Source organism: Furipterus horrens, unplaced genomic scaffold (genome assembly GCF_987537825.1).
Source record: "Furipterus horrens unplaced genomic scaffold, mFurHor1.1.pri manual_scaffold_21, whole genome shotgun sequence".
Classification (NCBI taxonomy): domain Eukaryota; kingdom Metazoa; phylum Chordata; class Mammalia; order Chiroptera; family Furipteridae; genus Furipterus; species Furipterus horrens.
Window position 1 is genome coordinate 458,570 of NW_028327191.1, and position 60,783 is coordinate 519,352.

Genomic DNA, 60,783 nt, shown 5'->3' on the forward strand with positions numbered 1-60,783 from the left:
CGTCTCTGTTACCCTCTGGGCCGGGCAAGCTCGGGGCAGGGGAGGCGGACCACAGCCCCTTCCCAGGCCTCTGGCCTGGCTCCCCACCCTGGCCCTAGCTCTGCGGGCACTTACCTCCGGGGGTCCTGCCTTGGCACCCATCTTGGCTCCAGCCTGACTGCAGCCCTCGGTGCTCTGGGCAGGCTCCCCGGCCGCCTCCCACCCGCCCGCCTGCCTCCGCTCTGCAGCCTGCGGCTTCCCCTTTACTCACTTCCTCTTGCTCCGGAACACCCCCTCCACACTCCCGGGTAGTTGGAGGGTGGGGCTGGAAACTGCCAGCGCCCGGGGAAAACCCCACGTTCCTCTGCCCCCCAAGGGGGACGCCCTGCAGGCGTGGTCTGTGCGCCAGGCAGGGTTAATGCCAGGCAGGGGGATCCAAGGAGCCGTGGCCCGAGGAAGGTGGTTTATTTCCATCTCACGCTAACCAGAGCCAGGGGCTGGTGGCCGGGAGAAGGCCCCCCCAGCCCTCAGCTGCTCCCGAGGGCCGACCAGCGGCCTCATGGCCCCACCGTGGCTGCTGGAGCTCAGCCATCACCTCCGTGTTCCTAGTAGAACATAAAGGATAGCCAGAGACTTTCTAGAGGCCTCACGGGGCAGTTCTACTTACATTTCACAACCCAAAACTTAGTCACATGACTGCCTCTGGCTGTAGGGGTGCTGGGAAGTGAGGCAGCTCAGAACTCCAGCCTAGAGAAAGCAGGCAGAGCTGCTAAAAGGCAGGCCTGGCTAGAGGTGGCCGGTTCTCAGCCCCAGCAAGGCGCTGTGCGTCACCCCTGAGCCTCCACACGGGGCTCCCTGAATGCAGGACCCTGTTGCCCCGCAGACTTCACCTTCAGAATAGCCCTCTCCCTTTGAACGAGGTTGGGGTGTCCACCCGAGCTCCCCCTTTAATCTCCCATTCGGGGCAGAGGCTGCAGGAGGTCTTGTCCAGGGTGCCGGCCTCAGGGTGACCACCTGCCGTTCACAGGGGCAGCAGCTCTCATGGTCAGGGTCGTGAGGGGAGCCCCGGGGCCGGTGTGGGTGGCCCGGGAGGGGAACAGGGAGTGACGGCCCCCAGGTCCCTTCATTTCCTTCCTGGACCCTCTGCCCAGTCTGACCTTGGGCTCATCTCCAGGACACCGCCAGGGTTGCCTCTGCTCTTTGCGGGGTCGCTGGGCGCCTGTCCCTGTTTTCTTTGTTAACAGGTGAGCCCACCCTCACCGGGCGTTCGGCGCTCCATCGCTCCCGCTGCCCCAGCGCCAGGCCGTGTCAGGCGCTCAAGTTCCCCAGCTGGGGGTGCGACGTGCAGGGAGGTGGTGAGCGTGAGGAACCCTGAGCGCTTCCACGTTGGCCAGGCCTGTGAAGCCCTAACCCACCTTTGGTCCATTTTTAAATGGGGTCACTAACTTTTAAAAAAATAGATTTGGAGGATTTATTTAATATTGCAAACGGTAAGTTTTAGCTGTAGCAACACCTTCTCTTACTTTGCTTCGCTTTCTCCCCTGATTTTTAAAAAATCCTCAGACGCGCGGGAAGTGGGGAGGCCCGCGCAATGAACGGGCGCAGCTTCGCCGCTCAGACGCCGCAGCTGTAGGCAGTCACGCCGGCTTCTTCCTCACGTCTGCTAAGAAGGTTTAAAGTAAAGGAGGACGCAAATGCCACGGCAACCCTGCCTGCTTTGGTGCGCGTCTCCAATAAATACGCTTCCCCAAAACCACAGCGCGGCGGTCGCTCCTGACCGAGCCCATCGCTCCTTAATTTTATCAGATTTTTGCAATGCTGTCAGGATTGTTATTTTAAGCCCATAAGCTATACACCTTATGATTCTTTTGTCTGGTCAGTGTATGTTTAGAAAAATCCACTTTTACCACCTTACCACCCACATTCTTTTGTTTCATTTCAGACCCTCTGTGACCATGACCGTTGTCCCTCTCCCTGGATCCTCCCTTAGAAGCAACTCGAATGCTAATTTTGCTGGATATAAAATTCTTGATTTTCCATTACTTGTCTTGAGAGAGGGGTACATGCTCAGTTTTCGGGAACATGAAAATGTCTCCAACGTCCCTTCATTATTGAAGGGTCATTTCTCTAGGTACAGAATTCTATTATTTTCTTATTATTTTAAAATTTCTTGTTGTTTAGGTACAGAATTCTTTTTTATTTAAAGTATATTTTATTGATTATGCTGTTACAGTTGTCCAAAACCTTTCCCCTCTGCCCCCCTCCGCCCAGTACCCACTTCCCTCCAGCAATCCCCCCCTTAATTATGTCCATGGGCCATGCATATAAGTTCTTTGGCTTTGCCCTTTCCTGTATTATTCTTAATTTCCCCCCGTTTTGTACCAACCGATTATGCTTCTTAGTCCCTGCACCATTTCCCCCTTTCTCCCCCTCCCCCTCCCAGGTGATAACCCTCCAGATGATCCCCACACCTATGATTCTGTTCCTGTTCTGGTTTGGTTGTTCGCTTAGTTTGTTTTTGTTTTTTGTTTTTTTATTCATTTTTTGATCGTTGTGAGTTTGTAGTTATTTTACTGTTCATAGTTTGATCTTCTTCTCTTTCTTAAATGTGTCCCTTTAATATTTCATGGAATGAGGGCTTGGTGATGATGAACTTCTTTAGCTTTACCTTGTCTGGGAAGCACTTCATCTGCCCTTCCATTCCAAATGATAGCTTTGCTGGGTAGAGGAATCCTGGTTGTAGGTCCTTGCTTTTCACCACTTTGAATACTTCTTGCTAGTCCCTTCTTGCCTGCAGAGTTTCTTTTGAGAAATCAGCTGAGAGTCTTATAGGAACCCCTTTGTAGGTAACTCTCTGCTTTTCTCTTGCTGCTTTTAAGATTCTCTCTTTATCCTTAACCTTTGGCATTTTAATTATGATATGTCTTGGTGTGGTCTTCTTTGGGTCTAGCTTCTTTGGGACTCTCTATGCTTCCTGGACTTGTATGTCTATTTCCTTCACCAAATTTGGAAAGTTTTCCTTCATTATTTTTTCACTTAAGTTTTCAATTTCTTTCTCTCCCTCTTTTCCTTCTGGCACCCTTATGATTCAGATGTTGGTACATTTAAAGTTGTCCCAGAGGTTCCTAAGCCTCTCCTCATTTTTTCCCCCCAATTCCTGCTTCCTCATTCTGCACTGGTTAACTGTTTATTTCTTCCTTGTGTTCCAAATCATTGATTTGAACCCCAGTTTCCTTCCCTTCACCATTGGTTTTGTGTGGATTTTCCTTCATTTCACTTAGCTTAGCCTTCACTTCTTCCCTTATGTGTTTGCCGTACTCAAGCATGTCTGTCAAGTCTGTGAGCATCTTTATCTCCAGTTTTTTGATCTCTGTGTCTGTGAGATTGTCTGTCTCCTCATCTGTTAGGTTGGCTATCTCTTTGTCGCTTAGTTCTCCCACTGGAACTGTTGTGGTGCATAAGCGAGAATCAGATGGCAGGAGACTTTCAAATTTGAATTTAAAAGAGCCTTTATTAGCTGGCCAGCGACTACCCACTCTTACTCCATGCAGGGATTCAAGTGACTAGCCCCGAATTTCAGTTTCATGGGGCTTATGAAGGGAAAAACCACATCCTTGCTTCTGCAGGTGCAGGCCGGGGGTTAGGGTTGTAGAAGCTGTCAGCTCAGCTTGGCACAGCAAGACCGTTATTGCCTGACCACATTCCGGATGCATCTAAGTCTTTCGGGTCACTGTTCTAACAAGTTTGGCTCACACCTCCAACCGCCAGCTAGCACCCTGTGTGGAAACTCTGGCATCACAGGGGTTTGAGCAAAAAGCAGAAAACTTCTAAAAGTTCAAAATTTTCCATACACAGACCCCTAGGGTGTAGGGACATTCCAGGGTGTAGTCCCCCATCACAGAACCTGGATCTGTTTCCTCTTGGGCCACACTTCTCTGTCTCCTCAACTTGACAGGCTCCTGTGTTTGCCCCTGTGTCTTAGGCAGAGCTGTTGCTCCTGTTATGTTGTAAGGGGCGGAGCCTTAGGGATTTGTCTTTGTGGGGCAACCCGTCTCACCATGTTGCAGTGCCATGTGTGGGGGAGGGGTCCTAGAGGGAACAATGCCGTCTGCTCAGCACTGACCTGTTTTCCAGTCACTTCACACACTTCCTGTAATGGACTGGAGCCTCTCTGGCTGTTGCCCTGGTTGTGGTTCCCAGAGTGGGTGGGTTTGCAGATGTTCTAGGACCATGGAGGCCCCTCTACAGACTCTCCTGAGAGACCAGCTGTTTCTTCTGATGCCCCAACCCTCACTGGTTTTCACAGCCAGAAGCAACAAGGCTTGATTTTCCCGGCGTTGGGACCATGAGCTGCGCAGGCTGGCCTGGGACTGGGAGTGCCCCCCAGGTGTCCCTCCCAGCTTTCATAATGTGTGACTGCACTTTCCACCGGTCATAGCCACTGCTACTGCTGCCACCACCACACCACATCCTCTCCGCCCCGGCTCCGCCCCTCCCACCTGTCTGGATGAGCATTTCTTCTTTATCTCCTTGTTTGTTGGACTTCACTGCAGTTCGATTTTTTGGTAGTTCTGGTTGTTTTTTGTTCTGAGGTAGATATGATCCTATTTATGGCTGTGGAAGGATGCAAAGCATATCTATCTTCGCCTCCATGTTGGCTGGAGTGTGGGTACAGAATTCTTGATGGGCAGTTTTTCCCTCTGGAAACCTGAGGTCTGCAGGGTTCCATTATTGTTGCTGAGAAGTCTGCGGCCATTGCCTTGTAGGGACCCTGCCCTTCTTCTGTTGGTGCTTCTAATGCACTCCTGGTCTCTGGTGTCCTTCGGTGTTACTGTGATGAAACTGGGTGTCATTTCATGTTTTAAATCTTCTTTGGCACACATGAAGCTTCCTGTATCTGGGGATACATGACACTGCAGGGCTGTCATCACAGAGCACCAAAAACAGCGTCGCTCGAACACAGAAATGTATGATCTCAGTTCTGGAGGCCAGAAGGCCCATCTCCCTCTGTGCATCTGTCTCTCTCCAGATTCGTCCTTTCTCTAAGGACACGAGGCATCACCTGTCAAGACGTCGTCCTAACTGGATCATCTGAGAAGACCTAATTTCCAGATAAGGCCACATTCAAAGGAGCTGGGCATTTGGACTTCAACACCTTTGTGGGAGGGCGGAGTGACCCAACTCAGCCCGCAGCACATGCCCTTCCCAATTCTGCCGCACAGCCCGCTGTGCCCTTTAACCTCTGCTTCCCACTTGCCCTTTCTGTGTCGCCACGCACTGTGCTCCGGCCAATGGCCCCTCACCTCGCTCACTCTCCTGAGACTTCCTTTGAGAACTTTATTTCTAGTCATTGTTTTCAGTGTGGTGCTTTCCAGCTCTCACCAGCTATGTTTGATTTCTTCTTGCTTTTTGACCGCCTTTTCTTTTTTTAAAAAATATTTTATTTCTTTTTAGAGAGAGGGGAAGGGAGGGAAGAGAGGGAGAGAAACATGAATGTGTGGTTGCCTCTCATGTGCCCCCAAGCGGGGACCCGGCCCGCAACCCAGGCCTGTGCCCCGACTGGGAATCGAACCAGTGACTCTTGGGTTCGCAGGCTGGCTCACAATCCACTGAGCCACCCCAGCCAGGGCTGGACCACCTTTTATATTTTATTTTTGTTGTTGTTGTTCTGTGCTGGTGTCACCCACAGTGTGTCTATGGTTTCCGATGGTGGCTCCCCATTGGCTGACTTAACTTAGGAGCTGCTGAGGACTTAGACCCAAGGGGCCTTTCTCTGGAATTGATTGCATTTGCTTCTGCAGGAACCAGGGGTCTCTATCAACCTGGAGCCACATGGAATGAAAACAGAGAGCGTGGTGCAGAGGCCCGGGCCACGGAGAGGAGGTGGGACAGGGAGCAGAACAATATCTGAAGAGAAAATGGGCCAGACTGTCCACAGCTGGTGAAAGAAAGACACACCAAGCCACCAACCCAAGAAGTGCTGCAAGTTTCAACACTGATAAGTGCAAAGATGCTCCCATGTGCACTGTGGTAAATTCGGGACGAAAGAAGAAAGGAAGAAAGAAGGGGGAAACTAGCAAATAAAATGAAAATAACAAATAATAAACAACAGCAGAAGCGAATGAAACAGAAATGAACTAATACAGAAAACCCACAACCCTGAAAGTCGGGTCTGTGAAAAGCATAATAAAGCCGGGGAACCCTGCCAGGCCAGACAAGAGACACGATGCGGAGACAGACCGGACGTGAGAAAGGTCGCAGGACGCCTGGAACTCTTCCGCGCTAATACGTTCAGACTGTCTTTTGTCGCTTGTTCCGTCTTCATTGCCGTGGGGCACACTCACGGGGAGGCGCAGGCTGTGCACCCGATGGATGCTCACACATCACGCACCGTCCAGGCCAAGGTGGGCGACAGTCTCAGCACCACCCTCTCAGTCCCCACCTTCCTCCACGAGGGAACCGCGACGGTGACGTCTGGTGCCGCATGTGGCCACAGCAGGCAGACTCAGGCCTCGGTTCTGCGTGTTCCTCGTCAGAACAAGGGCAGTCAGAGCGCTTTCTTACTGCTTTCTCTCTCCAGGCGCGGACACAGCAGAAGGGACACCCACTCCGTGGGTGGCCATGCAGGTGCTTCCATGGGGGCTGTGTGACAGGGCTGCTGTGAGCCCCTCGCACGTGCCCCCGTGGCCCTCTGTGTGCACCGTTCTGGGTCGGTCAGGGGCGGGCACCCGGACAGCTCCAGCCAGCGCCGCACGCACGCCAGCCCTGATGCGCACCTGGTTGGCACTGTTCCGGTGGGCACCGTGGGGCCTCGTGGTGGTGACATGCCCTTCTCCGTGGTGACAATCCCTCGCATAACCTTCTGTCAACTGCCCGCTCAAGTCCTCTGCCCATTTTTTCATTGGGTCATCTCTTTTTCTGGCTTGATACAAATTATTTATTGGATCTAAGAATAGTTAACATTTTTTCTTTTCACTTCCTAATGGTGTCTTTTGATGAATGCCCAGCAGGCAGCAGCAGGTCCCTGAAGGTCTGCACTAGGTAGCGGGAGAGCCCAGCCGCTCAGGCTGGCACAGGGAGCAGCCAGCAGGGGGAACAGCTGGTGTGGGGAGCAGACCTAGCACAGGGCGCTGCCGCGGTACAAGTGGCTCTCGCTCCACTGGTCCAGTGACAGAGCAAGCAGGCTCCCCACATGCTGGACACTTGCTCCATCCCGGCTTGTCCCTCTTGCCTCGAGGTCGTCCCTGTAGCGGGAGGTGGGGTTGTGACTGCCCTGGGGGTGAAGACGCTAGCTACAGGCACCAGGTGGGGTGATAAGGGTGCAGCCTCGCACAGAGGGAATAAAATAACTTTTCTCTTTGAGGAGCAACGTCCAGAAACTCCCCGGCTTTGCTTTATCACCTAGGCCGCCACCTGGTGGTGACATCTGCGCATTGCAGCATCCCTGGGTCGCGGGAGCCAAAACGGAGTTTCCAGCCGAGGAAGGGAGACCCCGGGGACCAAGCATCCCCCACCAGCCTGATGTCACCGTCGAGAAACAAAGTCAAGGCGACGCCGCTGGGATGTTGCCACGTGATAGAATGATTTATTAGAACAAGTTCCATGACAAATCATATAAAATAACCATTTTCTTAAAGACACCAGTAGGACACCTGAGGACAAGCACAGGCGCCCCCGCGAAGCCAGACAAATAAGTTACTGATCCCAGGTCGAGGGCTGGAGAGGGGACACGAGTTTATGAATAAAAAAAATTGTACAGCGACCCCGTTGGGGGAGGAGTGGAGGAAGGAGGCGCGGGCGGAGCTCTGGCCGGTGCAGGCATGTGGGCAGGGGACCAGGACTAGCACCTCCTCCAAGTGACACAGCGGGGCGGGGCCGGGTGGGACCCCACTGCCACTCACACCCGTAAACATCAGGTGGGCACGGGCTGTGTGCTGGACCCTAATGTAAACGCAGCGCTCGGCCCCGCCCCGCTGCAGCGCACCCCCTCCCGCAACTGACACGCACATGCCAGGCAGGTGCACAGCGCAGCCACACCTTTCCGTTGAGGGGACACACCGCCCCCACCCGTGGGCTCTTTGGCTTAGAGGCTCCAGAAACACGGGCCCCCAGGAGGGGCCCCCTGGCACGTTCCCGCCGACAGAATCCTGAGAAATCAACGCCGCTCCTGGGGCCAGTCCCCGCGCCCACCCCCGCCCAAGGGCCGCGCGCCTTGCAGATGCCCCGTCGGTGCCCAGCGTCCAGCACCGGAAGCTTTTGGAAGCCCGGTGCGGCCACCTGGGGATGGCGCTCGCCTCTGCCTGGCCCAGCCCCGTCGTGGGGACAGCCCTGCATGCGCGGATGTGACCAGGCTGGCGGTGCGGGGGCAGGGGCGGCGCATGTGCATCACCTGCGTGAGGGCCGCACACCCCGCTGCCTCCCTGGTGGCAGCCTGTGCATCGGCAGGTTTGCAGCCGCATTGGCACCAAAGGCTCGAAGCGCTGAGTCCCTGCCCTGCCCAGCGCCCCGCCACTCCCTGTTTGGCACTCAGTGACCCCACGGAAGGCCCCCTTCCTCTGCCTCGCCAGCCAGCACACAGGGACAGGACCGGTAAGCATGTGCCCCCAGCCCGCAAGGCAGGGAGGCTGCTGAAACAGAACTACTCTTTCCTGGAAGCTAAAGACGAACGTGATGGTGACAGAGGCAGGGGACACACCCACGCCACCGGCCCTTGGTGGTGGCCACAACAGGAGCTGGGCCAGGGGGCCGGCAGGGTGGGGGCTGGACGATCCTCTGGGGAGCTGGCTGGGAGCTGAGAGGGAGCCTGGGTGTGACACCCACCCGTGGGGTTATGGCACATAATGGGGGTCTTCGCGGTGAACCGGCCGCAGCTGGGAGGGGTGAGTGGGAGGCGCCGGACGCTCACACATGGGGACAGCCTGCCCCACCCCCTAGATCAGGAACCGCTCTGAGTCCGGGAGGAAGTCGGGGAGGCTGGGGGACCCGCAGGTGGCCCTCTGCGGGAAGCTCCTCAGGGACAGCGCCGCGGCGGGTGACGACGGGCTCTGGGCCGCCGGCCGGCCCTTCCCCAGCTGGGCGGAGCCCCTGTTGGCGGCCAGCAAGTCCAGGTTCCCGCCGGGGTCCACGATGGCGTTGATGACTGCGGGGAGCGGGGAGGGGATCCGCTGTGGGCCTGCCGGGCCCCCGCCCCCCCTCGGGTTCTCCCTCCAAGGTCCTGGGCCCGAGCACCCGTGGGGACCCCAGGCGCCTGGGCCACACCCACCTTCCAGCTGCTTCTGCACGCGCCTCAGTTCCCTCAGGATGGAGCTGATCTCCTGGAAGCAGCGAGAAGGAGGCTGATGGCACAGAGGGGGCTCCATCCTGTGCCCCCACTCCCTCCCTGCAGCCAAGCGGGCTGGGGGACTCTGGGTTGGGGCTGGCCTCACCTTGTTGGATGTCTTCAGGATGGGCACCTCGTTCTCCGCGTTGATCCTGGCTTCCAGCTCCTCCCACGCCCGCCCCGAGTTCTGGAAGAGGATCCTGCCCAGCGTGGGGGGAGGGGGCAGGCAGAGGGCGGTGACAAGGACTGAGCACCTTCCCAGACCACCCCTCCTGTGCCCCAGAGGAAACTGAGGCTCAGCGCAGGACCTAGGCTGGCTGGTACCAGAGTCCAGGTCTGCCCAGCCTGGGTCAGGAAAGGACCGAGGGGAGGGAGTGGGGGTGAGGTGGGGGATCTGGCTCCCCTGGGCACGCGTGTGCAAACATGTGCCCTTGGAGGACCCCAGCCCCGCCCAGTCCTGGCTCACACGCACGTTCCTATCTGTCTCAGAGGAGCCTGGCAGGGCACCCACAGCCTGCGGCAATGGGGCACTCACTTCATCTTCTCGGCAAGGTGCTCCGTGTTCTCACGGATGGCCTGGGACAGCTGGGACACGGGGTTCAGCATCAGGTTATCAAAGATCACCTGTGAAGACTGAGCGTCAGCAGCTCCATGGGCCCCCGGCAAGTGCCCTGGCCTGGAGGGACCCTGTGTCTGCAGCTGGGGGGAGGGGGGGCGCGGTTGCCTGCCTCCTCACGGTTCCGAGGCCGAGTCTTATTGGCCAGGGGTTCCTCATGGCGGTCATTCATGTTCTGGTCCAGGTCCCGAGAGCTCAGGGCACCAGGTGGCACCTTCTGGAAGGTGAGGCTGGCCTCAGGGATGCGCTGCACCAGCTGTGGGGGGGGGGGGGGGGGGGCGGGGCATCAGCTCAGCCGGGGGCGTCCTCCAGGGTGGGGAGAGCGCAGCCCCTCCCCTGCTACGACGGCAGACCCAAAGCCCATCTGCTCAGCGTCCCTGGGTGCCCCGAGCCCGGACAGGCTGGTCCCAGACCCTGTGCTCCCAGAGCAGAGGCAGCCTCGGGGCGAAGAGGCCTCAGCCACGGGCTGGGCTCACCTCCTCACGGGCGGAGATGGTGGAGGCGGGCACGTTGTTGAGGGAGAGGCTGCGGGTGGGCCCCGGGGCGTCCAGCGAGTCCCCGTCCCCAGCCACGTCGTGGATCTCCCGGGCCAGGATGGCCACGTCCTTCACCAGCGTCTGGCTCAGCCTGCAGCAGCCAGGAAGGCGGATAGTTGCTGTGGGCACCTCCAGGCACGCCCCCTCCCCGGTGGGGGCCCGCGTCCCTCCGAGGGGGCAGCCACTGATGAGGGGCTGGGGCCGGGGCCGGGGCCGGGGTGTGCAGCCTCCAGCCGGGCCCAAACCCTGCCCAAGTGGCCCCACGGGCAGCAGCCCCTTCAGAGGTTCAAGGCCCTGATGTCCCAGGGGGACATGAAGGGTGAGCAGAGGCACCCACCCTCCTCCCCATCTGGCAACCAGGGCTACACATGAGGGCTGTCATGGAACACGTGGGGCCACACGGCCCTGCTCTGCAGGCAGGGAAATTGAGGCAGCAGTCGGGGCGGGGTCACAGGCCAGGGTCAGAGTCAGGCAGAGCGAAAGGAAAGGCAGGACAGCCCAGAAGGCCAGGGAGCCCCCACAGTGTAGGGAAGCCCAGCTAGGCTCAGCCCCAGCACCAGCCTGGCCCCCTTGCCCTCCCCATGGGTGACATGCACCTCCCCAAGTGGCTCGCAGGCCACCCAGCAGAGGACAGAGGCCCGCTGGGACAGGCGCAGCTCCCTCTGTCCTGGTTCCTGCGAAGGCCCTGGCCAGGACTCCAGCCGCCGCCCCCGGCCCTCGAAGCACCGCAGGCCCACGACTGGCAGGTCCTGCACCCCGGGGCTCTCAGGCCAGGCCTGGGACAGGAAGTCCCTCATCACTGTCCATCGCCACACCCCCTACGGTCCCCCAGGGATGGGGCCCACAGGCCCACCAAACACCAGGTCTCTGTCCTCAGCTGTCCCAGCTCTGCCCAGGCAGCTCCCAGCTGGCCCCAGGCCCGTCCACTCCTGGAGGCCTCCAGCTGCTGCCCGGCAGGGCCACACAAGTTCTGTCCCCACCAGGGCCTCCCTCGGCCCCCTTGACATGGGGTCCTTCACCGGGGACCCCCTTCCTACATCAAGAAACACAGGATTTCCCTCCACCTCCTGGTGACAAATGGACTTGTGTGCCTCAGTGCCTGTCCCCGCCTGCCCACTGGGCCCTTTGCTGCCGCCCCCCCCCCCCCCCGGATGCTGCAATGGGTGTGCAAGCTCCGGGAGCAGAGGCTTTGGGAAGCTGGGGGCCTGCCTTTGCTGTCCCCCTGTCCCAACCCCTCTACTCTCCCCCAGGGTCAGGCCTCCTTCCACCCCTGCATCCTTCTGTCCGTCATGGCCAGCCCCACCCCCGGCCTGCACGGGCCATGCCCCCAATACGCCTTGCCACCCCGAGCACTCTCACTGTCCACAGCAGGGTGGCTACCTTGCCGTGCTGACGCCCTGGGCTCCAAACCCCATGCGGGCCTCTCTCAGGGGCCACCTGTCTCTGGTCACCTCCTTCCGGTCAAGGTCAGTGTCCTCAACACCAACACTCACCATTCACCCAGCCCCAGAACCCCTCCTGCAGGGCCCAACCCGGAGCACTGACCACTGCTTGGGGGAAGACCACTCACGCCCGCCCACTTCTCCACACCTGGCCTGGAGCCGACCCTTCTGAATGACCACACCAGGGAGCACATCTTTCATAAAAGCCTTGGTGGGGGCCTTCCTTGTACCACAGGTCCTCACCCTCCCAGAAACATCTGCATCTCTCCCTCTCCCAGCCACCCCGCATCCATCCATCCACCCGTCCACCCATTATCCATCCCTCAACCCCTCATCCCTCCCTCCGAAGAGCATCTGGGAAGCCCATTCAGGAAGCACCCCGAGGCCTGTCTCTGCCCCAGGGTGCTCTCAGGCCCAGGGACGGCCCTTGTTGGGGGCCGTGGACTGACCGCACCCTGACACAGCTCACCGGGCGATCTCCGCCATTTCTGCCGTCTGCACAATGAAGCCATAGGGGTCAGGCTCCTCTTCCTCGTCGTCCGTGTCCCGGAGGCCGGGGGCCCGGGGTCGGGCCCGGGTGAAGCTGCCAGTCCGTGGGGTCTGCGTGGCCGCTGAGGCGCGGGAGCGTGCGTGCCTGGGGGAGCCGTGGTGGGAGCCGTACTCCTCCTCCGAGGTGGACGTGCAGTCGGAGCCCTGCTGCCGACGACACGTGTCTTGGGCGAGCAAGTCGGTTCCAGAAGCGAGAACAGAACAGAGAGGCACTCAGCTCTCTGCGTGTCCCCACGTCCTGGGACTGCAGGGCAGCCACTCTGAGCTGACACCCGGCACCCAACTCCAGTACCAGCAGCAGCTGAGCTCCAGGGCCACCACGGCCACTGCCCAGAGGCCCACGCAGGGCTGGGTGGCCTGGTGTCTCCGCAGGCCGGAACCACGTCCCCTAGGTGAAAACCGGAGTCCTGGGGGCCACGAGTGGTGCCCACCCCGAATGGGCGGCCCTCCCCACGTGGGTTGGCCCCAGGGTGGCTGAGCCTGCCTGGTCTGTGCGCACAGCCTGAATCCCTCCCTCATGGCACCTGCCTGGCCCACACTCCCGACTCCTGGCCCGGCCCTGCTCTGAGCCGCCCCACAGTGGCTGCAGCAATGAAGGGGGGCGGGCGCAGTGTTCCCAACAGGCAGCTGTGGTCCTCAGTCACCTGCCCCCGCTTCAGTGAACCCCTCAGCTCAGCACTTGCCTCAGAACTAGGCTCTAGGCTGTGAGCAGTGCGGGGCCAAGGAGAGGGGTGTGCATGTGGGGGGCAGAAATGGCAGCGTCCGTACCTCAAAGCAGTTCACTTGGAGGACGGGTCAGCCCCCAGCAGGAAACCAGCTGGTGGACGTGACTGTCCAGCTCCCTGGGGCAGGAGGCCAGCTCCAGCGGCCACCACAGCCTGTCCCTCCTTGCTGCATGCACGGGCTGCAGGTTACTCACGTGTCATGGAGGGATGGACAGAGCTGTCCCCTGGCCACTGGGTGTGGCCTCACAGCACACCCCCAGCTCACAAGGACAGCCTGGCCTGCACGCACGCCTCACACACTATCGGGGTTCCACCCTCCAGCCCAAACTCCAGGGAATGGGGAGCAGGCCCACCCGGGGGATGAAGGAGCCACCACACCAGGGGATGGTTGGAGTCTTCTGCTCTCATACTAGAGCAGCTGGAGGCCATGGGAGGCCATGGCCTAGGCATGCTAGGGCACCCCTGCATGTGAATCAGGGGCAACACACCCACCCACGGGAACAAGGGCTCCTGTAGGGTGAGGACAGGGGCCCTGCGGCCCGGCCTGAGCTGAGACCCCAGGAGCTGCAGACCCACCGCCCGCCCACCCACTCCCACACTCACTGGGTGAGGAGTACCGGGCACTGCCCGGGCGAGCCCTGCTGAAGGGCTGGCGAGCGGCCGGGGCAGTGCTGGTGGTCTTCCGGGCGGCAGCCTGAGCCTCGGCCCTGGTGGGCTTGCGGCCGGGGCAGGACAACTCGGTGCTGCGGCCAGAGAAGCCAGCACGGGCGGGGGCCACCTCCGAGTCACTGGGCCCAGTGAAGGAGCCTGCCCGCTTCCGGGGCATGGCCAGGACATCCAGGCGCGACAGCTTCTTGGCCTGCTCTGCAGCCGGACGCCCCGCTGGCTCTGGGTTTGCCAGGGGCCCCCGTTCACCGTCCACGGCCTCTGTGTCCGAGGCGTCCCCAAGTCGGGCCCGCCTCAGCCGGGAGGCCCGCGTGGGCCGTGGTGTGGACAGGCTGTTGGAGCGCGTCAGCGCCTGCTGCACCTTCTGGGCGCTGGCCGACACCCGGCTCTGCTCCTCCCGGGCAGCCGGTGACGGCGGAGGGGCTGCGGGCTTCCGGCGAGACCCTGGCTGCCCTGTCCCTGGGGCTGAGTGGGTCTCGTGGTCAGAGGTGACTGTGTCTGAGCCAGGTGGGCGGGCAAGGCTGGAGCCTCGCTCCTCGTCGGGCCAGTCCAGGGAGGCCTGGGGCCCATGGCCACGCCGCACAGACAGGCGCCGGGCGGGCTCTCCCCGGCCCGAGTCTGTCGGGCCCGGCGGGCAACGCTGCTTCTCTGGGAGCCGCTCCCGAGTCCCACTCAGGGCGACACCGCCCAGGCCCTGTGCTGCTGGCGGGGACGGTGGCTTCTCCTTCCGCAGCCCCGTTAGCTGGGGGCTCGTCGGGCTGGGCCCGTTCTTGCCACTGAGCAGGCTGGCGGTGCTGGCGGTGTCCACGTCTGAGTCCCCAGACAGGGAGTCCTCCGGTGGCCCCCGGGAGCCGCCGGCCTCGCCCTGCGCCTCAGCCGCCGGCCTGGACAGCAGCCGGGCCTCCAGGGCGGCCAGGGCGGTCTCCGTCTCCTTCAGGATCAGCTGGGTGTCCTGGGAACGCAGGGCTAAGCGCGAGGCCCGCGCTGCGGCCAGGTCCTGCAGCAGCGGGTGGCTGGAGATGTCCGGGAGCTGGCCGGCCACTGGGGGGCTGCTGGCCGGCTCCTTGGTGAAGCTTTCCTGCCGGATGAAGGCAACGGCCTCCTTGGCCAGGGCGGGGCCCTCAGGCTCTGGGGACCGCCCTGTCTGCACCTGCATAGCCATCCTGCTGCTGGTGCTGACGGAGGCGCCATCCCTCAAAGGGGTGTTGGGGGGGGCCGCCTGCCCTGGGCCCCCCACCTCCCCCAGCGCAGCAGACGTTTTCCGGGGAAAGGCGGCCTCCCCATTCTGGTCCCCAGTGAAGTCAGAGCTGGGGGCTGGCTCCCCAGCAGCCCTGGGGGAGCACCGGCCCCTCAGCCACACCAGCCCCTCCTGGGGGCCCCGGCCTGGCTCCGGGCCCCGCCCCCCGTCTGACCCGCTGGCGTCACTGAGGCTGTCGGGATCCAAGTCCTCCGGGCCCACGAGGCAGCTGCCCGGCTCGCCGTCTGGCTCTGGTGGCCCAGGCCTGCTCCTCCTGGTGGCTTCGGGGCCAGCAGGGCTGTCCGCCCGGTCACTGGGCAGCTGTGGGAGCAGCCGCCGCTGGCGCACAGGCAGGGCCGCCTCGAGGTCCCCTGCTCTGTGCCCGGGGCCGTCCTCTGTGAAGACAAGCGTGGCCCGGTCAGGGCCGCTGCTGGCCCGAGGCCCCGGGGCACACAGGAGGTCGGCCCCGCTCCTGGCGCGCTGGCACGAGCGCACCACCCTTTCCCCGCTCCGCGGCCTGAGGCTGCCCTCGTGGAAGCCCTGGAGCCACTTACCTGCCAGGCCCAGGTCTGAGTAGCTGTCGGCCAGACTGGCCCAGCGGGACACCCACCTCTGACCTCCAGGGGAGCCCGGCACAGGGGGGCCCTGCAGAGAAGAGGCAGGACCATGTCTGCAGGAGCCCCTGGAGTGGGGCTGGTGCAGGAGGGGGCGTCAAAGGAAGCCCACCCCAACACCTGTTCCATACATGTCATCCCCATGCCTGCCACCAGCTCTCCCTACACAGGCAGCCAGAAGGCACCGGTGCCTCCCCTGGGCTCTACCCACACCTGAGCGCAATTCAGTGGCTCTGAGGTCAGCAGTTGTGGCTCTGCCCAGCCCTGCCATGGGCAGCACATACCCAGGTGCCCAAGGTGACTGGGGCTCAGAACCTGCCAAGCCCTCCCCACACAGCCCAGTCATCAGCCAGGTGGGCACCCGCCTTGGGACACTGGCCCATCCCCGCCTCGGGTCTGGAGTCCACCACCAGGCAGATCCGGGCCTCTGAGTGTGTGCAGATAGGACCCAGTGCTGGGCTTGCCCAACGGTGGCACACTCAGTGCTGGGGCTGCACACCTGGAGTTCCCCGTGGGGGGCTGTGCCCATGGGCCGGGACACAAACTCCTGCAACAGGGACACCCGCTGGGCCATCCCGTCACCAGGCTCATCTCTGTCCCCTCTGATGACAGGGCGAAAAACGGCCGAGGACACCCTGGAGAGTTCAGGGGACTCGAAGACGCCAAACACCTGCCGGGAAGTACAGTGAGGCTGTGGTCAGCGCCCGGCCCCCACGCAGACACCGCCCCCAAGGCCCCGACAACGGCACCTGGTCGATCATCCTGCGCGCCTCCTCCACCTCCGGGTCCCGCGTCTCTGTCTCGATGGTGTAGGTCCCTGCGTCACTCAGACTGTCGTCCTCCTCCGGTCTGCGCGCCTTGGCCAGCTGGGGGTCTGGGGGCAGCGCTGGCGGGGGCGATGGGGCCACGGGACTGGCCGCATGGGGCGTCGGTGGGGTGGACAGTGCCGGGGGCATCTTCTCAGGGCTGGGTCGTGCGGCCGGGGAGCTCTCCCGCAGGTACTGAGCCATGAAGTCCTGGGCCAGGCGGGAGCGGCGCCCCATGCTGCCAAAGGGGCGGGTAGAGGCCCGTGCAGTGGGTGAGGGGCCCCCCGTCCGCTCCTCAGTCTTCTCTCGCTTGAGTGAGCTGGCCCTCTGTGGCCCCGCACTGCTGCCTGCACCCCGGGTCGGGGCTGGGCCCCCCGGGCGGTCCCTGTCGGCTGGCCCCGGGCCTCGGCGCTTGTCGGCCTTGGGGTCCCCAGACGGGGTGTGTGTGAAGGACTGGGAGCGCTTCTTGCGGGGTGTGTCCTCATCGAAGAACTCAATGACAAAGGCCTGCTGGTTGTGAAGCAGGTCTTGGGGGTCACGTTTGATCTGCCTCTGTAGCCGCACCTGCTCCCCGTTCTCTGCTGGGACCCCGGAGGGTGTTGCTGCCGCCACTGTCGCCCCAGCCACAGGGTTCTCTGAGTCACTCTGTGTGCCATCTTCGTGTCTGTGGCCTGGGGGCAGGAACCCCAACTCGTCAGGCCAAGGGCGGCCGACACATACAACCACAGCTGTCACGTGTGGGTGGGGACACAGAGCCACACCCCACACGGAACCCAGCACTTGTGACTGAGACAAGCACCAGGAAAAACCCCGATGGGGCAGGTGGGTCTGGGGAACTAACTGAAAAATGGAAATGAATCAGGCTGACTGGGGTCCCCATGAGGGGCACGTGCACCCGCCAGCAGCCACTCACCCTTCAGGGAGCGGGTGTGGACGGGCAGGTCGCTCTTGGTGCTCTGGCGGTCATCACCGGGGCCAGCCCGGCGCAGCAGGCTGGGGCTGGGGTCATTCTGCACCAGCCAATCAGCCACCTTGGCCTCCGCCGAGACGACCTCCACGGGCGTGGCCTTGCCCAAGGGCCGCTGCTGCCGCAGGGAGAACTTGGTGACGTGGTCCTTGATTGTCACCTTGCCGGGGCTGCAGTCATCGAACTCAATGGTGAAAGAAGCATGACTCTGCACCACGGGCGCCGCCCCACCCTGCCCCACGTCCTTGGTGGGTGCCTCATGGGCAGGGGCCTCGGGGGGCCGCGGCGGCTGCGGGGCCTCCTTCGTGGGGATCTCAAAGTAGCTGGGCTCCCGGCGGAACGAGTAGCTCTGAGGCTCCGCAGGGGCCCCGTCCTGCTGCACCAGTTCCTTGGGCCGCTCTGCAGGTTGGGGGGGGGGGAGCACACCTTCCTGTGGGACTGAGGAGCAGCACCCTCTCCCACCCACCTCTGTGGGTGCCGTCCGCTCTGGCTGCCCACAACGGGCAGCTCTGGGCCGGGCCGCCCTCGGGACCTACCTGGGCACGGGCCCTCCTGGTGCTGGTCCTCGGGCGGCCTGCTGCCATCGTCCTCTCCCCACCAGGAGGGCTGCCCGTACAGGGGTGTGCGGTACGTCGCCATTTCTGCAGCGGGAGCGTTTGACCCTGAGTGACCACGGACCCACCCAGACAGGAGGGGAGACCCAGAGCTGGGGACACTGGGGTCTGCAGGGACTCCGGCCTGCAGCAGCACCCAGCATTCTGGCCCGTGGCCACTGCCCACGACCCAAGCGGCTTCCATGGTCATGACTTCGCCTTGCCTCCCTGTCCCCATCCGGACCTCCCTGCCGGTGGCTGTTGCGGGGCAGGTTGGTCCTTCAGGAAGCACTGTCCTCGGCAACCATGTCGGCGCAGGCAGTCCCTTTAGCCCCGGCCCAGGGCCTCTGCCTCCTGAGCCTGCTGACGGGGAGCCCACAGCCAGAGCCCACCGCTCGCTGGGGCTCTGCAATGGTTCAGGCCACTGATGGGTGACCCTGGAGGCTGATGCCACCAACCTGACTGGGCCACACTGGACCTGAGGGTGCAGTGTGCACAGGTCTGTGTGTCTGCAGGTGCAGGGGTGAGTGTGTCTGCAGGGGTGGGTATGTCTGCAGGTACACGAGTGTAAGAATGCATGTGTGCAGTAGTGGGTGTGTCTGCAGGTGTGTAGCAGTGGGTATGTGTAGGGTGCAGGTGTGCAGGGGTGGGTATGCCTGCAGGGTGCAGGTGTGCATTCCCAGACCCCTGCTGCAGTGCTGCCATACCTGCTCCTGGCCTCCGGTCCCGCTCCGGCCTGGGGTTCGAGGACTCGCAGTAAGGCACGTGCTCCGGCAGGGCCTCGCCCCTCTTGGGAGCCGCGCCCTTGGCGCTCACCTGCAGCTGGCTGGTGTACTTCTCGTGCTGTGGGTGGCAGTGGGAGTGAGAGCAGCCGGCCACCTCGGGAGGACACCACCCCGGAGTAGACAGCCTGAGACCTGTCTGGTCCGTGCCCAAGCCTGGCAGGGTCCTTGGGACCGCAAAGCATCCAGGAGGGATCTGGGGCGGGCTTGGGTGGAGGAGCAAGAAGTAGGCAGCAAAACCAGAGGTGAGACTGCCACCCCCAAGTCCCATCAGAGAGGATGAGACAGGCCCCAGGGCCCAGGGTCAGCCACGCAGGAGCTGAGTGTGTGGGGAGAAGTGGCCTGTCCGAGCAGCTTGTGGGTGTGCATGTCCATGTGCACCCGTGTGTGTGCAAGAGTGCCTGTACACATTCCTGTGTGTGTGTGTGTGTGTGCGCATGTCTGTGCATGCCAGGGCCCCGCCTGCCGAGCTCTGCAGCCATCGGAGCTGGGCTCACAGTAGTTGTGCCCCCGGGGGCCCTGAGCTGCCTGAGGCTCCCTTGGAGAATGAGCAGAGGCCTGTCTCCCCACCCTGACACAGGGCTCCTGGGTAAAGCTCTGGACAGGGTCCCCCAAGTTTGTGCTGTGATGTCCCACCTGTGGTAGTCCCCCACGTAGGACCCTTAAGCCCGACTGCCAGTCTCAAACACCCCCTCTTGCCTGTTCTTTGCTACTCACCCACAGGGGCCTGAACAGGGTCTTCCCAGAACAAGGGAAGCAAGTGGGTGTGGCCTGTTGCACTGACCACGCCCACAGTGGGAGCATCAGCCTTGCGAGCAGGGCTGCCTCCCCACCGGACAGACTGGGTGGCCCTGTAGAGCAGGCCAGGCTCGCTCAGACACCACAGCCAGGCCAGGGAGGCCCGAGAGCGCTGGTCAGGGCGGGGAGGGCTGTGGGGACACCGGGACCGCGGCCCCTGGCGGGGGTTGGCTCCCGGGCGAGCGACGCACTTACCCTGAGCGCCTCCTCCGGGACGCGGTGCTGCACGCGCTCCAGCACGTACATATTGGAATGTGGTGGGGAGTTAAGGAGAGTGGGGTGGAGGGTGGAGAGCGGCCTCTGCCAGAAAGATCAGAGGAGCGCCCCCCGGCAAGGAGGGCCATGGGGACGCACGGAAGGGTGCTACTGCCCCCGTGCGTGGGCACCTACAAGCACGCACGCCCACGCGCTCATCGGGCATGTGTCCACGCCGTAGGGACAGCCTGCAGTGTGCTGCCCCCGCTGCGTGGGGTGGAGGGCAGAGGCCCCTTCGGGTCACAGCACGTACACACCGGCGGGCTCAGGGCACCCCCTCCACCCACCACTCAGCCCAGGGCGTGGAGGGCAGGCCAAGCAGAGCCCCAGAGGCTACTCCATGCCCAGCCATCCCAGACCACCCGCCAGCCGCCAGCCACCTAAGTCCCCGGGGTGGGGAGGTCCACGGCCCCAGCCGGCATGCCAGCTCAAGGACAGCAGGCCCTCCTGTCCTTGCACAGGTCCCCGGCCACCGAGGGTGGAGGCGTAGCCCTGACTCGCTCATGGTCTGTGCAGCCCCCAGGCCACCAGGGACTCTGGGTCCCAGGGACGGCTCACTTGTCCCACGGGCCTCGTGCCACCCTCTAACCCCGCTGTGACAGCCGAGGCCTCCACCTGCTCCCAGGATCACAGGAAGACGGTGGCCTTGAGGCTGAGGGAGAAGCCGGAGGAGGGCGAGCGGCGGGGAAAGGATATCGTAGCCGAAGCGGATGACGTCATTGAGCTTCAGCGTGACGTACTTCTGGTCCGGGATGCGCACCTCATTCACGAACGTCTGCGGAGGAAGCAGGCGGGGCAGGGCTGGCGGGGGGCGGGGCACGGCTCCGGCACCTCCTTCCCTGCCGCTCTGGGCTGGCACCCGCCCCCCTGAAACACGTGCGCCCAGCCTCGCGCCCGGAAGTGGGGGGGCAGTCAGAGTGCAGGCCTCACCCAGTTCCCAGGGACGCGGAGGTGGCCCCTCATGTAAAACAGACCCTTCCTCTCGTCCACGGATTTGTGTTGGCCCCAACTGCCAATGCCCTTGGGAGTGGCCCCGTGGCAAGACTGGCCAGGCTGTGCCCGGCTGTCTGACAACCCACCCCCACACACAACAGGCTCACAAGGCATCAAAAAGCCTGCCCCCCAAAACCTTCCCTCCAGCAGGAGGCACCAGACACCGTCCTCAGATGGATGCGAGGCCCCCGCGGGCTCCGAGTGCCTCTGGGATAAGCCAGGGCGGCGAAGGGGTGGCAGCTGTGCCCAGAGCCAGTACAAGAAACAGGGAACATGCGGACTCAGCCCAGAAGAGAGGGTCTCGAGCCCAGAGAAAGGGCGGCCCCCGGGCAGGTGTCCAGACGGGGCCTACGTGCAGAAGGTGGCCCGAGAGGTGACAGAGCAGGCCCGGGGAGGCTGCAGCCAGGGCGGCGTGGTTTGAGCCATGTGTGTGTAAAGCAGGGGTCCCCGGGCCCCAAGTGGGCAGCAGGCCAGCAGGCCCGACGCGGGGATGGCTGCAAGGCAGGAGCTGGCCCCAGCTCTATGGACACCAAAGGCCTCTGAGGAACCTGCTGGGGGGGGGGGGGGCAGAGCAGGGACCAGGCCAGTGGAGGATGGAGGGAGGAGGGGTCCCTGGGCAGATACCCCAGCACAGCCAGAGACGTGGGCTGGGGAGCCAGTGGAGGCGGGGTCAGACTGAGGCTCCTGTGGGACCCCAGCTTGGGGTGGGGGGCCGGGCTGCACCAGGAGGGACGGGAAGGACCCTCCTTGGCTCCAGCCCAAGTGGGTGGAACTGAAGGCTTTGATTTCTTATTAAAACAGCGGCCAGCGCAGCACAGACCCCTGCCACGGCCCTGGAGAGCCCACCCTCCTCCTGTCGTTCCTGCCCCATGTCCTCCCCCCACCCCAGGCTCCCCCCAGGAGAGGATACCCCCAGCACAGCCCCCTCCAGTTCAGGAGCCCCATTCCCCAACCTGCAGGTAGTACCAGTGCCTCCCCTGCCCACCTGAGGGGGCTGTGCCCCTCCCCACCGGAGTAGCTACACCCCCGGGAGGCCCTGTCCAGTGGGGAGCCCTCCTGAGGAGGCCTTGGGCCTCTGCACCTGAAGGGGGCTGCCTCCCCACCTGAGTAGAGGTCCTGGGAGGGGGCAGGTGGACCACGGCAGAGGTGTGGGGTCATGGAGTGGGTGGAGCCCCAGAGGGACTGCTGGGACGGTTCTGGCACTGAGGGTGGGGCCCTGGAGAGAGGCGGGGCCAGCACGGAGGGCGGGGCCAGCACAGGGGGCGGGGCCAGCACTCACCCCATTCAAACTGCCCAGGTCCTTCACCCAGTGCTCATCCCTGTCCTGGTCGTAGTTGATGACGGCATGCTGCTTGTCCACACTGCGGGACTAGGGAGACCCAGACACCTTTCAGGTGGCCCTCCCAGCTAGGCAAGGCCCAGGAGGAAGGGACACCCCTGCAGGAGCCCCCATGGCCCCCACCCTACCACAACACCAACACCAGCCCACAGGCCTGGAGCCCACAAGCTCACACCTTTAGTGGGCGGGCCTTGGAAAGCTCCCCCAGGCCTGACCTTGGGCCCAGGGATTTGCCAAGATGCCCTCCACAGCACCATAGGCTTGGGGCCCCTCCCACGCCAGCGCCTGCTCCTGAGTCTGCCGTGGGAGGGGCTGGGAACCTTCTGGTCATCTGGGACAGGATGTTCACTCCCAAGGGCAGGCAGGGGCGGCCAGGCAGGTCAGGCAGAGCCCAGAGGGAGGATCAAAGGGCTGGGGCAGTGCAGGGAGAGGCCTCCCCCACTCTTGGCCCACCCAGCCAGCCCCAGGGCAGCCCACACAACCTCTCCAGGTGATGGGCACATGCGCACCTACGTGGGGGACACATCTCAGACCCCGACGGCTCCATGCTCATGCACAGGACTCATACCCATTCCCACACGCAACTGTACACGCGTGCACACACAGGTACTTCCACCCTGAGCACTGCTAATGCCTCCCCAGCCACCAGTCCACCCAGGATTCCTCCCCAAGGACAGTCACCCAGCCCCTCTTACACAGACAAGCTGGGGGGCCACAGCCAAGCCACCCCCACCGTCCACAACCAGGGGCCGGGTCCCGGGGTCACTGCACTTGCGGCTCTGCCAGCACAGCTGCCCACCCCAGGCCCACGCTGCGTTGCCCGAGGCCCCGGCGGCTGGGTTGGCAGCTGCATCCCACCACCTGAGGGGCCACAGGCCTGGGCCCAGCCCCCGGAGAGGCCAGCATGTCACCAACCCAGGGTGCTGTCCAGCCCTATGACCCTGTGGGTCTGCCAGGCAGCGCCCCAACCAGACACGCAGCCCCACGCCCACAGCACAGATAAGAATGAGGGGACAGGGCGCCCCCTCCCCAGGGGAGGGTGGCCTGAGTCCCTGAGACCCCACCCCACAAGGCTTCATCCTCATAGGCGTGTGCCAGGCCCGCCCTCCCCCAGGCAGCTGCTGTCACCTCCGGGGCCTTGTCTCTCATCCGCTCCACCAGCCCAGCCCCTAGGGCACCGTCCTGCAATGACCAGCTTCCAGGGAGGCCCCTGGGGAAGGGCCTCCTTCCTGCCCAGAGATTGAGTCAGGGCAAGGTGAGGTCCGAGTAGAAATGGGCTCTGGCCCAGCCCTGCCCCCACCCAAGGCCACCTATCTTGGCAGAGGCGCTGGGGCCTGCCCTAGGAGCCAGCAGGCTGTAGCCCCGGGCCTGAGTTCATCTCCATGCTCCAACAGGCTCTGGATTCAGAAACCCAAGGTGGCGGCTTGACCCACAACCATGACACCGCAGTGGGAGCCTGGGGGTGGCGTGAGAAGGGAGAGCAGTGGGGGCAGGGCTTGCGCATCACCCGTTGCAGACCCTCCACAGGGAGCAGAGCACAGTCTGTGGGGCCAGCTAGGCCCCCATGACACAGAGGCCCCCCTGAGCCACCTGCCCTGCACTACCCACATGAGTCCGGGGAAGCATAGGTTCATGGTCTCCCCACCCCCACTCCACGTACCCTCCCAGGAACCCCGGGGATGATCCTGGTGAAACCGCTGGTGCCAACTTGCCTGCCTCCCAAGGCAGCAGGTCGTTGGCAAGGTAAGTCTGACCTTGAGACCCACTGCCCTGTCCCCCCAGGCCTTACCTCTGCCCCCATCCTGAATTCTTTATTTAAAATTATTTAAAAGATTTTTATTTATTTATTTATATAGAGAGAGGAAGGGAAGGAGAAAGAGAGAAACATCAATGTGTGGCTGCCTCTTGTGCACACCCAGGCCTGTGCCCTGACTGGGAATCGAACCGGCAACCCTTTGGTTTGCAGGCCGGTACTCAATCCACTGAGCCACACCAGCCTGGGTCCGTGGCTTGACAGCTCCCGGTCCGCCACCTCTTCTACTGGACTCCTCGCTCTGTCCCTGTGCAGGATGCCAGGTACTCGCCTCCCCCAGGAGCCAGTCCAGGGACCCTCCCACTGGTCTTAGCCTGAGCCTCCCCCACCTGTCCTACTCTGGGATACGGCGCCCCCACCCTGGGCATCAGTCTCCCGCCAGCAGGGCACTGGAGAAGCATCCTGGAGACCCAGCTGCGGGGGTGGGGTTGTCAAGAACCAGCACCTCTCAGGGTCACGCCCCTCAGGCCAGGTGACTGCCCCTCTGAGCAGCCCCTGGGTCAGGCACTAGGATTCCTTAGAGTCCAGCCTGGCAGCCAGAAGGATCGGGACTCGCCCTTCAACACTGCCTCCCATGCGCACAGCCAAGGCTCATGGACAGGCCAGCTGCCTGCATCAGCCCTGTCTAGCACACAGATGCCACGGGGACCCACGTCTCAGGAAAGTGAACCCCGGGGCCTGGGGCCAGGATCAGCCCTCCTTGTGGCCAGGCTTCAGCCCTCTCCGGGATGTCGGCGGAGAAAGGTCACTGAGAGAGAGCACGCCAGCCCTGGGCTGCGCCAGGCTCCATGCCAGGACACGGTGGGATGTGGGCGGCCCCAGCCTCCATCCGCCTAAGGCGAACGGAGATGCGCTCCGGTCCCCAGCTCGGATGTCACCTCCACTGAGAGCAGCCCCTGCAGGAGACTCTGGGCTGACCCCTCCCATCTCAACCACTCTCCACCCTCCCTAAGCGGAAGACCTCCCATCTCCCAGACACAACCTTGGTGGCCCTCAGGCGCTGCAGACCCAGCCCAGCCCTCCCGCCTGACCTCCCCACTGCCTCAGCTGCACCCCGCACGCCAGGCACGGTACCGGTGGGCCACCTCCTCACCTGTACGCCTGCCTCCATCCCTGCAGTCAACTCTCCCCTGTCCTCCCAGACCCCGTCTGGCCCTGCCTGTCACTTTTCTGCACCATCCTGGGAGGAAAGGTCAGCCTTGTCCCATGAGCCACAGGCCCAAGGCCTTGCCAAACCTCCCTCTGCACCCCCTGCCCCAGCCGGCCGCTGCCTCTGCAAGCCCGCTGCTGGGCCTGGATGGGTCCTCTGCCCAGGACCACCACCCTCCCTGCACCCACCCTCCCTCCTCCCAGCACGATGCCCCACCCCGCCCATACCCCCGCCTTCCAACTCCTTGGACTTGGCACAACCCACCCCCCAGTTTGCATTCAAGGCCTGGGCTGCCCAGTCCCCTTCTGGCCAGGGCCTTGCCACCAGGCAGCGCTCCTGCCCAGACCCCTCCCCAGACCATGGGGAGCACCTGGGCTCCTGCGGAACAGTGGGAAGAGCCCCACCCCAAGAACCCCACTCCTGGCCCCACACTGGCTGAGCCCGGGAGCCCCTGGGCCTGGGATCACGCGGGACACAGACCAGGCTCCGTGGCGAGAGCCTGCGATGCAGGAAGAGCAGCAGCTGTGAAAACACTCGTGAAACGGCCTTCACTCCACACACGTGGATTTTTTTTGTAAAGGGTGTAACTGTTGGTACTCACTTTAAAACGGAAAAAAGATGTACTTCCAACATTCGGGTCTGCCGGCCTCCATGGGGAAAGCCCCACCCGGCAGCAGCCCAGAAGCAGGGCGCGGCACGCCCGCCGCCGGCTCAGCCAGCACTGCCCGCCACTGCGCGGCCTGCAGAGCGCGCTGGCTCCCGGCCGCCTGGGAGCGCGGTGTCTGGGAAATCCCAGCTGCCACACATTCCCACAGGGCACGCCGGGCAGCAGCAGAGAGGACACCCCGCCACAACGGGCACTGGCAGGCACACACGCACAGGCCACCTTGTGTGAGTTCTCGTGTGCATATGCACTGACATGTGCATGTTGCACACCCAGTGTGTGTTTGCACACCCTGCACCAGAGCTCTGGCACCGGGTGGACTGGGCCATGTCATGTAACATGTCGTGTAACATGTTCTCGCCGGGCTGCAGCTATGCCGGGCACGCACTAGAGCTAGGAGACTGGTCAGCAGTACAGGGCCACTAAAGAGCATGGGGGGGCATGTGGCCGGGCCAGTGACTCTGCCTGGGAGCAACCCCTCCACCAGCCCCTCGGCCCTGGGGTCCAAGCCACGGCCCCTCTTGCCCGGACAGGGGCACAGCCTCCAGGACAGCTCCCTGCTCCGTGGCCTCATCTGCCTCTCTGCTGAGCAGAGGCCCCTCCCCCACCACATCCACTCCCTGTGGTCCAGTCCTATCCCCAGAGGCACCTTCTTAGGGGAGGTGTGGGGAGAGGCTGGGGCCCAGCACAGGCCTGGTGGAGAGGGTGCCCTCAGGTGGGGTAGGAGTGGCCCCCAGGCACGGGTAAAGGAGAGGGAAGATCAGAGTTTGCCCCCAGACAGCTGGAGGGATGTTCACACCGGCAGGGACCCTGTGGAGGGGACAGAGAACACTGGATTTTGCTCAGTGGCACCGGGTCTGGGTTGCCTCTGAGAAGCCGGTCAGCTCTGGCTGCCAGGGGCTGGGGTCTGGGGCAGGATGCCGGGGCGCAGGTGGCATTCCCACACTCACTCTGCATGCGCATGACCCCCGAGCCTCAGTCTCCCCACCTGATGGGAGACAGCAAGGGGCAGAAACACAGGCAGACCCACGCGGGGCCAGCCCAGCTCTGAGGGCCGAGGAGCCCCGCGGCTCTCACCTTACTCAAGGCCCCACCACTGACCAGCCAAAACTAGGACTCGGTCCCCAGTCCAAGCGCCCTGACCCCCCTCTGGTCTCCCCCAACACCTGGGAAAAGAGCAGAGTGAGGGCCGTGCAGGCGGGCTGGGGGGTGACAGAGTCAGCGGGGGCGAGGGCAGCAGGAGGAGCAGCCAAGGCCCCCAGTCCCTGCAGGTGCCCCCTGCCACAGACCTGACAGGCCCCGCCAGGGCTGCAGAAGCCCACTCATCACACCATGAGGGGCAGAGAAAAGGACATGCAGGCCAGGGTGGACCCCACAGGTGGGCCCCACTGTCCCCCTCCACCCAAACCCCGTGGAGGTTGAACTTCGACTCCAAAACCTGGACCAGAGAGAAAGTTCTGGTTACGGAGGGCCTGGGGCCCAGCTGACTGTGCCCGGTGTCCGCCTCTTGTGCCTGAGAAAACCCTCCCCCCCCAGGGCACCTTGAAGGGGCACCAGCCAACCGGGACAGGGCTGGTTGTTGGGGTGGCTGGTGGCTCCCAACCAAACTCACAGCCCAGGCGGTGCCCCTGACAGAAAGGACACAGGCAAAGCCACTGTCCCACACCTTCAAAAGGCACCCCCCCCTGCCCAGAGAACCTGACAGAACCCTGGGCACCTAGAGCACCCACTCAGGCCTGCACACACCCACCGATGCCCCAGAGCCCACAGTGGGCCTCCTCGCCAGGTGTCTCGCAGCAAGTGGGGTGGGCACCTTCCTGGTCCCTGGCCCCAGCCCCGCCCTCTCGGCCCCAGAGGTGCCCACACTCACCTGCAGCATGAGCTCACACTCATCACGTCCCACGAAGATGAGCTCTCGCGGGAGCCGGTGGCGGGTGCCGCCGCTGCTCACCAGGAACCAGGAGGTGACGCTCATCTTGCCGCTGGAGAGGTCCGTCAGGCCCTGGGGGTGACGGAGCTGTTCGGGTGGGCTCCCCGGCACAGGCCCTGCCCCTGAGGTCGGAGCACCCTCCCCGCACTGCCCCACAGCACTTTCCGGAAATGCTGGGCTCCAGCCACACCGGGCCACCCTTTCTCCCCGCAGTGTGTCTGTCCCCGTGGGCCCCCCATTAAGGTGGCCTGGTCCTCCCTGGCACTCTGGGCCCCACTCAGCCCCTTCACTATCTTGCAGGTGGAGAAGGCGGGGAGTCTGTGGGGCATCGACCGCTGCACCTGCATGTGGACCCACGTGTCCCCATGGCCTGAGCAGGAGCAGCTCTCCACAGTCAGGGTCCCCACAAGGCCAGGCCCACGGCCCTGGTTCCGCCCCAGGACACAAACTGAGCCAGAGGCTCTGCTTCCCCAGCCAGACAGTCCCAGACCAGCCCCTGGCACAGTGGGAGCAGCCTGGACAAGACGAGCGCCGATATCACCTGAGGCCAGGCCCTGGGCAGTGCCAGCCACGGGCAGTCATGGTGCATTTGCCCGCCCGGAGTGCGAGCGGAGCTGTGTCACCAGCCCAGCACAGGTACGTGGACATGCCTGTGCGACACCGTGTGCACACAGCCCCACACGCACCCGGAGCACTGCCCACAAGCGTCCCAGCTGCTCTCCTCTGCACGCACTCCTGTGGCACACGCGCTACACACGCTCACACTGCACATATGCGGGGTAACATGAGCTGTATCCTGGGGCTCCCCGCAAAAGAACAAGAAGGCGTGTCACAGAGAGGGGTCTGTTTAAGGGGGTGGTCAGGGAAGGGGACATCTGAGCGACACAGGAGCAGGCAGAAGTGGGTCTGTGAACATGGCAGTGCATTCCAGGCATGGGGACAGCCAGGGCAGACACTGGGCCCTCTAGCCCTGGGAGTCCTGTGGCTGGTCCTGGAGCCAGAGGGGAGCCCCTGGAGGCCCAGTCTGAGTGCAAAGCCCCGTGAAGTGCGCGGGGCACAGCCTGTGAGGCTGGCCCTGGGGTCCCGAGCCCATGACCGGACTTCGGGCAGAACAGGGCAGAACAGGCGGTTGGTTAGGCAGGAGACTCATCAAGAGCTGAGCCAGTAACTAGGTGGGGTCTCCCCAGGCCCTGCCCTGCAGGCCCATCCCACAGGCCCCACCCATGGGCTGCAAAGGCCCATGTGACCAAGCATCCCCTCCTGTCACCTGGGGCAGGCAGGTGGGAAGACAGAAAACTCTGCCTCAGGAGAAAGCAGCTCTGCCTGGTCAGAGCCCCTCTGTCCCAGGCCCCGGCCCCTCCTCAGGGTGCTCTGGGGGCTGACACTGGAGACCAGTGGCCGTCCAGTCCCATCGTTGCGGTTTCCAGCCTCCGTCCGCCCCCAGCCCTGACTCCATCCGCCCCCAGCCCTGACTCCCGGTGGGGTCCCACACTCTGCCATCACCTGCCACCAGCTCCCAATAGGCACCAGGCAGGAGACCGCACCCAGAGCCTGTGGCAAGGGGAGGCCAAGCTGCCACAGCCGGGTCCTGCCGCCTGAAAGCCAGGCCGCCCTGCCACCGCCAGCTCATGCCGAAAAGGCCCAGCCGGGGAGCCATCGTCGCTAGGAGAATAATAAACACCCCAAACTTGTCCCTTCGTCGTCCCCCCTCCCCGCAGCCACTCGGACCACCCTCCAGGAGGTGGGGGTCGGTGGAGGTGGAGTCGCCGAGGGGACGGTTCTGGAAGCCGTGGGGCGGGCAAAGGGAAGGGATGGGGGCCGGGGCCGGGCCGGGCGGGGCTGGGCAGGCGGCTGGAAGGAGCAGCCCGAACGGAGGCCGAGGACAGCGGAGACCGCGGCGGCGCAGGGAAATCAGGAGACAGTGAGGAGGAGGAGGAGGAGAAACCCGGAGGGAGGGACCAGGGAGCAGAGGGAGACCAGGCCGGGAGGCGGCCAGAGGGAGCGGGGCCGGACGGGGCGGGAGCGCGCTTGCTCCCGAATCCACGCTCGCCCCGGGCAGCCCGGGCCGAGTCGGAGCCGGAATCGGGCCCGCGCCGGGTCCCAGGCCGCGGAGACGCGCGCCCGGCGGCCCCGCCCAGCCTGGCGCAGACCTGGGCCGCCTCCGCGGCGCGGCGACCGGCCTGGCCAGGTGCGCCGGCGGTCCCCACCTCCGCGCCTTTGTCCGGCCCGGCAACGGCCCCGCTCCCTGCCCAAGACCCCGGCCCACGCGACACCGCGGGTGCACAGGTGCGGGCGACGGAGGCCCGGGCCGCAGCGGGCGAAGGTGGGCGTCTTACCTGCGGCTCAGCCCCGGCCCTTCCGTCCGGCCGGTGAGCGCTGGGCCGGGCCGCCGCCTAGGACCTGCCCGGCGCGGCCCGGACGCGCGCGGAGCCCCGGCCGAGCCCGGGGCAGAGCTGCGGCCTCCCGCCGCGGGTCCCTGACGTCTGCGGGCTCCCGCCCGCCGGCCCCGCCCCCGCCCGCCGGCCCCGCCCCCGCCCCGCCTCCGGCCTGGCCCCGCCCCCGGAAATTCAGGTTAGGGCGGGCCGGGCGCCAGGTGAGTGCGCTCTCGCCCGCCGCCGGCCCCCTCGCCCCCGCGCGCAGGCCTCGCCCGACCCGTCTCCGCCCGCCGGAGCCTGGGCTGGGGCCCGCCCCCGCGTGCGGACGGGAACTGGTGTCCAGCTGCCCCGCGTCCCGGCCCTGGGCCGCGCCCCCAACCCTGAACCTTTGGCCCCGGCCTCCCGAAAGAAGGTGGCGAGGAAAGGAGGTGTGACCCCCGAGGCCCGCCCCGCCCGGACCCTTCCTCCCGCGCTCCCCCAACCACGACCCCCGGCATCCCAGGCTGGACTGGGGCCTGGGAGCTGGGGGGCTGGGGCGACGACACGGTCCTACCTTCGTGCGGCGTGTGGGCCAGACCCTGCCGAGGGGCGGCGTTGGTGGGGGACCCCGAGGTGCTCGCGCTCCTGGGGTGAGTTCTCCGGGCTCCGGCCCCGCGCTGCGCGGGCGCGGGGCGGCGTAGCAGACGCCTGGCCGAGGGATCGCCCCGCGGGTGGGGAAGGCCTGAGCTAGGCGTGGAGGTCAGCGGCGAAAGTGGAGGGAGGGATCGGGAGCGGGGTGAGGAAGGCGCTGTACCGGGAAGACTGGGCGGCAGGGTCCGCCCTGCCCTGCCCCGGGGTCTGCTGCCCGCCCCCGGCCCGTCCACAGCCCGCCGGCCGTCCCGGGCCTTGCCCTGGGCCAGACCCTGACCTGGGGGAGCTCCCCGGAGTGTGGACAACCACCTGCAGCGAAGGCTGGGAGAGTGCAGGCCGGGTGCCAGGCAGTGGGCGGGACCCTCGCTGGGAACACCGAGTGCGCGGGAGGGGAGGGGCCTGTACCAGGTGATCAAGGAGCCTGGACTTCACTCCAAGGACTCTGTGGCGCCGCAGGAGTTTGATGCCGGACGGGGCCTGCTCAGAGCGGGGTTTCACAGGGCTGTGGGCGTCGCAGGGCGGGGACGCGAGAACTGGTCTGGGGGCAAGGGGAGGGCCAGGTGTCCGACCAGAAGCCCAGGAGAGGGAAGGGGTCGGACAGGTGTGCCCGGTTTGCTCCCCAGACCTGAGGTCAGCAGCCGTGGCCCCAAGCCCCGCCCTCCACCCCCACCGGCTTCCCAGTGCTTTTGGCCTCTGGCCCAGCAGTTCGGGGATTCCCCAGCTTTCTCGCTGCCGGGGTGACCTGGTCTATCCCGAGGCCCATCCTGTGCCTTCTCAGGACTTTCACCAGCTGCTGGCTCCCCGACCCCTTGTCCGCGCCTCAGTAAATGGCCCTTCAAAGAAGTCCTTTTTTCTCTTTGCCTCTTTCGCCAGCCAGGACCCAGCCCTCCTCCAAGGTGAGGGAGCGGGGAGGTTAGGAGGGGGCCCAGTGGCCACCTGGACTCCCTGCAGTCAATGGGAGACAGGTGAGCTGATGAGCAGGGCTCAGGAGTGCAGAGTTTGACACAGAGGGATGGAGAGACCTGAGGACGTTTAGTGAGCTGTCCGGTGGCATTTGGGGGTTCAGCACAGAGCTAGGGGAGCAGGTGTGGGTGGTACTTGGAGCCACAAGGAGGGGGTTAGAAAGAAGGAGGTAGACCGAGCCAGGAACCTGCAGGGGAGATCAAGGAGGGGTGAGGCCACAGTGCCCCCAAACTGATCCATACATTGAATGCAACCCAGTAGAGAAGGTGCAGGATGTTTTATAATCACATGAATGAAGTTTAAAGTCCAGGAGGAGGACGATGGTGCAAGAATAAATAGTGCTGTACGCCTTAACCTAATACAAAATAATATTGAATGTAAACTGGAGTTGAAAAAAAGAGAATAAATGGCCTGAAAGGACTTGAATAAACAGGGAACCAGAGAAGACACGCAGGTGGCCCACAAGCACCAGGAAGAAGGCACGACCTCCTTAGTCCGCAGGAAACGCACCGGGAAGCCACAGTGGGAGGCGCTCTCAGTCCCACGAGGAGAGCTGCCACCAAGAAGAGAAAGGAAAGGAGTGCCTGCGCAGCTGTGGAGAAAGGGAACCCCGTGCTCTGCTGGTGGGGACGTGAACGGGGCGCCGTTGTGGAAGCCAGGGCAGAGGCTCTTCAAAAACTTAGAAAACAGAGCTACCACGGGATGCCACAGTCCCACTTGGGAGTATTTACCCAAGAGAACTGTGGGACCCTGGGGGTCTGTGACACCCACGCCCACGGCAGCCAAGGGGTGGCAGCAGCTCATCCAGCCCAGTGCGGTAGGCAGGGGTAGGGCAATGGTCTGTCCAAAGCGCCTGACCAGGGAAGTGTGGACCCGTGCCACTGAGAACAGAGCTCCCCCCTGCAGACCAGCAAACACGGGAGCAGAGGGCAGGGCACACAGGGACCCCAGCTGCTCGCCGGAGCGAGTCCGGGTTCAGGGTGTAGAGACGGTGCCCGCCAAAATCTGCGTCCATCCTGCGGGAGCGCCTGCGCATGTGCGCCCAGCCGGGTGTGATTTTCCTCACCGCTCTGCTCCTAACAACGAAGCTGGAAACCGCTGGGGCGCATGTCCACCAGAGGACAGCAGTGGGTGCAGCTGGAGGCCAGCTGCGTGGGCATGACGCCGCAGAGCACGGTCCCCTCGCTGGTCTGCACTGTCCCATTGCAGCAGTGGCCTCTGCACGTGGCAACAGAACCTTGTTTCCTGGTTGCCCTTGGTCGGTCCTGCCTGAAACTCCTAAACCAGGAAGCTGTATCAACCATGACGAGGTTCGCTGTGCTCTTCAGGGGAGACAGGAGGGGGCGGAGGTCCCCCTGCAGAATGTGGCAGAGACTCCAGGGAGAGCCCAGCAGGGCTCGAGACGGGGCATGAAGACGCCTCCTCCCAGGGCCGAGCTGTGTGACCCCAGCTGTCCCTGTGCCTCTGGGGGTCTGTGTTTTACTCAGTGGCCATAGCCAAGCCCTAAGAGCTGGGCCTTTGCTGCTCACAGGAGGTGGAAGCCCCAGTGCTGGCAGGTGACACAGAGGTGACAGGCACAGACCCAGCGGGTTCCCAGAGTCAGGCCCAGAGACCAGTCCTTCCCTTCGCAGGGCTCTGTCCAGCCTTGCACACCTGGCAGTGACCAGAGGCCAGAGTTCAGAGGTCAGCTGCAGCCAGGACAGGAGTACGGCCCTAACAGCTCCTGGGTTGTGCGTTGGCCAACTTCCCGCTGCGTGTCCCCTGTGTGGCTGCCCAGGTCTGGGTGGGCCTGTGCAGCCCAGGAAAGGAGAGCGACGGTCTATAGGCCCAGCCCTGGCTCCTCGGGGGCTTTGTCTGCTGCCTGGGGGCCCAGACAGACCACCCCGAGGCTCATCCACATCGGAGGTGGAGCCCTGGCTGGCTGCTCTCCCGGCCTGCCGGCCTCCCTGCCCGAGACCCAGTCTTCGCCACGGGCACTATCCTCAGACAGCTGGAGGGCGGGCACCACAGCCTGAGCCCCACGGTGTCCGCATGTAATTGTTCGCCCAGCTGAGGCCCAGCATGCCCAGGGCTGCGGGGGAGGGGCGGGACAGGCATTAGCTCCAGAACCACGAAACCCAAGGGGCATGGGTACAGTGGAGGGGCCGCAAGGCTGGGCCCCCATCCCCTCTCTGAGCCGCCCTTCCTGATGAAGGGTATGTGTGTGCTTGCATCCCTCTCAAAACTCACCCCTGAACAGGGGCTCAAGAGCAAGGATAGCAATGACCACACCCCTACCACATTCAGTCCCCACTGCCCCTCCTTGTCCTGGATAGAATGGGACAGGGGTGACAAGAACACCTAGTTGTCCTCTGTTGCCCCCTCAGGTTCTGCCCAGGGTCCAGGCTCATTATACCCCCAACACATGTGGTGGCCCTGCAGCCCCCATAGTGGACGAGGCAGGTGGAGAGGGCTGTGGGACCCCCTCCTCCTGCCTCTGTGGTCCTTCCTCAGGGGCCCCTCAGAGAATAAGGAATGTTCTTACCGAGGGCCTCAGCACTCTTCCAGGCCACCAGACACAAAGGGCCACCTGCCCGATGCCTCCCCTACCAAACCCCCCAAAAGACCAGGCTCTTCCAGCCACAAGGGAGTGGAAGGGCAGAGCCCTGGGTCTTGGGGAGGACGGACTGGGCCCAGCACTGAGTATGGGCATGTGCCCAAATTTTGGCCAAGGAGATGCGAGGGGAAGTGTGCTGTCAGCTGAGGGTCTCTGGGGATTCTGTTCCTCCCATTCAAGAGGTGAAGGGAAGTAAGAGTCTGCCCTCCACTCATGCCTTTGCTGAGTGAGGATGTGATGCCTGGAGCTGCAGCAGCCATGATGTGACCTAGAGGAGATGACCAGGAGCGGACAGGGAGGCCGCCGTCCCTGCCACTGCGGAACTGGCCCCAGCAGCGACAGACACCTGTTCTTATTAAGCCAGGCAAACAAAAAGCTCTCAGTTGGTAAGAACTTCGGGTCCAGTGTCCATTAATCACGGCTCTAGGTAGATCTGTGTAGCACAGTGTGTTCAGATTGCCGATCCCCACGCTGCTCTCGGAATATTAGTGATAAGCATTCTTATGAAAGGAAAGTCAATTTTACTGATAAGTGTATTTTTAAAGATTTTTAAATTTATCTTATTTTTAGAGAGTAGGGAAAGGAGAAAGAAAGGGAGAGAAACATCCATGTGTGGTTGCCCCTCACACGCCCCCACCTGGGGACACTGCCCACAGCCCAGGCCTGCGCCCCGACTGGAGATCGAAATGGTGACCCTTTGGTTTGCAGGCCAGCACTCAGTCCACTGAGCCACACTGGCCTGGGTGATCAATGTATTTTTTAAGTAAAAATGGGCTACCTCCGCCCCAACCTTGGACGTGACGACGGAGCCTTTGTTCCTGGCGGCCGCCTGCCTGGGAAGCCCCAGTCAGGCCTCTCCTCTTTCCCGATGGTGAGAATGGGAGGACACCTTGCAGCCCAGCCTGCAGGGTGGACAGAGGACCTGGAGGGTGAGCTCTCGAGAATCTTCAAGTCCATTCCATCAGCCCCACACACCTGGAGGCCAGAAGCACATCCCATGGAGGAGGAGCCCAAAAGGCAGGACCTGTGCGCGGGGCCAGCCAAGCGGGGGTCACTGGCACTCACGTGGCTTTGCTCCTGGGGACATGTGCTGACACGTGGGTGGTGCTGGGCCTGGGAGAGGAGGAGAGAGTGGTGCTGAGAGCGCCCACCCGCCCTCTGTGCCTGTTCCCCTCAGGGACCCCGCCATTCCCCAGCGGTTTGGGGTGAGGGGTGAGAAGCCAAGCAGAAAGTGGCCGCTAAGCCGGAGGGGCTGAGCGGTGTCACTGGTGTGATCACGCTGGACTTGGGCCCCAGGAGAGGCGCCAGGCTCCCGGCGGAGGCCCAGGCCCGGGTGCGAGGGCCGGCGCAGCCAACTGAAGGAGCCCCGCCTGCCCGCCGCTGGTGCCCGTGCGCAAAGCCCAACACTCCCCCAGCGTTGCCGGGCGAGGCAGGAGACTGGGAAGAACCGTCCGAAAGAAAGGCAGACTCACAGGTGACCCAGATATTGGGGCTACCAGACATGGATTTTTAAGTTATTATGATTAAACACTCCACAAGTAAGTGACAAGTGGGGGAATTTTACCAGAGGCCTCGAGTCCACAAGAAAAACAGTCAGATGGAAATTCTAGAACTCCCCCAGCCTGACTGAGAGGAGGGCTCTGACGAGTAGCCAGTCAGCCTCAGCAGACCCCAGAGCAGCTCTCGGGCTGGAGAAGTCCATGCCCGCGCGGTCCGGCTCCTGGGAGGTCACTGCCAGCCCATCCCCCACACTATCCTGGAGGTGGGTTCCCACTGCCTGCATGCCTGCTTCCCCCCTCTGCCTCCCCACAGTGTACACTCAGGGTCTGCTCCTGGGACCCCTGCAGACCTGGAGAGCCCCGAGCAACAGGAAGCCCAGCCTCCAGGTGCGGGGGCAGAGGGAGCTGGCCTCCGCAAACTGCAGGCCTTACCTGGGCGGGTGGGACGGGACAGCTCCAGTGCGGGGACAAGCCAGGGTGGAGGCGGAGGAGCCTCACTTTCCCTGGAACACCCCACTGCCCCCCTTCGTGAGGGCAGGGCCCGCCACCTCCCTGGAGCCCATGCAGTAGGACAGCAGCTCACCCATCCCCCCACCCCATCTGGGACCCCGGGCAAGCAGATGGTGGAGGGCCTGGCCTCGTCCACCCCTTCCCTGGGACCCATGCTCTGACTCCTGTCTCCACCTACAGAGAGCGGCTGTCCCAAACACCAACTGTGGCCTTCAGGTTCAAGTCTCACCTGAGCTGGGTAGGGGACCCACCTGACCCAGGCCTCACCTCTGGCCTCACCATGGCCTGTCAAGCTCCAGTCTGCCCGGAGAGCAATTAGAGGGCAGGGCTGGGAGCAGACAGTGTCTCCTGCAGGGACTCAGCCCAGGCAGCCACTATGTCAGTTGGGGAGGGGCAGCTGGTTCTGAGGCCGACTCTTCTGTCCCACAGGGAAAGGTGGAACACCCGCCCTCCCTCCACTCCCCACCCCCCACTGCTGATAACCACATAGGAGAAAAGAGCAGGTGGCCTTCCACTTATGCCTGCAGGCGATGGTGACATAATTAGCATGCACACTGGAAAAGAAGGGTCACAAAGCCACCCTCTGAGAAGGATACGCGCTGGACAACCTAAGAGATGCTAGTAAAAACTACTAATATTAATAAAATTATCTGGTGATCTGACAAGAAGAAAGGAACACTGGAACACTAAATAGTCTTCTTTTTCTATTCCAATAATGAGTTTCTAGAAATGGAAAATCTAGATACATCTGGTAAGGGGTTAATTTCCAAAACAGAAAAAGAACTTCTACAAGTCAACACCAGGAAGACAGACAATCCAGCTAAAAAATAGGTAGCCCTGGCTGGTGTGGCTCAGCAGACTGGGCGCTGGCCTGTGAACCAGAGGGTTGCAGGTTCAATTCCCAGTCAGGGCACAGGCCTGGGCTGCAGGCCAGGTCCCTTGATTGGGGTGCCCAAGAGGCAACCACACATGGATGTTTCTCCCATGGACATATGAAAAAATGCTCAATATCACTAATCATCAGAGAAATGCAAATTAAAGCCACAATGAAATACCACCTCACACCTGTCAGAATGACCATCATCAATACATCAACAAACAACAAGTGCTGGCGAGGATGCGGAGAAAAGGGAACCCTGTGCCCTGCTGGTGGGAATGCAGACCAGTGCAGCCACTGTGGAAAGCGGTGTGGAGGTTCCTCAAAAAATTAAAATGGAGCTGCTGTACCATAAGAACCCTGAAACACCAACTAGGAAGAATATTTGCACCCCTATGTTCACTGCAGCATTATTTATAATCACCAAGACCTGGAAGCAGTGCGGGTGCCCGTCAGCAGACGAGTGGATAAAACAGCTGTGGGACATTCACACAGCGGATGCGACTCGGCTGGAAGAGGGACGGAAACCTCACCCTTTGCGACAGCACAGCTGGGCCTGGAGAGCACTGTGCTCAGGGAAATAAGTCAGTCAGAGCAAGACAGATGTCACATGATCTCACTGATATGCAGAATCTAATGAACACAATAAACTCACAAACAAAACAGAACCAGAATCACAGCTACAGAGAGCGGAGTGACAGCTGTCAGAGGGGAGGGGACAGGTGGGGGCTGACTGAAAGAAGGTGAACTAATTCGCTAACGAACATGCGTGCATGACCCACGGACACAGGCAACAGTGTAGTGAAGGCCGGGTTGGGGGTGGGGGGACACTGCGTGGAGGTGGGTAAAGATGGGGAAATGGGGACATCTGTAATGGTGTCAACAATAAATTTTTCTAACTTCTAAGTTTTTGTGCTTCAAAGGACACTATCAAGAAAGTGAAAAGATAACCCACAAAATGGGAGAAATTATTTGCAAACCTTATGTCTCGTAAGAGTCTAATACTGTAACCAGAATATATAAAGAACTCTTACAACTCAATAATAATAAGCTCAGCCCTGACTGGTGTGGCCAGGTGGATGGGGTGGCTGCCTGGGAAGCAAAGGGTTGCCAGCGCTCAGTCCACTGAGCCACACCATCCAGGGCTAAAGTATACGCTTTAAAGGCGTGAAGTATATTATATGTGAGTTATCTCTCAATTTTTAAAGTTTTTCAAAAGAAAGAAAAGAGAGGAATTAGAGACATTACGTGGAAACCGCATCCTACAAATATTTGCAGGAAAGAGCTGTGCCTTTCATCATGTGCATGATACGGTTCAGTAAAAAATAAAGGAGAAACAGAATCATAGCCTGTGACAGCCACCAAACGAATACCCAGTGGCCTCACTCCTAGGAACCCCAAGCTGGATCGCAGGGCCGCCACGCCGCCTCGGGGGCTGCCGAGCAGGAAGCCCGCTGCTCGCTGCCACAACGTGGACGTGGCTCGTGGATGAAGCGCCAAGCTGGATGCAGAACACAGCAGACGGTGTGAGCCCCTCTGACAAAGTCCAAAGCCGGCAAAGCTGATGTGTGGAGCTGGGGCTGGGAAGCGGCTGCCCCCCGGGGGCCCGTGGGCATGGGTGACTGCAGGGGTGTCCATGCACGTGAGACTATCCAACTGTGGCCTAAGGTTGGGCTCAGCACCGTGTGTGAGCTACCCCTCAGTGAAAACGCGTTAGATAAAGACACAGCACAGGCTTCAGCAACATTGCACATGGAACAAGCTGAAATATTTTTGAAACTGACATGAACACTTTATTCCGGGAGCAGCCAAGGCGGAGAGGGACCTGGGTCAAACCATAGAGGGGGGCGCGGCGTGTGAACCTGGAGCTCATTCAGGCTCCCAAGCACTGTCCTTGGTTCAGGCTCCACAGCCACTGAGGCCTTGGTGGCGGCCCCTCCCTCCAAACCAGCTACCGGCCTCAACTTACCCAAATCCTGGGTCCCTGAACTCCCCTCTCAGCCCCCCCCCCCACCAGACTCCAACTGGTTCCCTCTGGTGGCACCAGGTCACAGGGAGGGGGCAGTAATCCTGTTGTCCCCAGAGCCCTGATGCAGGTCACTGTGCCACACCCACCAGCACCAGCACCCAGAGGGGATTGGACAGCACCTAGGGCCACCCAGACAGGGCCTTGGACACGTGAAGGGGTTGGGGTAGGGTGTCCCACTGCACAGACCCCAGAGGCGGAAGCCTTGAGGAGGCTGGAAGAGAGCCCAGCAGAAAGGGGAGACGGGGTCACAGTGAGCCCCGGCCTCAGCCGCAGGCTGCCTGGACTCCAGAGCGCAGGAGAGGGAAGCATCAGAGGGCAGGGCCGGACCGAAGTCCTGGCACACGTGGAGCCTGATGGGACCTTCCCCTGGGCTGCCACCACCCTGTGGTGAGAGACGCCTCTGTCCTCACCGGCAGAGACAGCAGGGCCCCTTCAGATGCCCTGCGCTGCCTGCACTCACCCATCCACAGCTCCAGCGCAGACCGTGCTGGCTGGTCCCAAATTCAGGTCCCCACCCAGGCTCCACCAGAGCCCCGCATTCCGGGGCCAGAGCTGGGGTTACCGCCCTGGTGCCCTCCAACCTTCCCTGTCCCCTGATCCCGGCCCTGGGCCCCCACCTCACTGCCCCTCCGGCATCTGCACCCACGGACCACCCAGACCTTCACCACTGTGGGGTGCACAGGCCTCGACCGCGCCCATGGCAGCCACAGCCCCCCAGCTTTGTGCACAAAGCTCCCTATCAGCGTGCACACCGCCTGCTTCCCCATTTTCCGAGGACCCTCCTCCCCTCCAGTTCAGCCCCATTCACCCCGCTGCTGTCTGTTCACCAGCAGCCCCGTCACTGCGGGCCTGGGGGTCCCGGCCGCTATGGGTCTTGGCACGTGTGGTCACCCCACCTCAATGCCCTTTTCCCTGGAGATCACGGCCTGTCCTTCCCTTGCGCCCCTGATGCCCACGCCTCGCAGACCCTCAGTCCTTTTCGTCCCTCTCGCCCAGTGCAGATCGGGGGGGGGGGGGGAGCTGCCAGGTTTCTGTCCCTTGAGCCTGCGCCACAGCCCACCCTTTGGGGCAGCGCGAGCCAACTCCACCCATATCCGCAGTGTTCAGAGGGTGCATTTCTCCTCAGGGCCCGCGCTCGCTCCAGGGGCCACACGGTTCGTGGGGGTGGGGGTGGGGTGCAGCGCCAGAGCGCAGCCCAAAGCGGGGAGTCCTGCACCGGCGCTATGGCGGCGCAGCGTCGCCAGGAGGCGCGCTGGTGGCGGGGACCCGGTCGGGCGGCCTGGAGTGCGGGGACAGGAGCGCCCAGCGCCGTGGGAAGGGGCCCGCGCAGACTCCGCGCCAGGCTGGCGCTCCGGCCACAGAGCACGAGCGCGAGGCTGGCGACCTTGTGGCCTCAGGATGACTCGGGACGCCCCTGCACAACTGTCCCCGTCCACACAGCTGCCCAGCGAACCTCACTCGGGAACTTTAAAGCGCTCGGTTACGCCGCACGGCCAGGTGGCGCGATCCATGGCCGGCCCGCCGTGCGCAGCACAGAACCCCGGTGCTGACGCCGCCGCCTCCTGCCCCCCGCCCTCCCGCCAGCGCCCCTGCGCGACGGCCCGGCCCTGTCCCGCTCGCGCCTTCCCCTGGTTCAGTCGCTGTCCACACAGCAGCCGGCCTCATGCGGTCGGGATCCAAGTCCAGTCCCGTCACGCTGCGGCGACGCCCGCACACTCGGAGTAAACACCAAATCTACACGTGGCCGCGAGGCCTCTGCGCCCCTCGTCGCCTCCGCCCAGACGCGCACCCCGCAGCCCCCGGAGCCCGGCAGCTCTGCCTGGACCGCTCCGCCGCGGCCGCATTTTTCTGGAAGCCCGGCCGGGCGGCCACAGCCGCACACCGCTCAGTCGCGTCTCTATTTGCATAGCGGGCCAGGGGCCCTCCTGAATGCCGCCCAGGGAAGGCCTGGGTTCTTCTAGCCTCACCGGGACCCCCGGGTGAGCTTCTGCAGCAGACTGGGCCGTGGCCAGAGCACGCTTGCCTCGCCCCTGCCTGCGCCTCCCCCGTCCGCCCTCACTGGCGCTGCCTCCAGCCCAGCCCAGGAACTCCTGCCCCACGGACCGCACAACAGGTCACTGTCGGGGTCTCAGCGACAGGCAGAGGGTCAGCCAGCGGCCCCAGGCAGGGCAGCAAGGCAGTCCACGGACACCCATGACCAACGTTTCTGACCCGGGCGGGTCCCCCAGCCTCCAAGCACCCGCCCGCCCATCACGCACCCACCGCCCCCCACTGACCCCTCCCTGACACCTGTTCCTTCCAGGCCTCCCAGCCCGCTGGGGTGTAAACGCTGGGCCCCTTCCAGCGCCCCCTTCAGCCTGTAATTACACCTCAGGCCTCGACCAGGCCCTCCGTGCCCAGGTCACTTACCACACCAATCTCACTGCTGTGACTTGGGGGTCTAAACTGAGCGGGGGTGTGGGTCTGGCCCGGGACCGGCTTTTAGCGCCCTCCCCTGCGTCCTTTCCCTGGGGGGCCAGGAGGAGAGGTGGGGAGATGAGGATCACTGTGGGCGTGGCTTGTCCCCTACAACTTCATGCCTCTGCTGACAGGGAGGTCACGGTCGCCTCGGGACAGGGCTCAACGTCAGCCAGAAGCCCCCCAGTGCCGAGACCCTCAGAGGGCCCCACCAGCATCCCTCCTTGGGGTCTCATTTCCTGGCCTCCCTCTGACCCCGCACGCTGCACCTGCGCCTCTACCCTGCTGTACGCCCGGGACCTGCCCCTGTGGCCTGCACCCCACAGGCTCCATGCCGCCTGGCTGCAGGCTGGGTTTGGCCCGTAGGACCCCAGCCAGTGATCCAGGTGCCTCTTCCCAGACCCTCCCAGCTCCGTGGTGGTCCGGGCTCTGCAGTTGCCGCGGGGGGCCGGGGGCGGGGTGCCAGGGTCCCTGTGTCCCAGACACTCCAGATGGCCTCAGGAACGCCCCTCACGGCTTCAGGGGCGACACAGAGTGGAAACCACCTCCTACATGTGCTCCCATGAAGCCAGGCCTCGCCCTGACTGTCCTGCCCCCCCAATCCTCCCACCAGTGGGCAGGCAGCAGGGAGGGGGTGGGTGAGGACGGCTGCCCTAGCTAGCAGGTACTTCTGATGCCTCCTGAGCGCAGTGAGGGGTCTGGGTCCCCTCAGGGCATGGGAGCCTCACCGCTAGCAAATCCACTGCTCTGTGTGCGAGTACCTGTCCATCCGCCCTGCCTTCTATGCACAGACACTGTGTCTGGGGACAGGCTGGGTTCTCGGTTGCTTTGTTAGTCACAGGGGCTGGGGGACCTATAACAAAGGCCCACATCTGAGTGGCTTGCCCTCTCCCATTCTTGGGGCCAGAAGTCAAGGTGCCTGAAGGCCGTGCACCCTCTGGGGCTCTAGGGGAGGACCTTCCCGCCTGCTCCAGCTGCTGCTGGTGGCACTCAGTTCTTGGCTTGTGTCTGCAGAACGTCAGTCTCTGTGTCCGTCGTCACATGGTGTCCTCCTGTGTGTCTGTGTCCAAATCTCCCTCTTAAGTCACCAAATTGGATTAAGGCCCACCCTGATGACCTCCTCCTGACTTGACTGCACCTGGAAACAGCCTGTATCCGAATAGTCTCATTCCTAGGTGCCAGGGCTTAGCGTTCAGTGCAGCCCGTACCTGCTGCAGACACCAGCTTCCTCTCCTGCTTGCTTGAGCAGACACGGACTCCCCCGGAGCCATGGGGTGGCACATGGATCAGGCCAAGCTTCTGGGAACAGTGCCAAATCCCCTGCCAGACAAGTCTGCTGCCCCCACCAAGCCGGGAACTGCTCGTCTCTGCAGCAGCAGGAAGCGGACACCTCCTCGGCCCCATAAGGACGCAGCCTGTGCTGGGGCCAGATCCCACAGCCCCGGTACACCCACTGCAGGTCTCACGCCTGCCCCCAGCATCAAGCGGTGGCAGACTGACGGCATCCTTCTGAATTCTCAGTGGGAAAGACAGGATTCACGATGGGGGAGCTATCCAAAGGCAGAGAGGACATTCAAAAGACACCAGGCAGCCACAGCGACAGCTGTCCACCTCAGTCCTCAGCCTCGTACTCTTCTCCCCTCCCCCTCCCTATCGCCGCTGGAAAAGTTAAGAGCCCACGCCCCCACTGTGCTGCAGTGGCCTCGGGCATGGGAGACAGTTCTGGCCAGTGAGAGGGAGCCAGCCGAATGCCAGCTGGGGAGCCGCTGGGGATTTTGCCTCCATGATAAAAGAGATGGACGTCTCTATTACTCTCCTCCCCTCACCCCCACCCTGAATCCAGCTGGGAACACGGGTGTGGATGTGGCGTCTGGAGCTGGGCGACCCTCTGTGACCACGAGGAAAGGGCCATGGGATTGCAGAGATGCGGGCCCGACACCGTGGCTGCTCCGGTAGCGCAGATGTGACTGCCTCCAGGCTTCTCACTTGTGGAGAAAAAGGAACCCCTACGACGTGAACCACTGCATTTGTCAGAATTTCTGCTCCTTGGAGCCCACAGTTCTAACTGATACAGTAGCCAGCCATTCATCCAACCATCCGTGCATCCACCCCACCTAGAGTTAAGAAAGCTTTCAATACTTCAGCCAGTCTGAGAAGCAAGTTAAACCTGCTTTTTAGGAAGGACTGAAGTAAAGAAGAGAGGAGGCCCAGGGACCCGCTGGAGGGCAGGAGTGGGAACGGGCGGAGGTGGAGGGCGGTGTTCCGGAGGAGTCCTCCATAGAAAGCGGCCCTCCCGGGCAGGGGCGCTTCTTCTCCCGGAGCTCACACACCTCGGCCTCTGGAGACGGGGCCATAACCCTGCTCCATCCCTCCGCTGCCTCCACATCCGCTCCGTGCGCCCCGCAGGGAAGGCCCCGCCGCACTGAGCCTCAGACCACTGGGGGCAACGGCCTCCTCCTGCCCAGGCGGACCGGGGAGGCCCAGGCAGAGGAAGGCCGGCCGGGCCCAGCCAGCCTGGCGGGGGTCCTGTCGGGAGAGGCTTGGCCTCGGGAGAACTTAGCGGGACAGGCCGCCTGCCCTGGGCACCGCTGTTCCCGGGCTGAGCACGGGCGGGGCAGGGGCTGCGCATAAGGCCGAGGCCTCCGCAGGCGTCGGGTGTGAAGCCCCCATTCAGCCGGGCCTCCGCGCCCCTCCTGCGCACGGCCCTGCTGTCACACCGGGAGGCCGCAGCACGCGCCTATCCTTGCTCACGCCTCCAACGGGAAGTGACAGCGCCCGGTCCGGATAAACACGCCCGAATCACAGGGCCCCTGCGCGGAGGCCGCCCGCGCCCAGCAGGGACGCGACCAGGTAAACCCACAGGTAAAGCCGGCGGGGAGTCCGCGCCGCCTCCCGTCCGGGCCTCCCCGGGAGCGCGCAGGACGTCGGCCCGGTGCGCAGCCCTGCGGACGCGGGAGAGCGGACGCACAGCGGGGCCGGCAGGCGCACGCCCGGGCTCCGGACACGCGGGACCCGCCCACCCGGCACCGCCGGCGGAACCCGCGGCCACGGCTCGCGTTCCCGGGGGCCCTTCCCGGAGCGGCCCGCGCACCGCCCCACGTGATGCGCGCGGCACCCACGTGAGCGTGCGCAGCCCGGCGGCGACTTCCGGACGGGGCGCGCGCGGCGCTTCCTGCCGCAGTCTGGGGCGTCCACTCCGTAAACGCGGGCACGCGAGGGTCCTTGTAGAGCCCCCCCGGGTGCCGGCTCGCAGTAGAGAGGGGGCGGCGCCCCAAGCCCCTGGGTATTGTCGCTCAGGCCGTTCGGAGGCCGCTCGGGTGTTGTCGGAGGGTGGCCGCGCCGGGGAGGGGTGCAGCCCCGCCGCACTCAGCCGGCAGGACCAGCGGACGGTCCGAGCCGCGGGCAGCAAGGCGGAGGGGAGAGCTCGGTGCGGGCCGGGCTCCCAGCTTGAACAGCTCCCGGCGCTTTTATTTACCAAATCGGGGCAGTGGGAGGGGGGCGAGTTTGTGCGGGGAGATGAGCTTTCCTTCGGCGCCCCTGGAAGGCGCTCAGGCGGAGCGTGGATGCGGCGCAGGGGACTGGACTCGGGGAAGCGCGATGCGCAGTGGCCTCTGTCCCCGTGCGGGGCGGCGGGGGGCGGGCGGAACAGAAGAGAGCCCGGCTGCGGGGCGCAGAGAAGCTGGGAGCGGAGCGTTAGCGGGAGGCAGAGGGCGGCCAGCAGAGGGCTCCCGGGGGTGGGGTGGGGTTTGGGATGACCGAGAGCCCCTTGGATCAGGCAGCCGGGAGGTTGCAGGCGTCTCGAGCAGTTTGGAGAGAAGCTGCGTTGGTGTGGATGGCAGAGCAAATGGCAGCCTTGGCCCTTGAAGTGGATGAGCTTACTAGCGTGCACGTGGGAAAGGAACAAGCAGGAAGAGCCAAGAAAACTGGAAGAGAACAGGAACGAGGGCTGCTGGCCCCGCGGGAGACCAACCGGGTTCTCACCACACCCCGTTCAGTACAGCCCTGGAGCCCGCCAGCCGCGGGGGAACGCGGACCGAGCCATGGAGGAAAAGTCACCGGCGCACCCAACCCGGGGCTGGGGGTGGGGGTGCTTAGATGACATGAGGGCTGCTTTCTAACAACGAAGGTAACTTTTAATAAACGGTGTTGCTCATCTGAATAATGATAAAATTAAACCTAAGTAGATCAGCCATGGCTGGGTAGCTCAGTTGGTTAGAGCATCATCCCAGTGCCCAAGGTTGCAGGTTCTGTCCCTGGCCGGGGCTCATTCAAGAATCAACCAGCCCTGGCTGGGGCGGCTCAGTGGACTGAGCGCCGACCTGCGAACCAAAGGGCCGCGGATTCGGTTCCCAGTCAGGGCACAGGCCTGGGTTGCGGGCCCCGTCCCCAGTTGGGGGCACCCGAGAGGCAACCACACATGGATGTTTCTCTTCCTTCCTTCCTCTCCCCTCTCTCTAAAAATAAGTAAAATCTTTTAAAAAATCAACCAATGATGTATCAATAAGTGGAGCAACCAATGTTGCCCTCTCTCCTCAAGATCAGTAAAAGAAACCCCTAAATCAAAGACGCAGATGTAAAAGAAGTGACACTATTAGGAAATGCCGGGGGTAAAGGTGGCTGTTTGACCGCTGGAGGGAGATGCCCGGCAGGAAAATGGACAGAAGGCACGGGAGTCAGCCCAGGCAGACGCGCTCACCCCGCCGTGCGCGGAGGGAGCGCTGCGGAGCCTCGCTCGCAATGAGAAATGCGTATTAAGATGATACTCGGTCAGTTTTTTCTGAAGAGTACTTAGGAATACTTTGTACTTGGGGGCACCAATAAACTGTTTAAAACAAAAATGGTGTTGGGGTTCCATTTTTTACCCGTCAGGTTTTGAAATACCCCACTGTTTGCTAACGGACGGTAGCTGGCAAGGTGGTAGGAAAACGCACGGGGGGAGTGCAGGCAGGGGCGGCCCCCCCAGAGGCAGTGGCACTGTACCGCCCAACAAACACTTGTACCCTGGGAGTGTGTCGCCTCCCTCCCCGTGGCAAAGGACACGTGGGCCAGGTCATTTGTTGGAGCGCTGCTTACCACCCAGGTGTCCGTCTCTGGGAGGCGATGACACTGTGCAGCCGTCCAGAAGTAAAGGGGTCAAGGGGTGTTTGTGTGCTGACGTGGGGAGATCGCTACAGCCCACTTTTAGGGGGGAAGGCAGTGTGCAGAGCAGCATGGGGGCCCCCTTTCAGGGAGAAGACGGCAGGGGAGATTTGTTTGTGTTTACAGAGACTTAGGCAAATGCCCCAGAAGTGAACAAGAGTGGTAACTGGAGGGCAGCGGCGAGTGGGCGGGGCACAGCCGCAGGGAGGATGCAGCGTTTCCAATGTATGTCTTTTTTTTTTTTTAAGATTTTACTTATTTTTAGAGAGAGGAAAGCAGGGAGAAAGAGAGGGAGATACATCAATCGGTTGCTTCTCATGTGCCCCCCCCCCAACCATGTGTCTTGACTGGGAATCAAACCGGCAACTCTTGGGTTTGCAGGTTGGCACTCAGTCCACTGAGCCTCACCAGCCAGGGCTCCAATGCATATCTTTTAATGACAAAGAATAAGGAAAAAACACAATCCTTAGGGGGAGAAGGCACAAAGTGCGCAGAATTAACCAGCCATGTGAGAGGCACTGCCGCAAAGCAGGGAAGTGGATGGATGTAAAGGGAGAGGTTTCTGTTTTAATCTGAGTCATGTGGATCGGTGACTAAGGCTGGGTAATGTGACTCAGTGAGAAGGGCCTCCCCTCCCCGCTGTGCCGCGGGCACCCAGTTCCCTCCCCAGAAGTGACCACATTCCCAAGTTACCTGTTTCCTGCATATCCTTCCAGGAATATGTTACAAACACGCCATTTCCCCCAAGGGAGCACACACCTGCACTGCCCCTTGCAACTCACTCCCTAATGTGAAGGTCACGCACCGCCCACGCAGACAGGGCACCTCCACTTTGAGGCTGTGTGGGGTCCCAATCCTCCTGGGGGCCCCGGTGTGTCTGGTCCCGTGACAGACACGAAGTCTCCCTAGCAGCTCTCCGTGCTCCCAGTTCTGTAACCGCCGCCCTTTCCGGAAAGTCCACACGCGTGAGCTTCCCCACGGGGATGACCCAGGAGCTCCTGCTCACAGCCCTAGTGCCGTTGTGACATGGACGGCAGTTGTCCAGCTACCCTTTGAACCGGGTGGGTGCCAGCCCAGAGCCTGCTGGTGGCATGTGACAGACACAGTGTCGTTGCCGTTTTCCAGGCCACCCTCTCACTGTCACCCAGGTGGCAGCCAGACTGTCTTGATCGCACATGTATCGGAATCTGCAAACCTTAACTGAGAAGTCTGACAAATGGCTACACCCACGTAGCACACCCCTGCACAAAATCCTCAAAATGTCCCTGTCTCCAAAAATGTCCCTAGAGTCTTCCCAGTCAGGCCCCACTCTTGGCCTGACACAGCGCTGGCCTGGTTTCCCGCCCGCGGCAGTCGTGGGCTCCGGCGCGCCCCCGGGGCCTGTCTGCCCCTCGCCCTCGCAGTGAGGACCTTCACCCCACTGCTGCCCCCTTACCTGTTGCAGGCTGCCCCACTGTGCGGCCTGGTTTGTCCATTCTCTGCTGGGCGTCCGGGCCATTCCCAGTTGTTTGGTGATAGGGACAAAAAGCTATGACCACGGGAGTGTGGTCCCTTTGCGGACACGCTTACCTTCTCCTGGTCACACCTAGGGGTGCTGTTGTTGGGTCCAGTGACAGGTGCATGGTGAGCTTGGTAGGAAGCTGGCCATCCCTCCCAACACAGCGGGCCACCTTCCTGCTCCACGTCCCCAGCACGGCTTGGTGCTGCCAGGCCCAGGACTGCATGTGGCGTGTGGAGGGATTCCACGGTGGCTGTCACTCGTGCCCATGGCGACTGCTGGTGCTGAGCTCTTCTCCACGTATTTATCATATAACTTCCTCTGCAAGGCATCCGTCACACCTGTGGCCACAAACACGGCTCGCGGGGGCAGGCTCTGCATTCCATGGGGGTCTCCCATCCAGTTTCTGCCTTTTACTGACTCTCCAATTAGTTTTCAAACGTGAACATTTCTGTCCAGAATTTCTCACTGTTACCCATGGGGGTGGGACTGAGCAAGCTACGTGAGCTCGAGTGGACTTGTCCCTCCTGGAGCCGCTCGCCCTGCTCTCCGTGGGAAGCACAGTGACGGTGGTCTCTGCCTTCTTCACCTTTGGGGCTTGCCGAGTTTGGCAGGAGAAGAGGGCAGAGACAGGAGGCCTGGGCAGGGGAGCGGAGCAGGTGCAGGAGCCCCGGCGTTGGGGCCGAGGGGCCGCGAGGGGAGGCGGGAGCCCAGGGCAGGCGTGGGTGCGTTTTCCTGCAGACGGGGCAGGTCCAAGGCCTCGGGGAGCCGTGAAGGAGGCAGAGCCTGGAGCCGGAGCCTCTGAGGGTGAGGGGTGAGGGAGGGTGGTCCACGCAGGCAGGAGGAGCCTGGAGAGCTGGGGTCCTGCCAGAGGGGTGGGTGGAGATGTCTCTGCCTCCCTTCCTCACATGGTTGGTGGGGGCACATGGGACAATAGCTTGACAGTGACACTGCAGGGGAGGCCGAGTCTGGGAAGGACAGCCAAGTGAGGGGCTGGGCCCAGGGGAATGTGGCCATGTCACAGCTAGGAACTTGGCCCTGGGAGGTTGTGGGCGATGGGGTGAGGCTTGGGGGGGGGGGGGCACCATGGAGGGCATGAGCAGAACGGGATCGGGCCTGGGACTCCTGAGGGAGGCCGTCCCCCCTGAGCTGTGACTCTGAACGTGCAGCGGCCTGGGGCCATTGGCTACGCCAGCACACACAGGGCGGGACGGAAATGTCCACGAACCTTACTGCGGAGAAAACTTCAGGCCGCCCCGGCGTGGGCAGCGCCAGGCTGGGGTCTGGGCCTCCCGGCTCCCGCGCCTGGGTCCCTCCGCCTCCACGCTCTTCCGGAACACCCAGTGTCCCCCCAAATTGGTATGTGGAGGCACTAACCTCCGGCCCCTTGGACTGAGACTCCATTTGGAAACAGGGTCTTTACCAAGGTAATACGTTAAAACAAGGTCACTTTATTCAGTCTGACTGGTGACCTTGTATGACGAGACCCGGACACAGACACACGGAGGAGGGGGCCGGCACATGCCCAGGAGAGGCCTTGGAGGACCAGCACTGCGACACCTGCTCTGGGGCCTCCGACTCCGGGACGGGGACAGTGTCCAGCGTGAGCCCCACAGGCCAGGCCGTGCCGCTGTGCCCTGGCTGTCCCCAAGAACTCTCACAACCACGAAAGGAACAAATACGGCGAGAGGCAGTGGCTCCTCATGAGAAACACGTATTTGGTCCCCATGCTCACGTGTGGCACAGAGCTACCCTTGGAATGGCCCGTGCAGAGAGTGACCCAGGTGTCTTCTGTTACGTGAATGATGGGAGCCAATCCTGTGATTACAGGGTGGAACTTCCGTCTCCTCTCCCAACCTCCAGGGGGCTCAAGAGGGGCTGGGGGTTGACTCAGTCACCAATGAGTTCATCAACCCTTCCCGTGTAATGAGGTCTCCATAAAAGCCCGAAAGGAGGGGGTTCCGAGAGCTTTGGGATGCGGGACACATGGCGGTCGGGGGAGCGGTGCCTGGCACAGGCAGGGAAGCGCTGCGCCCGCCCCTACCCGCCCCGGGTGTCCCTCCACCTGGTTGTTCTCAGTCACAGCCTCTTCGTACGGAGCCTGTGACCTGGAGGGTGCTGTTTCCGCAAATCCACTGAGCTGCCCAGCAAACTGACCAAACCCAAGGAGGGGTTATGGGATCCTCCCACCTGGAGCTGGTTACCTGGTCAGAAGCACAGGTGACCACCTTGGTGTGTGACTGGCGTCTGCAGGGGGGACCATGGGGTAGGACAGCCCTGTGGGGTCTGGTGCTGCCTCTGGGGTGACAGTGTCAGAATCAAGCTGAACCACAGCAGACCCCGCTGGGGTTGGAGAACTGCTGGGCCCCCAAACCCCACCACACGCACAGTGGAATAGGGTCCAGAACCTGAGTCACGAGCTGAGGCATCTGCTGAAGACCAGGGCACAGTCCAGCCTGGGGAGGTAAGTCCCGGGCCCCCCGACTCCCCGTGGCGGGTGGGCACACTGATACTCAGTCAGCCCCGTGGGCCTGCTCTGAGCTGCCTCTGTGCCCCGCCAGCCAGCCAGCCCCGGCTGCTCTGCAGGCAGCATCTTCTGCCCATCTTGGCCCAGGGCCTCCAGCCAGCTGTCCCCTGGCTCCCCCACTGTCACCACCCCACTCGTCACCCTGCTCACCCGTCTACCTGTCATCTTTGCAGTGTCTGGCCCTCAGCTTGCGCTGCCCCGTTTTCTACCTGGAGGCTCCCGAGAGCCCACCCTGGGTGGGGGTGGCTTTGGTACCTCTCTTGCCCTATCCTGTGCTCCCCGTGGGGTCTCCCTGGCTGCCCTGAAGAGCCACTGTCCCGGGAGGGCCAGGTGTGACAGAACCTTGGCCCACGCCAGCTTAGCCAAAATTCCTAAAGTTTGGGGAAGGACGTGCCACCAGCTGGCTTTGAGACTGTGGGCAGGAGTCAGGTCCTACCTGCCTCCGTTTACCATGCAGCCAAGGGGTGATGCTGGATGGCATCCAGGGAGAAGGCTCAGATGGTCACCCTGCCCAGCAACAAGGCTCTGGTGGAGCTGGGTGGCTGGGATGGACCCTGGAAGCCCCCTCCCTGGGTCTGCCCCTCCCCTCAAGGGGCCTCTTCCCAGCCCTCCTCCCCCATCTGGTTGGCTTGACAACAGCCTCCTCCCAGTTCTGAGAAGGCTGGGCTGAGACCAGGCCCCATTGGGAGCAGGACAAGGCCTCCCTGTGGGACAGGGGCTCCCTGGAGGGAGTGGCCAGGCATGACCTCCAGAAGTAGGGCTGCATGTGGGGTCAAGCCCGGGAAGGCCTCAAGATCCAGCGGCCCTTCAGCGCCTGCTCAGCTTGGCCTGACGGCCTTTGAGGACCCCCAGGCCAGCACAGGTCCCTTGCCCTGCCCTTGGGCTCTGCCCCAGCTGGAGAACACTGTGGCCCGGACAGGGCTTGGCGCACACATGAGGCCCTCTGCCTAAGTGCCCTCACTCAGGCCTTCTTGAGATCAAGCAGGCCCTATTGGGGGGGAGGGGTGGGGGGCACCACCCCTTCCAAGCCTTGCCCCCCTCTTGCCCACATCCAGGCCTTGGAGGGCCCAGGTCCACCCTGAGGGAGCCAGGGGAGAAGTGAGGGGTTCCTGGAAGGTGGGAGCACAGGACCCAGGACCACCGGTTCAATCCAAGCTCAGGTTCTGTGGGTCCTTAGCAAGGTGCCCCCTCCCTCCGGGCAAGAAGCCACCAGGCCTCCAGGCAGTCCCAGCTGACCTCCTGGGACACCCCTCCCCCAGACTCAGGGTGGGTGGGGGCAACCTGGGGAAAGGGGGGGTGCCAGCAGCCCGGCCCCAGCCCTTCCCCATGGGGTGCAGCAGGGGTGGTATCTGGGACAGCCTATGACTCACTAGCCCAGCCGGCAGTGCCCACGCTCCTAGCCCCCCTGGAGATGCCCAGGCTCCTGACCCCAGGAATCATCGGCCATCTCCACCTGGGGTGGGCTTTATTAACCACTATCACCATGGAGACAGGTTGTGAACACAGACAGGCGGTGTGTGCCGACAAAACCTCCCGCCGAACCGTGAGCGTGAAGGACTGACTGTCCTCTGGGTCGCCACCCCCAGGGGCACAGCAGCAGGAGGCAGGAGGACCCCGCACAGCCAGTTCCACTCCCAGCACACCCGCACATGCCTCTGCTGCGGGCTCCCACATGACTAGCATCTTAAATACATGTATTTCACCTGGACTGCGTCGGTTATCCGATTAAAAACTGTCCATCTCTCTCCACGTTATCTTCACAGTAACCGCTTGAGGAGACAATGAATTCAGTGTTGATAACTCAGGGCCAACGTCCCCCCAGGAAAGTACATTTCTCCCCCATGGAAACCCCTGGGGAAAACCAGGCCCTGCCCTGTGCCCGGAACCGCTCAGCCCTGCCGTTTGCTGGGTGCACGCAGGTTTGCACACACAAGTGTACACATGACATGGACACCTGATCATGGAGCATGTCATGCAGAGTGTGTGGCTTCTGGAGGTGGGGGGCTGGGGCCAGGACAGTTAGGAGCAGGGGCCCCTTCCCTTCCCCCAGGTCCCAGTCCACAGGGGGTCCAGGGCCTTGGAGCCCCAGGTGCCAGGAGAGGCCCACCACACACGGGGGAGACAAGGGCCTGCAGGGTAACAGTCCATCTGTCTGTCCACCTGCGGGGAAGGTTCTTTAATTCCATACCAGGAAGACAGATAAATACGACATCAAGTGTTGTCAGGAGAAGGGAAAATAACTTAAACTTGGCCAGACTCTGTCCTCACACCGCGTCCAGTCACAGCTCAAATGGCCCCTGTGGTCTGGGGAGCCAGGAGTCCGAGCGGCTTTACCACCTGCAGGAACCCCCACCACCTGAGGCCATCACCCCCTTGCCACAAGCAGAGGTTCCAGCAGCAGGATTTGCTCAGGGAGCCCCAGCTGGTGTGGCTCAGTGGGTTGGGCGTCGTCCTGCAAACTGAAGGGTCGCCGGTTCCATTCCCAGTCAGGGCACAGGCCTGGGTTGCGGGCTGGGGGCCCCCACTGCCCGGAGGCTGGGGACGTGAGAGAAGCAACAGTTAATGTATCTCTCACACATCCATGTTTCTCTCCTGTTCTCCCTCCTTCCTCTCTCTCTAGAAATAAATAAAATCTTGAAAAAAAAAAAGGTTTGCTCATTGAGCAGCGCAGGGCGGCCCCGGCACGTTGTGAGTCACGTCGTGAGTCCGGTGCCTGTGCATTCTAGCAGCGTTAGCGCCCCCCAGGCTATGTGTGGCTGTGGGGGCTGTGACCCTGATCGGAGGCCCGCTGCCCCCTCCCCACTCTGTGCATGCCCCACTGCAGGAAAGGGGACCCCTCCAAGCATCCCCGCTGGCCCCCGCTCTGTGCTCTGGAAATGACCAGCAGCTCCAGTGATGGACCAGTGACCTGCAGGGCCAGGCCAGCCGAGGCCCAGCAGCGGCCACCTGGGGATGCTCAGAGGCGCCCTGGACCCGGGGCTCAGGCAGGGACGCGGCGCAACCCGCAGCCCACGGGCCCACGGCCTATGGCAGACACCTGGCAACCTTGGGAGGCTCTGCATCCAGTGACCTGTTCTAAAATGCGACATCCTCTGACTGCGGCACAGGGCGGTCGGAGACCACAAGCTGCCTCCTGCCAAGGCACCTGGGACACCGAGCCTGTGGACAGCTCTGTTGCTGCTGCCCAGATGTCCCCCTGGGCCTGCGACACCAGCTGCGCCCCGCTGGCCCCTGCTGAGCCCGGGCTCCCACCCCAGCGGACCCGCACCCTTCATTGAGTGGGGTGAGGCTCACCAGGGCCCCCTGAGCACGCCAGTGAAGCGGTCAGGGAAGCCCAAAGGTAGGACAGATGGGCCCGAGGCAAGTTTGGGGGCCCTTGAGACACCCCCAGAACTGGCTGGAGAGGAAGACAGTGTCACAGTCAGGGCAGAAGGTGGGGGACAGGGCAGGGCATGGAGGAGGGCCGCAGGGTCGCTCCGAGTCTGAGGCCTCCTTTCCGCGGGCAGCAGGGTTCCTTCCGCGGGCGGGTCCAGCCTCAGGGAATTCCACGGGTCAGCTCCAGGCCCCTACGCTGCAGCCCAGGGCCCTCCCGCCCCGCAGGGGTGCACCGTCACGCCAGGCCGCAGTGGAATTTGCGGACGTGGCGGTAGAGGTCGCCGGACTGTGTGAAGCGGCGCTCGCACCAGCGGCAGGCGTGCGGCTTCTCCCGGGTGTGCACCACGGCGTGGCGGCTCAGATTGTGCGAGTACTGGAAGCTCTTGCCGCACCGCACGCACGTGTAGGGCTTCTCGCCCGAGTGCGTGCGCTCGTGCCGCTTCAGCGTGTACGCGCAGGAGAAGGTCTTCCCGCAGAGCGGGCAGGTGGGCGCCGCGCCGTCGGGCGAGAGCCGGGCCCGGGCGCCGTCCCGCTCGCGGAAGTGGGCGCTGAGGTGCAGCTGCAGCACCTGCGCGCCGGGGAACAGCTTGCTGCACAGCGGGCACATGCACAGGCGGCCGCGGGGCGCCCGCTCGTCCTCGCGGGCCCCCGGCTCTGCCTCCAGCTCCAGCCTCGGGCCGCCCACCGCGCTGCCTGGCAGCGGCTCCAAGCCCCCCGCCAGGCGCGGGGCAGCAGGAACACAGGGTGGCCGCAGGGCGCTGCGGGGGCTCAGGGGGCCGGCGCTGTCCTGCTCCGACAGGGAGTCCGGCTCGCCCTTCTCCAGCGGCGCGGCTCCTTGCTGCGCCTGACTGCAGGGGGCTGTCTGGAGGACGCAGGGCGGGTGGACGGGCTCCCTCCTCCGCGCAGGCTTCAGCGACAGGTCCAGAGCCCCCGCAGACTCTCCTGGGGTCTGCCAGGGAGGAGGGCCCCGTGCTCCTGGAGCGAGGGCAGCCTGGGCCCCAGCGCCGGGCAGCCTGACCTGGGCAGCGGGGCAGAGCTCAGGGGTCCAGGCGGACAGGGGGCACGGGGGCCGGCCCGCCGGCTCTGCCCCGGGGGCGGGGGTCTCCGGAAGCAGCGTGCGGCCCTTCTCGCGGAGCCTGCCCTTGCAGACCTCGACGATGTCGTGCATGTGCAGGTAGCTGGCGGCGGCCAGGATGTCCTCGACGGGAAGGCCGCGCAGGTCCAGGCGACCCTCGTACATGAAGTCCAGCAGACGGCCGAAAGCAGGCGCCGTGACGACGTCGCCGCTGAGCCGCACCGCGTCGCGGCTGCCCGCCGGCCGGTCCCTGTAGAAGAGATGGAAGCGGACGCTGCACGCGGCCAGCACGGCGCGGTGGGCCGGGAAGCGCGCGCCGCCCACCAGCACGGTGCAGTCGCAGAGGAAGCCGAGCTCGCGCTGCCTCCGCAGGCGGCCCAGCAGCCGCCCGCCGTGCCCCGGGAACTCCATGCCGCCGCCGTCCTCGCCTGGGCGCCCACGGACGCCCCGACCCCGGCCGCCCGCGCGCCCTGCCCGGGTGCCGGTGGCGCGGGCGGAGCCGCCCTGGGCACCTGCCCGGAGCAGGAAAAACTCGATCGAAAGTAAACAGAAGCCGCTCCGCCGCGGGGGCGGGTCCCGGGACGCGGGCGGAGGGGGCGACCAGCCGCGCGGACCTGCGCAAGTCCCTGCCCGGGGCGCCCCTCCCTGCTTCGGAGCCCCCGAACTTCACTTTGGGGCGGCCGGTCGCCGCGTCCCCCGACGCCCGAGTCGCCGCCCCCGGTCTGCGCCTCCAGCTGCTGCCCGGCCCGCCAGATGCCGCCGCCGCGGCTGCGGGGACCCATTTATGGCAGCGCGGCCGCGGGGAGCGGGCCGGCGGGCGGGGCAGGCAGAGCCCGGCCCCCGCCCCCCCCCGCGCTCACCTCCGCCGCCCCAGCTCCTCTCCCGCCGCCACCCGCACGGCGCGCCTTCCCGGTGCGTCCCCGACGCTCGGAGCCACGGGCAGCACGCCCCGGCTGGGAGCGCTCGAGGACAGGAGGGCGCCGGGCGGGGCGCCCTCCAACTTGGCCGGCCCGGCACCGCCTGCCGCTCGCTCCGCCCCGGAGAGAGCGAAACTAGGGGCGGGGGCTGGAGGGGGCGGGCCGAGGCGACTTCCCGGAGCGGCGGAACCGCTGAGGTCACCCTCGCCACCCTTTCCCTCTCCGCCCCGCCCGGCCGGGCCCCGCGTGCCGCCAGCTGAGGCTCTGGAGTGGGAGAGAATGCGGGGCGCGGCGGGAGAGGGGGCTCTCTCGCGATACTTGCCGCCTCCGCCTCGGTGTTACCCCCCCCCCCGTGGGGTTCCAACAGCGTCCGTCTGCCGAGGGACCCCTTCCGAGGACCCGCTTGTCTCCTGGCCCGCGCTGCGGCAGTCATCCGCGGGCGCAGTCGGGACCCTGGCCTCCTGCCACGTCTCGGGGAGCAGGCTCTGGGAAGGAGGACAGGGCGCAGTGTGTTGGGGGGAGTCATAATTTCGGAAAAGATGACACCCCCTTTTCGTTGAAAGCCACTGTTTAAATTTAATTTAGCTGGCACCCTCGTACAAACATGTGGGATCTCAGCCTTGGAGTCCAGAATTGCTGTGGGGGCTCCCCCCCGTCCCAGCAGACCCTAGCTCAGCGTTTGCGGGTGGAGTGTGTCTGAGGCTCGGTGATATGGCAGGTTCCAGGAGACACGGCGGGGGGGGGGGGGAGGGTTCAGGGAGGAAGAGGCGTGTGGAGGGGCCGAGCTGGTGTCCTCGGTGCAGGGGCTCTGAAGATACAGGGGGCACTTGGTCCTGTTGGGGGAGGGAAGAAGGAAGGCCAGAGAGAAACCGATGTGATTTTGGGGAGGTAGCCCCCTCGGTTGACGGTGGAGATTTCCTGGGGCGTGTCCTGAGAGGCTGCTCTTGGGGAGCAGCGCGGAGGCTCTGTGGACCACTGCTCCGCTCAGCTTCCCAACAGTCCCCTTAGTTTGATGGTGGAGTTGCCAAGCTGCAGGCAAGTCTCTGAACCCGACTGGAACCCTGAATTCCCACCTGCACTTCCCGGCCGCCACCAGATGGAGGGTGGGTGGGGAGAGGGTGCCCCAGTCAGGACTGGGGGGTGAAAGGGAGGCCTTGACTAGGGGTCAGGGTGGTGCTGGGGGAGAGGCTGGATTACAAAGGATGGGACCGCAGCCCACAAGAGGAGTGGGGTGCCCTCCAGGCACTCCCCTTGGCACCCCGGAGGAGGCAGAGACATCAGTGACTTTGGGGGTAGCTGTCCTGGTCAAACACCATGGATTGGGGGCCTAGGAACCCCCCAGAGGCCCTGGACCACCTTAATTAGTATCTACAGTGTGTGGGAAGGAAAAGCACAGTCTTACACTGAAAAATGATTCCTTGTCTGAAATTCAAATTTGCCTAGACGTCCTTCCTTCTCATTTCCTGAATCTGGCAACTGCTGCTGGGATCCTGGACTCCCATCTCACTCGGTCAGTGAACCCGCCCTGGCTTCTGTGGCCCATGCACTGTGGGGACCATCCCTGAAGAGGGCCAACCCTCCTGTTTACCTGGACTCATCCCCCTTTGGCCTCCCCTGCAGGAAGCTGGGTTCTAGTCCCGGCTGAGTGAATGCAGATGGGACCATCCACTGGGTCTGGCCTTCAGAGCCCCGCCCCCACCCCACCACTCCCAACCTTGGGCAGGACCCTGAATGTCCCTGAACCTTAGTATCCTCCTGTGTCTTTCCCAGCCACTCAGGTTCCTTCTAGAGAGCTCTCCCCTGGTCTCCCGTTCCCGTCTGTATCCGTGAGCACCCAAAAGATGTCTTTTCCTGACCATTCAGCTAAGGCCGCCCCAAGCCCCTGTCCCCATCTTGCGACTGTAGCCTCTCCCAGAGCCCTGCTTGTGTGTTGTTACCCTGTGGTGGCATTACGTGCGGTTTCAATGTATCCTGAGAGAATGCGGGCTAGTGGCTACTGTGAGGGGCCCACTGGGTGCCACATCCCGCCACCCCACTGCTCCATGGGGCCTCCCCCTGCCTCAGGCCCTGGACCCAGGAGGCAGGGCAGGGGCCGGCCCTGTGGCTCTAGCAGGAGTGGTGCGCTGGGGTGGGCAGAGGGCCCTGCCTGGCTAGTGTGACAGCGCTCCCTGGGCACCTGGGCAGAGTGGGGCACAGAAAGGGACCATGCAGCCTGGGAGCTGCCAGCAGGAGCCTGGGGTGGGGTCTGGGAGGCCAGCCCAGGTAGGGATGGGCCAGAGGCAGAGGAGCCTCACCGTGAGAGGCCTATGGTGCCTCTGGAGCCACAAGGCCTGACTTACAGCCTCCCGTCCTAGGCAGCTCCAAAACAGCCCTGCGGAACTGGGCACCCCGACTGCCCCCGGTCCCCAATCTGCTCAGCGAGGGCTCAAGCACTGGGATGACAGGAGGCACCACAATGGTACGGACAGGTGTCCCCGGGTGCGGCGGGCCAGGTGGCCATCTGGCCTGAGAGCTGCCCTGGGGTCCCGCCCTGCAGCTGCTGCTGAGACAAGGCAGCCCTGGGCGCTGGAGCATGAGCCCTGCCCGAGGGCTGGTGGCTGCAGGTGACAGGGCTGGAGGTGCCTGTGCTCCCACAGGGGCAGCAGTTTTTGTTGGAAACATCTGGCCCAGGGGCTCCCAGCAGCCTCTGCGGCCTCCGGCTGGCAACAGACTGGGCCCTCTCCTTGTCATTCTGCCTGGGAGGCAGAGGGGTTGTTCTTAAGGGTGGGCTTTCCTTCCCTCCAGCAGGCCCGAGGTGGGGTGGGGGTGTCTGGTCCTGCCAGCATGGCACCCACACAGGGCAGGCTCACACAGCGGCGCTGCAGAGAGGGGCTGGGGTCACAGTGGGTCTCCGGCACTTGCTGGACGCCAGAGCTCTGTGAGGAATAGGAAGGGAGGCCTTCAGGAGATGGGCCAGCGGCAAAGGGAGCCGGAAGGTTTGGGGTCACCTCAATGCAGCCTCCCAGCAAAGATGCCGCTTCCTCAAACGGTCAGCGGGCCAGAGGCCTGGGGAGTCCCTACATCCTCCAGGAGAGGGCGCCCCCCTGCCCGCCTTGGCCACTGGCTGCCACCCCATCCCATCCCCCCCCCCGCCGCCTGCCCCCCACCTTCTCCGAAGTGCTGTGGAGCTCAGGATGAGGGGTGGGTATGGGAACCCCTCCTGGGGAAGCAGTGGGTAGGTGGGACAGGCCCAGAGGGTCTGGGGGGCGAGTGCCGGACAGGCTTCAGATGTTTGGGGGGTGACCCTTAGGTCAGGGGTCTGGCTGGGCCTGCAACTTGGCCCCTGGAGGTAGGGTACTGCCTTGGGGTACACAGTCAGTGCTGGGACAGCTGCACTGGGGAGGAGTGTGGCCAGAGGGGCAAGGGCAGAGGCTGGAGCGGGGAGTGCCCCCTTACTCGCAGAGCGACCCATCCCAGAGGCTGTGATGGAGCCCTTGGGCCTGTGGACTCTGTCCAGAGGCCTCGGTTGGACCGCACCTGCCTCTGACCCAGATGAAGTGTCTGTCCCCCTGGCTGAACTCTGACCCCTGATGGAGAACAAGAATGCCCCTCCCCCCCCTTACACGCCAATTCCAGGAAGGTAATTCACTGTAGTCTTCCTTTTACAGAAGGGTTACTATCCAACTCAGAGGCCGGGGCTGGGGGAGGGGCAGCTGTAGGAGAAACAGGAGGTTCCAGCGGAGGGCCAGGGCGGGAGGGGGTCAGAGGTGGGGTGTCCCTGGCAACATCCGTCTGGGAATGTGCTCTCGGAGGGGTTAGGGACCCTCTGCCTCAGGTCCCTTAGCTGCCGCCCCGTGGGCTGAGGGTGCCTAGGGCCCCATGAGACAGCAGGGAGCAGCCTCAGCTCTCACAGCCCTTCTTCCTAAGCCTGCTCCCAACCCGGCTCCTGCTGGGGACGTCTGTGACCTGCTCAGCGCGGCAGCCCAGGCCGAGTGGGTGCCCCTCTGCCAGTCCCTGCTCCCTCTTCTCTGTCTGTCACGCTGCAAAGAAGGCCCCATCCACTGGTGTGGCCGCCACGTGTCCCAGTCTTCCTCCTGGGGGAGGGGAAGCCCCAGGAAGCCCCCACACTAGGGTGCGGACACCTGTCCCTCCAGGGCATGACCTTCAGCACAGAGACTAGTGACAACATCCACTTCCTTCCACCCCACACCGTGGCCGCGGGCCCCCCAGACCCCCGGAGGACCTCCGGCGCCGCCCGCACAGTAGGCAGGGTCCTGGGACTAGGTCTTCCAGGACCACGGAGGCCGCTGCCTTCCTGGCCCCCAGCGGGGGCACCACTTGGGGCACATTCTAATGTCAGACTAACCTGCAGCCTACGGCACCCCCCTCCCCCCCAAGCCTCGGAGGAAAAAGCCGGGATTCATTCTGGTCGCGGAAGAGCGGAGTCGAGCAGTGAGGCTCGCGGGACAAACGGGGAAACTGAGGCCAGGGAGGGCGTGGCTAGGGACTGGCCGTGCGGCGCGCGCGGTGGTCGGCGCCCCCCCCCCACCCTCCGGGCCCGGGT

General features: G+C 63.4%; 3 protein-coding genes and 1 long non-coding RNA gene across 5 annotated transcripts in view; all 4 read right to left on the reverse strand.

Moving 5' to 3' along the window:
- Nucleotides 1-230, reverse strand: part of PLD4 (phospholipase D family member 4) — a 6,798-nt gene extending 6,568 nt beyond the window's left edge. The window contains exon 1 of the mRNA XM_090265535.1: nucleotides 115-230. Coding sequence (XP_090121661.1) covers nucleotides 115-141 — 27 coding nt within the window. The 5' untranslated portion in view covers nucleotides 142-230. The remainder of the gene's footprint in view (nucleotides 1-114) is intronic.
- An 8,140-nt stretch (nucleotides 231-8,370) lies between these two features.
- CEP170B (centrosomal protein 170B) lies at nucleotides 8,371-31,093 on the reverse strand. Of its 2 annotated transcripts, none has more exons than XM_090265628.1 (19): nucleotides 30,702-31,093; nucleotides 27,714-27,845; nucleotides 22,157-22,246; nucleotides 20,579-20,659; nucleotides 19,825-19,881; nucleotides 18,757-18,892; nucleotides 17,993-18,097; nucleotides 17,403-17,855; nucleotides 16,433-17,160; nucleotides 16,183-16,353; nucleotides 15,624-15,714; nucleotides 13,770-15,464; nucleotides 12,362-12,605; nucleotides 10,391-10,541; nucleotides 10,027-10,170; nucleotides 9,834-9,922; nucleotides 9,405-9,498; nucleotides 9,242-9,293; nucleotides 8,371-9,118 (listed from the first exon to the last, which is right to left on the reverse strand). In XM_090265628.1, exons 2-19 carry the CDS (start codon nucleotides 27,816-27,818, stop codon nucleotides 8,910-8,912), a joined length of 4,695 nt encoding a protein of 1,564 aa, XP_090121754.1. In that variant the 5' UTR covers nucleotides 27,819-27,845; nucleotides 30,702-31,093; the 3' UTR covers nucleotides 8,371-8,909. The 2 variants fall into 2 exon arrangements, with proteins under 2 accessions (XP_090121754.1, XP_090121753.1); XM_090265627.1 differs by lacking the exon at nucleotides 30,702-31,093 and adding an exon at nucleotides 30,110-30,248.
- A 16,089-nt stretch (nucleotides 31,094-47,182) lies between these two features.
- Nucleotides 47,183-52,377, reverse strand: LOC149990179 (uncharacterized). The gene is made up of 3 exons (XR_016508886.1): nucleotides 49,575-52,377; nucleotides 48,418-49,210; nucleotides 47,183-47,278 (listed from the first exon to the last, which is right to left on the reverse strand). It is a non-coding gene; the product is annotated as an uncharacterized LOC149990179 (long non-coding RNA).
- A 1,391-nt stretch (nucleotides 52,378-53,768) lies between these two features.
- On the reverse strand, nucleotides 53,769-56,044 carry ZBTB42 (zinc finger and BTB domain containing 42). Its single transcript, XM_090265526.1, has one exon. It carries the CDS (start codon nucleotides 55,732-55,734, stop codon nucleotides 54,484-54,486), a length of 1,251 nt encoding a protein of 416 aa, XP_090121652.1. The 5' UTR covers nucleotides 55,735-56,044; the 3' UTR covers nucleotides 53,769-54,483.
- Nucleotides 56,045-60,783: the final 4,739 nt, after the last annotated feature.

Coding starts and splice junctions, on each gene's coding strand:
- ZBTB42 (XM_090265526.1), bottom strand. CDS start 55,734: ATGGAGTTCCCGGGGCACGGCGGGCGGCTGCTGGGCCGCCTGCGGAGG.
- CEP170B (XM_090265628.1), bottom strand. CDS start 27,818: ATGAGCGTCACCTCCTGGTTCCTGGTGAGCAGCGGCGGCACCCGCCAC. Junction 19,882..20,578: donor TCATCCGCTTCGGCTACGAT/ATCCTTTCCCCG, acceptor TCCCCACCACAT/TCCAATATGTACGTGCTGGA. Junction 15,465..15,623: donor CTCAGACCTGGGCCTGGCAG/GTAAGTGGCTCC, acceptor TTGTCTTCACAG/AGGACGGCCCCGGGCACAGA.